Here is a 72,089-nt window from a genome sequence, read left to right as displayed (position 1 = left end):
TATATCTATCTCTTCCTCACGTGAAGCTATATCTTTTTCTTCAACAATAAATATGAGTTGTTCACTCCACATATTTTTATTCATCTTCTACTTTTTTTTATACTTTATAGTTTGATTTTTGACATTTGATAGTCATGTCTCAACAATCCGAAAAGTTTGAATATTCAATTGAATCAGATGTTTGTAAATGCAAAGAATATTGTAAAATAAAAACATCGAGGACTCCAAAAAATTCCGATCATAAGTTTTGAAGTTGTGCACGTTCAAAGGTAAAAAATTAAGTTGTTCACTTAGCATCAACACGATGAATTTTTAAACATTCTGCTTGTCCCTTAAATCGATCATCCCAAACAGTTTGTGAACGATGATTTGCTTGAAGTGTTAATACATCATAAATTGTTGGACCAGGATGTATGTCTCAAGATGAAGAATTCATATATGAAAAAATAAATAATTAGTTTTCAATAAATATGAATAAATTGGTAAGAGTTAAGAAACATTATAAACTAGAAAAACAATTCAAAATGTTAATATTCATATTTGAAGCATAGACAAAAAAAAGTTTGGCAAATCCAATTTTTATTTTAAATTGCAGTTCGCCCAATTATGAACAAACCCTATATGTTTTACATAAAAAAAGAAAAAGAAAGAAATGTAGACGTTCTGCATTGCCTTAGTTGGTTCAATTTTCTTTAAAAAAATTAGAGTTCGCCCGTAACTGAACGAATTGCAACATTTTTTTTATTAAAAAATATTGGAGTTCTCCCCATTATGGACGAAGCCTAAAAAATTTTATAACCAAAAACATGTCTTAGTTCATGAACTGTAATGATTTGTTTTTTAAAAAAAATGAAGTTCATCTGTAATGGGACAAACTCCAATATTTATATTTTTTTAGAAAAGGTCACATCTTTGTTAATTTTCATATATAGTGTTGCTTTTAGATCTCATGAAAAATTCATACAAATAAATTTAGAAAATTTCAAACAAAAAATAATACTCAATTGAAACAATACTTCATTTTTTTTTTACTTTTGAACACGCACAACTCCAAAACTTACAAATGAGATTTCTTGGACATCACCTCGATGTTTTCATTTTACAGTTCTCTTTGCATTTATAAACATCTGGTTCCATTGAATATATAGACTTTCCTGATTGTTGAGACATGACTATCAAATTTTAAAAATTAAAATATAAAATATAAAAAAGTAGAAGATGAATAAGAAAATGTGGAGTGAATAACTCATATTTATTGTTGAAGAATGAGATATAGCTTCATGTGAGGAAGAAAGAAGTATACATTCACGTGAGGAGTTAATAAAAATAATTGTAGTTCTCTCATTTATGGGCGAACTATTTTTAAAGTTTGTGTAATATTATTTTGGATGGATTTGGTGAACTATTCGTTTTGGTGAGTGATTTTAGAGAGTGTCCCCTTTGCTGTTTAGGATTCAAAAAATATGTTTTAATATCAGACTCTCCACGATAAGCGCTAAACAATTTATTGGAATAGTACAAATGAATTTGTTATGAGGTCAAGATCAATACACGACTCTATTTTAACTCGTTGATTAATGTAATAGCAGTAAAATATGTTAGTAAAATTTATTAAGGACGGTAATGAAATGTAATCAAATCGATTGGAACAATAGAACTTAGTTGGTTGATGTTTGAGCTAGATCCAGAGACGAGTTACGAGGTAACTGTTAGGATCAAAATAATCTGGTGTCATGCGAAAGCTAACTAAGAAAACCTCGATAGACCATGAGAAAGAAGACAAACGAGAAATATATCAAAAGACATAGATTTAACGTGGTTTGCTCAACCGACCTATATCCACAAAGGAGATGAGCAATTCTCTATATAAATATGAGAGTACGAAATACAGAGAGAAATAACTTCAACCAATTTACTCAGAATACAAGAAGGTACACACAAGTGATAATGTATCACTTGTGTCCCACTAATTCTCCCCCTAACCAAAACTCTCAAAACCTCTAGGACTACATTGTGAATGTTGATTATGTTAGAAGGAACGAGCCTCTATTTATAGAGTCCTAAACCTTTTCCTACAAGAAAAGGACTAGCCAAAACCTTTTCCTACAAGAAAAGGACTAGCCAAAACCTTTTCCTACCAGAATAAGATTATACCAAATATGAAGACTTTATGCTTTCCTTTTATGAAAAGGAAAACCTATTTATGGTAAGAAACTCACGGTAAATAATACACAACAAATCTCCCCTTAGGCCTGAATTTCTGACAAAATAAATTTGCTCCGCCTTCTTCACATAATCTTCAATAGCTTGCATCTCTTCTCCATAATTTCCTCCATTAAATCTTTGTCTTCACACAAAGAACATCTTTGCAACTATTTCTCCGACAAAATCTTCATTACTATCAAATAGGTTGTTGCTAGAATTACACCTGCCACAATGAACACCCATTCTTCAACCTGATTCAACCATTGAGTCTTTAAACCACTAAACCTTACTCTGATACCACTTGTTAGGATCGAAATAATTTGGTGTCATGCAGAAGCTAACAAACCAAACCTCGTTAGACTATGAGTAAGAAGACAAGCAAGAAATATACCAAACGACACATAGATTTATCGTGGTTTGGTCAACCGACCTACATCCACAAAGGAGATGAGGAATTCACTATATAAACATGAGAGTACAAAATATATAGGGAAATATCCTCAACTAATTCACTCAGAATACAAGAAGGTTCACATAAGTGATAACGTATCACTTGTGTCCCACAAATTCTCCCCTTAAACAAAACTCTCAAAGCCTCTAAAAGTACATTGTGAATGCTAATTATGTTAGAAGGAACAAACTTCTATTTATAGAGTCCTAAACATTTTCCTACCAGAAAAGGACTAGCCAAAACCTTTTCCTACAAGAAAAAGACTATACCAATTATGGAGACTTTATGTTTTCCTTTTAGGAAAAATATAACATATTTATGGTAAGAAACTCAGGGCAAATAATACCCAACAGTAACTGGTCTTAGATTCGAAGATGAATTAATATAGAAATGTTTGAGAGCTAAGGCTTAGTAAATAATAGTAAGCTTAAAGCACAAGAATATAATTGTATTGTTTTTATTGTTTAGAATTCAACTTTTACAATTATGCTAATAATAATATTTATAGATAACAAATATAATACATTAATCAATAAGAAATTCCACTAAACACCTAAAGGACTATTCCCAATAGAAATGCTCCACTTAGGAATATTGTTACGCGTGTCATCTAATATTTCTTTGTAATTTATAGAATCTCGTACAAACATATTTAGTGTATCTATCCTTTTGTTCCATCTTTAAGACCCAATTCATTCGTCGGGCAACGATCTCCCCTTTTTTCTACGTTAACAACTATCTTGTAATCCTAATGATGAGGCAAGGTCAGGCTAACCGATTGGTTTTATACTCCGAGGACTAAATCACCTTTATTGCTTTCATATGTATCTACTTTTTGGATGTTGTACGGGTTACGTTTTGATCACTTCTTTTGATGTATTAGATGGCTCTTTAAGACTATGTTAAACTTCCGCTTTTATGTCAAACTTTCCATTTATGTGAGATTAGTTAGTTTTGTCTATTATTTTTTGTATATGTATGTCAAGTGGCAAGTGTAGGGCCTAGCGGGGTCTTATATGCCATGTCACGTCTAGAGTGTACTTTGGGTCATGACAATTTGTGTGTATGGGGTTCTGAATGAATCCTGAGGATCCTTTCAATGTTTTGAGAGTTGGTTGTGTTTCCGATTATCGTAGACCTCATGTTTGCGAAGGGTCTTCGCTTTTGCGGGGGTCACTTTAGTGAATACCTGCTCACATTCACGAAAGGGTCGTCTGGTCAAACCCTTACTTTTCAAAGGCCTATTCGATTTTCACCTTCGCGAAAGCGAAGCTTCGTTTGCAATCGTGATAGTCTCATTTTATGTGGGGTTCGCTTAAGCAACCCCGTGTTCGCTTAAGAGACACTAAAGAGGGTTTATGACTGTCGTTTCAGTTTTACCCCATTTTGAGTTTTTAAAAACCCCTGGAGGTGATTTTGTCACGACCCAAAATGAGTCATGAGGGGCACCCACACTTAACCTTTTAGGTTGGCTAACCAACGAATGCAAACCTGAACGTAGATTAGTTTTTCAACTTATGCACTATGATAATAATGCGAAACTCAAATCTTACTAAAGTAAGAAATATAAAATCATCTAGAGTCTATTACATACCGTTTCTCAAAATTTGAAAGTCATCACATCAAAGACATATGATCCCAAAATACTAAGTCTAAGAGTATTAACGACACCAGAATAAATAAATAAATAAATAAAGTAATCTGTGTTCTAAAACTAAGGACATCATGCAACGATCGAGATAATCCAACATGAGCTAGAATGAATAGCTCACCTTGGAACCTAATGTGGTGGAGTTTGACTAGATTTGAGGGCGAGTCAAAGTAGCTGGTATACTCGTTGCACTCCACAAAAGGAAAATGAAGAAAAACACAAGTAGGGGTCAATACAGGGCAACATGAAGCGAGTAGATATCGCGACTCAAAATATAAGCCAATATGCATAAGTTATAACATGAAATCAACTATAACACTTAGCATGTGGCAGGTAACAAACAACATGAACAAGTGAAAAGAGTAATGCAGCAAGTACGTAATTAGTCACAATATCAAGAACACACATAAGTACTCATGCCTCCACAAACACTCTATTGGAAAAAGAGTTCTTTGAGATTGAGTACATTAAGTTATTTTAATATGTTTTCCTTTAATTATACCATGCCGGCACGTGACACCCGATCCAATAATATTGTGTCCTCTTGTTGCACTCGATCTAAATATATCGTATCGGCTTGTGGCACCTAATCCAACCATAGAGTTAATTCATCATTCTTTATCATCACTTTCCACTTCAATAACAATATATTATCAAGTATTCTTTATTCAAGACATCAATTTGATAGAGCAAGCTTAAAATTATGGATTTCGTTGTCTTCGAATTATAGACCAAGCACAACAACACATGAACCATTCAAACCACAACAATTAAGTACATAAAAAACTTCATAGTATTACTCAATGACTATCAATCACTATTAAGATTCTCTCTATCACATAGAATAAATCATAACCTACCTCAATCGAAAAACTGAAGTCAAGCAAGCTAATTCTCGAATGTTTTTCCTTTCCTCAATGTCTCTGAACGTTTCCAATCTATCAAGTATATAATATTCATAAGAGTCATGTGAGTTATAGTTAGTCAGGCCAAGGATTCACTTGGGGATCAAAAAAGGTTATCGAATATCGATCACGTCTAGGGTGTGGACTCTGGGCGTGACAGAAGGCCCATTCATTTTTTACTTTCGCGAAAGCGAAGCTTTGTTTGTGATCTTGATAGTCCCATTTTATGTGGGGTTCACTTAAGCAAGCCTGTGTTCTCTTAAGAGACATCATAGAGGGTTTATGACTGTCGTTTCAGGGTTTTACCGTAACACCTCAGAAATTTTTTGAGCTAAGACTCAAACTATTCTTCATTGTGAGTAAGATTCTTACCGAGGAATTTAAATTTTCTTAAGCGTTACATTCACTAGATGTAGCACCTTGAATTCCAAAAATAACTAAAGAGAATTCATTCAAGTCATTCATAAGTTTTTTTAAGTTTTGGGTCAACTTCAATCGACCATAACTTTTAGCACAGAAGAGTTAGGAGACCCATGAGATATCAAATCGAAGATCTTTGAGTCATCTTTCCAACGCCACCAAGTTTGCTAAAATTCGAGTCCGGATGAGGGAGATATGACCGTGTTAGTGCATCCTCTCTAGATAGGGCCTTTCCACCCGAACTATGGGGGGGTATTTTAGTCTTTTCCTTACCCCCACTTAGTCTAAACGTGAATTACACTCAATTAAGGGTCTAAACTTATTAGAATCAATTTTATTCATCACCAAAGCATTTAGGATTTTAGAGAGAATATTTAAGAGGAGAAAAAGTTCAAGGTTTCAAGCGTTCGTTCAAGAAATTCAAGATTTCGCCAAGAACCTAGTTCTTTGAGGTATGTAAGTTTTCCATAGTGTTGGCTTTGTTCGCCCACATGAAAATCATGAGTTTATTTTATGAATTTTATCCATGAGATTGAGTATATTGATAATCTTGTTGAGTTCTTTGAGGTTTTGTGCTTCGTTCTTTGATAATGAAGTTCTTGTTGAGTTCTTGAGGTCAGAATGGTGAATGAGTATTGTTCTTGGTGGGTTTTGGTGTAGAATTCGTTGTAATTATGTTGGGTTTAAGGATCCAAAAGAGTTTGAGGGGAATCGTTCGATTCTAGATAAGTTAGGGCATGATTTTTAACAAGAAAATTTGTCGGATTTTTGGGCAGAGGCATGGGGTGCCTTGCCACTCAGTGCACCCCAACTAGTGTTTTGTAGGTTAGGTTCTGGCACCCTATGCCACTCAGTTTGCCAGGGTCGCCAAGTCCCCTACCATTCCGTCCTTCTTTCTGTGTGAGTCCCCTCGAATCGTACCTATGTTTTCTACTTGATATTCACAATTAAAATCTTCATTAATCCTTGAGATATCATGCCTATCCAAGTTATAACTCTCGAAATCATAATTCAAATTAAAGATAGAGTTAAGAGTAAAGTTTGAGAAAGTCTATTTGTGTCTTTTCGATGAGTCATCTAAAATTACTTAGAAATTGTTTCACGACTCAAGTAAGTGAGTACGAGAATGAGGAGAATGTATTCATGAGTCTACATTATCATTGAGATCCTTGAGTCGAGTCGTTCATGCCCATAAATTCCGCATGAACTACATAAATTTAATAGCTTTGAGAGGAGAAGTATCTTCGAGTCCTAAGTTCTTGAGTATTGAGTTCCTAATCCTTTTTTAAACTATATTTTATAATTATGGATTACCATACGTTATATATGGAGGTCCTTGAGTTTAGTCGGTCATGCCCCTAATTCCACATAAACCCTATGAGTCGAGCAATCTTGAGATGAGTAGTATCATTGAGTCCTTGAGTTTTGGAGTTGCTGAGTTTCGAGTATTGAGTATTGAGTTCTATATATGGTTATTGAAAACCTTGAATTGAGTCGTTCACATCCATAATTCGGCATGAACCCTATTTTGAGAAGTCTTTTACAATTATTTTAAATTTATTTAAAGAGTTGAGTAAATGAGTATAAGGATGAAGAGAGTCTAGTTACATTTTTCAAAATGAATATAAGGGAACTAATATTCCCAAGAGTAAATATTTTTACATTTAAAATAAGAGGACACTTTGATTTCCAAATGAGTTCATGAGAAGTTTTGAGCACTATCTCTTTTAAGAGATCCTTTTTGAGTAATAATCTCAAAGTTTGAGGATGAGGAAATGATTTTTTAAAAACATATGAGCATGAGTTATATTATTGGGATTAGTATTGAGCACCGATACAAGGGAGATTTCAAACAACTCACAACCCACATAAGCCATGTAGTCAACGTGGTAGAAAGGGTCATACTTTTTAGATGATTCCTTATTTCTTTTTAAGCATATCTTAGTAGATCCACTTAGTTGAGAAGCTCTATACCCCGACAAGGTATAGGACAGTTCTGGCAGCGTGGGCGAGATGTTGTATCATCACATAGCTCATAGTGATAGTTGTCGGTTAGAGAATTTCCCAAATAGAGTTATTTTGTATCTTTACATACAAATAAGAATTATTATTGTATTTTTACATACAACTGAGTTATTATTGTATGTTTACATACAATTGAGTTGTTATTTATTGTTTTAAAGTTTTCCATATATTGCAGCTTTTATTGTTGCTTTATCCTTGAGTATCTTGAGTTGAGTATCTTGAGTTGAGTATCCTGAGTTGAGTATCTTATCCTTGAGTTGAGTATCCTATCCTTGAGTGGAGTTTGAGTTGAGTGGAGTTGAGTGAGTTAAGAAGAGGTATGTATGTTTCTTTTCTATCATTTCAAGCTTATGTTTGTGCTTTAGAATTTCCCTTACATGCTCGTACATTTCATGTACTGACACCATTTGGCCTGCATCTTTTTATGATGCAGAAACAGGTATTCAAGGTCATCAACAGATGCTCCGTTGACACCACTTGCAACTCCAGTTAGCTTGGTGAGCCTCCTTGCTTCCAGAAGGTTCCACTCTTATTTCAGTTTGTTAGGATGTTGAGGGTCTTATCCCGATAATTCTTCTATAATAGTAGAGGCTTCATAGATAGTTTGAAGGTCGAGAAGTCTATCATTATTTGTTGTTGTAATGTTTTTGAGTTCATGAGGCATTTAACTAATACTTGTTAAATTATTTTCAAACGATTATTGGAGTTGAGTTTAAATTAAGTTTTTAAAGTTATTTTTGCATCATTTTTCATTTTGCTTGAGTAAGTCTTCCGTTGAGTAATGAGTTAGGCCAAGGGTTCGCTTGAGAACCAGCAATGATTTTCGAGTGCCAGTTACGTCCAGGGTGTAGGCTCGGGGAGTGACATTGACCTCATTTTTCCCCATTTTAAGTTTTTGAAAAACTTTGAAGGTGATTTTGTCACGACCCAAAACAAGTCATGAGGGGCACCCACACTTAACCTTCTAGGTGAACGAACCAATGAATGCAAACCCCAACTTAGATTAGTTTTTCAACTTATGCACTATGATAATAATGCGGAAACTTAAACCTTATTAAATTAAGAAATACAAATCATCTAGAGTCTATTACATATCGTTTCTCAAAACCTGAAAGTCATCACATCAAAGACATCTAATACCAAAATACCAAGTCTAAGAGTATTAGCGACACCAAAATAAATTTTTCCTAACTCTCATACACCACGAGTTGATTTCGAATGCTGCCACATACAAAAAAATATATCTTCTCCTCAATACAAAATACCTATTTGGAATCATCTAGAAAATGACTAGGTTTTTTTTACCATTGCTTCCTAGGAGTTCTCACCCTTTTTGCTTCTTTGATGACTCGAACTCACAACCTTAGAATTGGAAATGATGAGTGCTTATCATCCAAACAATCCCTTCATGTTAGAATCACCAGGTTAATTATCTCTTATATCATCAATAAAAGATTTTTAGGTTGTGAAACGTCTGTTTGGATGGTTGTTATGTATTGTTTCATAATGTACCGTATTGTATTGTGGTGTGTTGTATTGTATCGTATTGTACTTTTTTAATAAATACAATATTTGGATAGATTATATCGTTCTCCATCATTACTTAATGTTACATATTCACAATTTGAATGATAAACCTACAAGTAAAGTATGGTACGGAGTAGAGCTACTATGAAAAGGTAGGGTAAAAGATAAAATAGAATTATTAAATAATAAGTAAAGACAAAATGAGAAGAATATACTAAGGTAAAGACACGATCATACCAAATCGATCGTTATATAAAATGGGTCTTTTCGTCGTTACTTAACAACTGATTTAAATAACATGATACAATATAATTTAAGTAACAATCAAAACAAACATTGCATTTAAAGTAATAATACAATACAGTACAATGGGTAACAACCATCCAAACAAGGTGTAGGAACTCATCCACTCACATGAGGATTTCAAACCACCAATAATTCTAATCATGATTACTACACACAATTTGCTTCCATCGAGAGAACAATTATAAAAATTAGCATTTGATTTAGGGGTGTGAAAAAATCGAATCGACCAATAAATTGAATCAAAAAAATGTTATTGGGTTATTGCTATATTAAGGTTATTGGAATAACAGGTTTTTAATAATTTTATTAAAAAAATTATTGGATTATTAGTTCGATATTGGTTTTTTAATATTGGTTTATTGGGCAAACCGATAGCCCATTAAGACATTAGTAATTTACTAATTTATCCTACATAATATTAAATATTAATATTAATATCATATTGGGTAAACCAATAGCCCATATTGGCACACCTATTAAGAAAATAATAATAGACATAGTAGTTTACCATTTTACCTTTATTAATTGATAGAATTCCAAAATTAATTTATTCATTAAAGAGGTTCTACCTTTTTAAAAAAACATTAATTCTCTAAATAAATTGAGGGTATAATAGGTAAAAAAATAATATTGTGTTTTATTTATTTTTCAAAAATGACAAGTAAAATGGGACAAGTAAAAAGTTAAAATTGGACAAATAAAAAGGGACGGATGGAGTACTATCTTTGTCATTTAGCCTTCAATTCACATTATTGTCCTAGTTTTTGTATTTGTGCTAGACTTGTATAGTTCTTTTCATGTTAGTTACTATTGTTTCTATTTTATGAGCATTCTGTAAGTTACATTATTTTGTCTTGTCACACCAAATTGTTGGAAAAGTCATAATTATTTTATGAACATTTTATTTTATTGGTTAAACCAAAAATCAAATTGTTAAGGATCAATAATCAAAAACTGATAAAAAATATCTTATTGGGTTGATTATTAGTTTAGCATATTCAAATATCAAAAAACCAAAAAATCAAACCAATAATAAATAAAACTAAACCGAACGATACACACCCCTAATTTGATCGTTATATTACGATAACAATTTGGGTCCTTTTGGAAATATACGATAAAAATATAAACTAAAACAATTGGGTAGTACTCCCTTTGTGAACACCCAATAAAATATATTCCCTCCGTTTCACAAAGAATGACCTAGTTTGACTTGGCACGAAGTTTAAGAAAATAAAGAAGATTTTTGAATCTTGTGGTCCTAAATTAAAGTTATGTCACATGTACAAAATTGCCCTTTAATCTTGTGGTCTTAAACATGTCACGTGGAAAGCTGAAATTAAAATGTTACTAAAAAAAAGAAAGAGGTCATTCTTTTTTAAACAGACCAAAAAGGAAAGGAGGTCATTCTTTTTAAAACGGAGGGAGTAACATATAGCAATAATTTGAATCCCTTTTCGAACATCCCAAAAATATAAACTATAACAATTTGTATCTCGTGTGTCTTATTATAATTTTACCAAATATTTTCCCCATCATTTAAGAGGGGTCAACATGATTTCATTTTCCAGTTAGGTAAACGTAATCAGTGTTCATTATTTTTTATAGGGGAATTTTAGCATATAGCCACTCAAAAATAGCTTAATTATGCTCCATAGTTATAGTTTATTAATTATGATTCATAGTCACATGTTATAGAGAGGAGAGTGGTAAGCGACAGAAGACAGAAAGTGGAGAGAGGTGAATTGTACATGTATATCGGTTAGATAATTGTATATATGTAAATATTATGTATATATATCAATGAATGTATTTGTATATCTGCATAAAATTTTAATTCGTATACAATTGAATCGAGTTTAAACATTTGTATTTGTATATCTGATCTATCTCGTTTTATACAAACACAAATTATAATATATTATATTTGTATAATTTGTGTTTGTATAAAGCAAGAGAGAGAAAAAGGTAAAATATAACTGGACAAATTTGTATTTGTATATAATTATAAGTGTATAGGACGTAGAGATATGTATTTGTATTTTTATACATAATCGAGTTATTTTATACAAACACAAACACATTTTATATATTTTTGTTTGTATAAAGTGAGAGAGATTGGCAGAAGAGAATCGAGAGAATGACTGGGCAAGGAGAGATGACTGAAAAAGAGGAGAGTGGCGAGCAAGATTACAGAGAGAGGGGAGAGAGAGAGAAAGAAAGAAAGGAGAGAGGCGAGAGAGAGATTATGTAATTATAGCTATAAGTAATATTTGAATTGTAATTGATGCAAAATGTAACTATGTTAGCTAATTAGCTAGTATATATATGTTTGCTTAACCGCGTAATTTTCTCTTTTTTATATGGCTTCCCCACTATTGTATTTATTTTACATATTTGATTTTTACTATGGTTTTCATAAATCAAGTGTCTATTGGAAATAATCTTTCTATTTTCATCAAATCGAAGTAAGCTTACGTACACACCATCATCTTAGACCCAACTTGTGCAATTATACCGGATATTTTATTATTAAACCTAATTAGTGTGAATAGAGTTATATCTCATAATCAAAGTGGATTTTGCATACAAGCGCTACAATGAATTAATAATTTTCTATCCCCCTGAAGAAATTTTCAATAACGTGAATTCTGCCTTGTGCTAAGGATTGATTAACGGGAAATTTTTTAATAATTGGTTTAATTAAGCTCAACCTTATTTAATTTCATGCTGATGAAGCTGTTTCAAATTTCAACTTCATTGTGAAAAAATATCTACATGTTTATCAAAATGGATATTTTGAACAATAGTTAATTGCCATGAAAAAGTGTTGTGTATATATTAAATTAAATTATAGATCTTATCAATGCACGATGTGCTCTCTAATTATATTATTGTGGAAATAGAAATAAAGTAATTAACAATATTACATTTTGCAATTTCTTGATGAAGGAAAACAACTGATTGCACATGAAAAACAGTGGTGAAAACAAAAATAAATATTCAAATAATTCAGCTCTTTTATAGGTAATTTAAACTTCTAGATGCACTTTTAAATGTTTCTTTGGTGGTTGTTTCATATTGCTAAGATTTGATTTTAATTATTAAAAAAAAATGTGGCCGATATTTTATTTATATCATTAAGGCACGGTATTCATCTGAGTCCAATTTTATAAATTAAAATTTTATCAAAATTATAATAAATAATAGCTCTTGATTTATTAAAAAAAATAAAAAATTAATAAATTTAATTTTCAACACTAAGAACCTTTAAACTAAGATTAGAGTCACATTTTTTCAACTTCTACATATAAATTAATTATACGCGCAAAATATCGATTAAAATCCTGTGTTAAAATATAGTAATCATTAATCAGGAATGTAGCTTCTCGAAATAATTAAATTAGTCAATTGTTTTTTTAACCCCTCAAATATATATCATAAAGTTTATTTTATGCATTCTTATCCAAATGAATAAAATATATAACGAGTGAACTCAAATTCAAAACTTATTTTCTCAGTCCTCAACCCTTCAAAGTTAGTATTTTCCACTAGTTTGATTTGGGGCAACGGAGTATTGGTTTCGTTCGAAGATAATAATTCATTGTTTATTAAGAAACTTACATAAATTATATTAGTTTAGGAGCTAATTATTTAGATATACTTTAATTTGTAATATTACGAATCTTACTAGACTTTGGTACGTTCAAATAGTTCCACATAATTGTATCTTGAGATACATCGGGTCAAAATTATGAGTAGTTTGTTCAAGAAACATTGTATCCAAGTGGATTCGCATGTATCTAAGATATATAACAAATATCGCTCTCCTCCCGTCTCGCTCACCACTCTCCTATGTAACCGGTATCCTAAATACATGTGAATTACACTAGATATATGCATCTAGGACGTTCGCCTCCTTCCCCATTTCACTCGCCTCTCTCCCTATTTTAGTGTATTTGGTAGCAAAAATACATGTATCTAGGTGTATGTTACTCAATAAAACTCTTAATTAGTAGTAAGATACGTAATATTTTAAAAGTATAATTAATAATAGTATATACAGTGGTGAAATATGTCTAATTATGTAGTTTGTCTTTTTTTTTAGGGTAAATTACATAAATCTCATAGTTTTAATATGAAATTACAATCTATCCCTAATAAGTTTCTAAGAGAAAATGATCAAAATAGTCTTTAATGTATGGACTTAGATTAATTTGGTCCCTCATATATGCAGGTTATGGAAAAGGTCCTTTATGTATGTTAAAAACTTATCAATTTAGTCTTTCACCCTAAAACCCTAACGACACAAAAAAAATCTGTCAAATTAAACAGAGATGTGCAACTCACGTGACATTGAAAAGACGATTGATCTACTTCAGAAATTGAAAAGACGATTCATAGATCAAAGGAGAAGAATCGCCAAAACAATCGAAAGACTCCATCACCAAAGCTTAGAAAATGGGAAACGCCGAGAAATTCATGAATCAGATCATGGAGCTCAAGTTCACATCAAAAAGGCTCCAACGCGAAGCCCGAAAATGCGAGAAGGACGAAAAGTCTGAGAAGCTCAGGGTGAAGAAGGCCACCGAGAAAGGTAACATGGACGACACTAGAATTTACGCCGAGAACGCCATCTGCAAGCACAGCGAGCAAATGAACTATCAACACAGGGAATCTACAGAAAATGTCGGAGACGATGGATTCATTTGAGCGTCAATTTGTGAATATGGAGGTTCAAGCTGAATTCATGGAGAGTTCTATAGCTGGAAGTACTTCCTTATCGACTCCAGAGGATCAGGTCGGCAGCCTGATGCAACAGGTGGCTGATGACTATGGACTCGAGGTGTCCGTGGGGCTTCCACAAGCAGCCGACCATGCTATATCTTCTAAGGATGAGGAGAAGGTCAGTGAGGATGATCTATCCAGGCATCTTGCTGAGCTCAAGGCATGTGGATAATTGAGAAAACAGAGGTTTTGTTTAAGATTTTTGTATGTCACGTGAGTTGCACATCTCTGTTTAATTTAACAGAATTTTTTTGTGTCGTTAGGATTTTAGGGTGAAAGACTAAATTGATAAGTTTTTAATATAGATAAAGGACTTTTTCCATAAGTTGCATATATGAGGGACCAAGTCTATACATTAAGGACTATTTTGATCGTTTTCTCAAGTTTCTAATTACATTCCCTTAAAAAAAATTTAAAAAAAAACTGATACAATAATTGAAGCTCGGATACATTAAATAATATCTCGGATACATTAAATATTGGCTCAGATACATTAAAAACTAGCTCGGATACATAATATATAGCTCGGATACATTAAATACTGGCTCGGATACATTAATATGCAACTCGGATACATAAAAGAAATAAGGAATTTTGAAGATTTTTAAAAGTAATAGGGGATAATGGAAATAAGTGAAACAAAATGTGTGTATTTCTGTAATTTATCCTTGTTTTTATTCAAATGGAATGGACTGGACTGGACTAGACCGGACCGGATCTACGGGTAAACAAATGGGTAAGGCCCATTAACCATTTTGTTTAATAGGCCGGATTACACTTGTCATATTAGCCCACTTAATAGTTTGGAAAACCACACAAAATACCCCCTAAAATAAAGAGCAACTTTCACATATAGCAAACATAAAAATCATATTTGTATGTTATAGCTATAGTTTACATAATTGCGCTCCATAACAAATTTTATGTTTGCTATGGAGCTTTTGATTTGTATAATTCGCTACAAACATCCAATTTTATACAAATTGTTCAGTTTTGTATAAATTCATTTATACATTGTAATTTGTATAATAAGATCTGTATTTATATAATTATAAGTGTATAGGACAAAAATATATGTATTTATGTTTGTATATACATTTTTCTCTCGTTTTATACAAACACAAACACATTTTATACATTTTATACCGAAATGTATAAAATGGCTAATTGTATACCGAAAATGGCTAATTGTATATCGAATCAGATGGCAAAAAAATAGAATGTTTGTTGCGAATTACAATTAAAATAAACTATGGCTATAGCATTTAATTTGAATTAATAATTAGCTATTTCATACAATTTTCCCTAAAATAAATTAAATTAATTATGTCATATTACCCTCTTCCTAAATAATAATTGTATAAATTATGGGAACCACATATTATAAGTACTAAATAACATCCTATCCCTTCTAGTTTTTTATTTACCAAAAATCCCTTAAAAATGATGTTTGTGGGATACATAACATTGTGCACGGGATACATTAGGTTTGATACATTCCACATAGCGTTGTGCACGGGATACATAGCGTTTGATACATTCCACATAGTGTTGTGCACGGGATACATAGCGTTTGATACATTCCACATAACGGGATACATAGCGTTGTGCACGGGATACATGCAGGATACATAGGTAAATAAGGGATTTTTGAAATTTTTGAAATAAGTAGGGATAAATGGATATTAAGGTAAGTAAAGGAGTGTAGTTAAATAATTTGTCCATAATTAATTTGCTACCCCTTTGCCCAAATATGTTTACCCGAGATGTCTTACTACTCATTTATTCTTCGGAGTCAACTATCGCTGTTATCTCTCTAGCTAGATTTTCCTAATATTTTATCGAGTTGAGCGTACATGAATGAATGTAGAAAATCTTGATGATACCATCAGTGGCGGATCCAGAAATTTTATATTGTGAGTGCTCAACGTTTTTAGCTCAAAAATTACTACTTAAAATGGATGCTCAATTAATACATTTCAATAAAATACTAATTTTTTATACATAAATATTACTGTTTGTCACAAAAGGCAGTGGGTGCTTAAGCACCCATTATGCACAAGGTAGATCCGCCACTGGATACCATAGTAGTATATGTATATATACTATTAGTGTATCATTAGTAAATGAGTAGTATTGTGAATGAAGGAAGAAAACATTTGTGTTACCACACAACAGTATACTCACATACTGTGATGATATCATACATGATCTGAGAAGTGTTACTAATTATATGAAACAATTCTTAATGATATCATGTCAATATATGATGGTATCATAGAGGTGTTGTTGAAGGATTGAAGTACATATCATTGATACCATGATAATATCTATGGTGATATCATTACGGACTGTAGCAAATTCCATTGATACCATGTTAGTATATAGATATACTATGATGGTATTACGGAGGTCTCACTAAAGTATTGAAGCATACATCAATAATACCATAAAGTGTATAGATATACTATGATAGTATCATTACAAATTGAAGCAAATGAAAAAATATCAGAAATGAAAAACGGAAAGAAAAAAATTTAAAAATAAAATATTGAGTAACCAAAACATGAAATAAAATTGTGATGAAAAAATTAAAAATATTATGATTTGAGGAAAAAATGAATGAAAAAGAAGAAGAATATTAAAGAACAAATAAATAATCAGAAAAAAGGAGAAAGGAAAAGGAAAGGAACATAAAATAAACAAATTAAAAAATAAAGAAACATATGATAAAAAATAAATAAAATAAAAAATAAAAGGAACCAATAAAGGATAAAAAAAAAGGGAAAAAAGAAAAATAAAAGCAGAAAAAAAAAGAAATAGAGAAAATAATGAATAAAGAAACAATGAGGAAAAAAAATAAAAAAAAGTATATAAAATAAAAATTGAGTATGAATTAGATTATGGCGTAAAAAGAAAATAAAGAATAAAATAATTTGAAAAAAATGAAAAAAAATGCATAAAAATAAAAAAGAAATTAGATAAAAGAAGTAGAGAGAAAAAAATGAATAAAGAATAAATGAGAAAAAAGAAAATAAAAGGATAAAGAAAGTAAATAAAATAAATATTGAGTATAAATCAGATTATGGAGTTAAAAAAATATAAATAAAATAATTTGAAAAAATTTAAATGAACAAAGAAATATAAAAAGAAGAAAGAAAAAGTAGAGAAATAAAAAGCAAAAGAATTAAAAGGGGGCTAAATAACTAAAGCTACAAGGAAAGGGAGATTTTTTTGTAGTTAATTAGGGGCATAAATGTAAAGGGTACATCATATATGTCTATAATTAGTTACTTTTATGAGACATATACTTAGTTTTCCCTAATAGTTTCCTCTCTCGCTATTGGATCATTTCCAAAATTCGGATGTAAATACAGAGAAAATTGTAATTGTGTTTTCACTAAAAAGAATTACATGAAAAATTATATACTCCTCTTCCAGTCTCATTTTATAATGTAGTATTTAACTGAGTATGAAATTTACAACAATAATATACACAATGAAATTTTACTAAGTGAGGGATTTATTTCCTCTTTCAGTCTCATTTTATAATATAGTATTTAAGTGAGTATGAAATTTACAACAATAACATACACAATGAAATTTTACTAAGTGAATGACTGTTTTTCTCTTTCAGTCTCATCTTATTATATAATATTTAAATGGGTATGGAATTTACAACAATAACATACACAATGGAATTCTATTAAGTAAGAGACTTAGTACAGAATTTAAAAATGAAATAAGGACTTTTTATGAACATGTGATGATATTTTTATAGCTACAAGATCAGGTCTATAGAAGAAGAAGATGCAGCGTGACCATTTTATTTTTTTTGGAAAATGTAGGGCGAATTGCCATTTTAGGTAATTTAAATAAATTTAGCTAAAAAAATGACAAGTAAATCTTATGGGTTGACATCTTACCTAATTTGTCAAAAAAAATATTTTTCATGAAACAAATAAAATATGAAGAGAATAGGAAAAGTCCAAATTCTCGCTCGTCCATCAGGGCCTAGCACTCACAATTTTATTTGTATGATTGAAATTCAAACTCGTAATACTATCAATCATCTGAATTTTGACTTCTTAATTACCTCTTAGACTGTCCTTTGGAGTTTGGAACATGTAATATAGATGGGAGACATGCCAAATCTAAAAAAAAATACTCACTTTTGCTACGATCTACAAACTTTAGTATAATGGAAAGAGAATTATCTTATTGAATATTTAACTGGATATTTTGTGAATTGTACTTTATTAATGTGGGATGTTTTGTAAACTAGATCGTCTTTTTAATATTATGCATCAATATACTTAGGGGTCGTTTGGTTTGAATACAAATTATGCTGATATTAGTTATGCTGGAATAAGTTATACTAGGATAAGTTAGGTTGGATTAGTTATGCTGGAATAAGTTATACTAGGATAAGTTAGCCTGTGATAAGTTATGCTGGGATTAGTTTTTATTGCTTGTTTGATTTGTCATATTCAAACTAAGATTCATTGTATAATTTTTAAGAATAAGTTGTTTGTTTACAAAAATACCCTCACCTTATTTAGGTTTTTTTTTTTACATTTTCTTTGCAAGCTTTAGTTATTCATTCTTAAAAATAAATCTTCCATCTTACTTAGCTTAAATATTTTTGCGTGTGCATTTCCATGATTGTGCCCTGTGTTTTAAAAATTAAACTTTCATCTTATTTAACTTGAAAATAAAACGTTCATCTTATTTAGCTTAAAAATAAAACGTTCATCTTATTTAGCTTAAAAATAAAATTTTCAACTTATTTAGCTTTAAAATAAAACTTTCATTTTATTTAGTTAAAAATAAAACTTCTATCTTATTTAGCTTAAAAATAAAACTTTCATTTTAAGTTTATTAAAGTAAAATAAAATTTATTATTAAAGTTATCTACATTTTAATTATAGATAAAATATAATTTTTAAGTGAGTAATAAACTATTTAATAAAAAATATGTAATTTAGTAGTGGAGCAAACATTTTAAGTGAAATCAAAATATAAATAAACATAAGATTTAGGCAAATAAATTCAACATATAATATATTCATAAATAAAGATTGTATTTATAAAATGTTAATTTTTAATAGAAAATATATTATCATAAAAACAACGAATAATTAAGGTTGCTAATGTTATTATAAATGTTGTTAAAAATTATGTTACTATGTATGAATGTAAAAGTGATGTATAAAAGAGAGTTTAAGGTGGGGTATTTTTGTTAACTTACACACCTTATCCCAGGCCCATGATAAGTTAATCCTGGGATTACTATACCACCCTCAGTGAGGTATAACTTATCCCAGGACTAATTGTTAATCCTGGGACAAGTTATCCCTACCTTTACAATCAAACAAAGAATTAAAGGTCACTCAAAAATTATCCCAAAATTAATTCCTCTTGTCCATCACGACCCTTTATTGATTAACTGAACTTAGAAGCATTAAGTCTTGATAATCCAAATGTTGCCTATGACAGTGAGTATGCACTTATGTAGTCATCATAGAAATATACCTATTCATTGGATTGTACATTTCGAAGCTAACCTAGATTGGAATCTTTTAATTGCCAATTAAAACAAAGATTTTCTTGTTTATTCTTGTCACTCTATTATTCATCATTGTTACTAATTACTAGGAACATTTAACATTTGCAATTTGATTGATTTAAGGGAAGGAGGGATGTTTTATAAGGACAAACAATTGCTTGTAAAATTTTGGCAATTAGACTGTAATTTAATCTGTATTTATATTGTCTGCTGGTCTTCTCTTTCCTAGCCCCATTTCTTGTGTTATGGACTACCGGTCTATTCATGTTAAATATTATTACATCATGGCATATCGAGTACAAAACAATATATTCAGTCAAGTCCCGCTAAATGGGATCTAGAAAAAATAAAATATACACAAATCTTACTAGCTAGTACCTCATGAAAGTAAATATGTTGTTTCTAAAAGACTCGTGGAAGATAGATTAATATTCAATAAAAATTCTTGCTTAATATTTCCTTCGTCCAACAATAGTTGTTCACTATATTATTTTGGGATGTCCAACAATATTTGTCCACTATATGAAATCAAAAGATAATTTTACACTTAGTTTCTAATTTACTCTTATCATTAATATAGTAAGTTTTCTATTGCATTTTTCAAGACATTGTATTTATTATATTAAAAGAGTGATATAGTAAACGCACCCTTCTATTTATAATTTTTTAAGAAGTATGCAAGGTCAATAGTGAACAAATATTATTAAACAGTGAGTAATAATATTTAAACAATAACACCTAATTTTAAATAATATATTTAAAGAAGAATTAAAGTCTTTTGAGTATTTTATAGTAGAATTCCTTTAAAACTTTATTTAAGGCCAACTATTCAAACAAGGGAAAATTACGTAGCTAAGCAAACTTATACTACTTAATTGTGTATCATAGCTAATGTTTGTTTATATTACCATTCGCAGCCATTTAATCTCGGTAATTACATTTTTCAGTTCTTCTTAAATGTATAACCGTGTACAACACTCTTTTCTTTATATAAAATGGATCCATTCTCTCTCTTCAATCACTTTCCCTTATTTTCTCCTTTATTCTCTCAATTAAAATTGATTTCAAATTTTGAAATTTTCATTCATGCCCTACCAATCGTGATTCCTGATTTATAGGTAATTGATTTACAGTTAATTACTCTTGACATTTTTTTTTGTTGCAATTTCATCTTTTTTCGATTTGTATTCGTATATCACTGAGATTTCTTTTGATTTTTCATATTTGTATATCTAAAGATGAAGATGGTGTAACAGTTGAGGTAATTTGTATAAACTTTTGAAGTTTGGATCTACAATTTATTGTATATTTTCATACAAATCCATATTTTGTTTAACCGAATTCAATTGTATATTTATGAGGTAAAACGAAATCTCATTTTAATTTTCCAAATAAATTACATTTTACTGTATTTCTTTGTATTTGGGTTTGGTTTGGGTCAAATCTGTACCCATAGTTGTATAATAATTGTATAATTGTTATTCAAATTGTATAATATTATTTGTATAAACTCTTCAAGTTCGGATCCACTGTTGTATATTTGTTGTTTTCATATGTATTCTTGAGGTTTGTTGTTTGTATAAATTCATATATTCGTAAACGCATTTTCTCTAAAAACTACCCCCTCGATAACGTAGTCAATGTAACAGTTTGCATCATCCCATTTTTCAGAATATATTACCAAAATATTGATGGAAGACATTCATGTACAGAAAGAAATAACTCATGTATACATATACAAACAGGAATTCAAAAATATACAAACACACATTCAACAGACAACTTTTCCACAAAATAAATAATGTAAAATTATACATATACAAATATACAAGTCAACAATCAAATTATACAAGTCCACAAATCAAATTTATGTCAATTATACAACTACAAACGTAATTAGTTAACTTATACAAACAACTTTTCCACATAATTTCCACCCAACAATCAATTATACACATACAAATACTAATTTCATCAAGTGTAATTATACACATACAAACACTAAGTTATACTATTCTACAAATAATGTAAAATTATACATATACAAAACATACAAGTCTATAAACAATCATTGCTGATTATACAATTACAAACGTATACAATTTGACATAAACTATAGTAGATTATACAATTGATTTCTATTTTTATCTATTTACGTACTCAAATTGCAGATATCAAGTTGTATGTCTCGATCAATTCAAATACAATTGAAAATAGATTCTTCTCCCGAAACTCCAATTATCAATGGAGTAATTATACAATCACAGATAAATTTAGTTAATTCTCGACTGTTTAAAATACAATTGTAAACAACTGTTAGAATGAAACTCCAATTATTAATGGAGAATTTATACAATTACATATACAAATCAGTTCAATTGCACTATTTTTTCAAGTTCTTCATCTACATAAATGCAAATAAAAAACACAAATCAATGCAAATCAAATATACGTTTCTAGCCAAGAAAATTGAGTTGCCGCCGAGATTCGATTGGATGTACTAGGATGAAATCAATTGGGTTGTACGAAGAAGATATAACTGGTAGGAAAGTCTAACGAGATAATATTCTGTGAATTAAGGAATTTTATACCTTTTCCTAGCCGAGATCACCGCCATAGCTTTCAAAAATTTGAATTCAATTTTGTAAAAACTTTGAAGAAAACAGAATTGCACAGCCGATCACCACTGTAGCAACTTAAAAATATAGCTACTATTAGTAATTATGAAAACTTTAGCTAATGAGAGTAATTAATTTAATTATGATAGCTATATGTGAAAGTTTCCCAAACGAAGAGAAAATTATATACTATAGCAAATATGTGTTATATATTTACTATATAACTATACTTGTATCAATCGTATATTTGTTCTCCCTCTTTCCTATTCCTCAATAGCCCTTTTCTTGTATTATGTTTTTTATTGTTTGAATCAACCGTATATTTTCTCCTTTTTAGCCCTTCTCTTCTTCTTCTACTACACATATATGTATTTGATAAAAGTATATCTTTTCTTTATTTTTTTCTCTAAGAAATCTAAGTGGACAGCTTTGAGTCTATACGTGTGTAGATCTATGTATCTGTGTATTTATGACATACTCCCTCCGTCCCATTTTATATGTCACTTTTTTACTTTGCACTTGCATTAAGAAATGACTCTTCTACCCTTATTTAATGTTTTCTTAAGTCAACTTTATTAATAAATGACAAGATTAATTAACTATTCTATCAAGGGTATAATAGGCAAAATATGGTAATTTATGCATAAATTTTATAAAATGATAAGTATTGTGGTCCAACTATTTATAGAAAGGGATGATATATAAAATGGAACGGAGGGAGTATGAGTGGATAACTTTGAGGAGATACGTATGTGTATCTTATATGTGTATTAATGTGTTTGTGTGTATGTGTATATATATAGACACTTGTGTATCTATGACAGACGAGGACAACTTTGAGGACATACATGTGTATCTATGTATATATGATAAAATAACACTATATATTAATCTAAATAGTAGAAATATATTGATTTAACTAATTAAGAGTTATCAATTTATATAGTATGGTTAGAATTTCAGAGTTAATTAAAAAAATTATCAATTTTTTTTATATATCTTCTAAATATTTTAATTGTTAATTATTGTGATTTATGATATTTTTTATTTAGTTTTAAATATAAAAAAATATATTAAAAAAACTTAAAGCTTTTATGTCGGAATTGCTTTCAAAAACTTTTAGTGCTACGTAAATTAGAAAAGAGAAAGTATCCTATATTATTTGAAAATGAAGTACAACGTATTATAATTACAACAACTAATAACTTCAAAATTTAAAAGATGTAAAAAATTTGGTTGGTGGTCTAAATTCTATTAGAGTCATATAAATTGAAACAAGGAGAGAAACATATATTATTTAAAAAATACATAAAAATTCTGTAAATCACAGCAATTAACAACAAAAAATATTAAAAAATTTAAATGATTGTTCAAATTTTATCTATATCATATAAATTGAGGAAAAAATATGTTGGGCCTATACTAGCACGAATTTCTATATCTAATTCTAACTAGAAAATGACCTTAAGTTAAACTGTCAAAATAAAAAGTTAAGCCCAAAATTAAAAATCTCTTATGTATTTGGCCTTATTAAAATTGAAAATTGTATATACATACTAATTACTTAGTAAAGAGAAGCTAATTGAGGAATTGACAGAGACATAAAACTATTATATATAATTGGTAATATATAGCTCAATATTAATTAGCAATTAATAGCCTAAAACAAAAATAGAACGTATTAGCCTAAAAGAAACAAAACCAATTTTTTATAGTTTTTTTCTTTTTATCATGTGCAACCAACCCGCATTAATTAAGGAGATGTGGAATTATTTTTTCTTTCTTGTATTTAACTCCTATAATTAAGAAAGTTAGCTTTTCAATTTCTTTAAATTCTTAAACTCAACTTTATTTAACCGTCTATTTAAAAAAAAATAGTTACGCAATTTACAGAAACATAAAGATATATTTGATTGTAATTTTATGAATTATTTTTTTTACCAATCAACAATAATTAGTTTATTAGAAAATCGATTGCCTACTTTTAAGAAGTGATATATATATATATATATTTATTAATTAACCCATTAAAAAAAGGTTACATCAACTTTTAAGGAAAGAATTTTTTAAAATTCTTTAAATAACTTATTAAAAGATTGTGACTACTTTTAAGGTAAGAAAATCTATTATTAATGCTCTAACATGTATTAATTATCACATAATCGATAATAATTAATCAAATAATATTAAATGACATTTTATTAGAAACTATAATAATACATATGCATAAATTATACAATAATTAAAGTTGCAATTACATAATGTATACATAAAAAAAATATGTATACATAAAAAAATATTCATAAAAATAGACGTGTAAATTTTATTGATGTATACAGTAATTGTAGCATGTGTACATAAACTTTATATTGTATACATAAGAATATTACCATCAATTATACGTATTACTATAATGAATACAAGAGTGAGATTAATATGATACATATATAAATTTTATTCATTAATTGTACATGTGATTTTTGTTTATGTATACAGTAACTACACTATGTATACATTAGTTCGTATTCATCGTGTATTTAGTGATTTGTATTCACATAATAAACTTGTATACTTTAATTTAAATTGAGATTGGAATTCATTGGTATACATTGGGTTGTATTCATCAAAATCAACATTCTGATTTTTTACGAAGATCTTTCTTACCCATGAAATTGAGAACAAAAATTTCAAAAAACTACTACCTGAATTTTCGCCAAAAAAAGCTTTAAAAACTTTAGTTTCACAAATCACGAATTTTCAAAATTAATAGGGCAAGAAATGCTACATAATTATATATTAAAAGAAATTATTGGAAGGATCAATCGATAAACATACAGTTATATCTGATTTGCATAGACAGAGTAAATTAAGGAGAATAAGAGAAAATTTAGAAGAGAAGCAAATATACATATGAAAAGGATTTTAGAAAGAAAACAAAAGAAGGTTGAATAACTTAAATTTTCGCAAAAACAAAATTGAAAAAACTTCAATTCTACAAATCATGAAATTCAACAATTAATTTGACAAGAACAAGATTATATATAAAGATGATTTTTAAAAGTATCCATGAAAAAACATATTCTTATATCTGTTTTTCATAAACAGATTGAATTAAGGAGAAGAATTGAAATTAGGGAGAGAATTACGTATGAAAAGAATTCTGGAAAGAGAAAAAGGAGACAAAAAAGAGGAACTCTATTTTAAAAGTGTTGACAAAATAAAAAAAGGGATAAAATAGGGATAATAAAACAATAATTTTTTAGAACGTGTGTTTGAAAAAAATAAGGAGAACAAAAATACATTTTAAAAAAATTAAAATTATTCAATGCCAAATAAATAAAACAAAGTCTTTTTCTTGCTAAAAATTTATAAGTGGGCTATTTATTGCTAATTTAGTCTATAGGGTGTTATGATGTGCCATTTTGTCAAAGCTAATTATGACTTCACTCTTCAACATCACAATTTTCACATTAACTAGCAAGAGAACGGCTCAACATAATTGAAGACTTAAAATAAAATTTTAGTTGGAGGATTAAAATCTAACCAAATTTTATATATTTTTAATTTGAAATCTAATTTTCTTAACTTTTAGATGCAAAATTATTGGTTAATAGTTTTTATAATCGATTTCTTCAAATACTTATTTCCAATTAATAATTGTAAGTAAGATTTTATCAACTTGTTGACAAATACTCTTTCAATGAGGCAATCATTATAAGAATTGTTAACATAATTCTATAAGTAATAAATTGACAAAATTTGAATAAAAAAATAATAAAGTTAGAATCATGAAATCTGATTTAAGAAGTTGATAATTTAGTATAACCTATTTTAATATGTTTGTTGCAATCAAGGCGGCTCGATGCTTTCAGAAATAAGACATATGCCTTAGGCTTCCAATTTTTAGGGCCTCAAAATTTTACTAAGAATAAATTGTATTTTAAATTTTTAATTAAAAATTAATTATTTATGATAAAAGTATATTTTTAAAATATATTATTTTATTTTATTTTTTCTTGAACCCCATTCAATATCAGAAGAAATGAAGTAAATATTGTTTTGCCTCATTATATTCTCTCCACTAACACTTACATTATTTTATTCTTTTTAGCTCATTTGTACTCTTCTTCTCTTCTTTTCAAATTTTTAATACACTAGAGTATTACTCTGTCAAAAATATTTATCAATAGTCGAAAAGATTAAAATAAAGTGGATTGCAAATGCTTTTCTTATTTCTTCTGAATTCTAGCATTATAAGAAGCATATTAAAGTGGTGACTAATTAAATTGTCAACTTCTTGAACCGGATTCTATAATTTTAACTCTTATCTTTATTTGAAATTATCACTGTATTACTTATAGAATTATGTTAACAAGTCATATAACGTTTGCTTCGGTGAGGGGTGTCTTTCAACGTTAAAATGATAAAATTTTACCTAAAACTAACGACTGAAGAAAAAAATTTGAAGAAATTATTTATCAAAAAAATAAGTGACAACTTGCATCTAAAAAATATAAGAAAAATAAATTTTAAATTAATATATATAAAGTTTATTTAGATTTTAAGCTTCTAATTAAAATTTCGCTTTAGATCTTCAATTACGTTGAGCCACCCTTGACTGCAATGCTTGAAAATTTAAAAAATATTAATTACAATTCACTTTGTTCATCACTTGTTGACTATTAATTCTTGTTTTTAACATAAAACTACTCTAACTTATCAAATATTTGGAAAAAATAAAACAATGCACAAAAGTTAAAAAGAATAAATTAATGTGAAGGTAGGTAGACATAATGTAATAAGGCAAAAAAAATTCTTTGATTTTTTCTATTTGAGAAAAGATTTTCAAGAGAATAAAATAATATAAATTTATTAGACAAGTGTTACTTCCTCTGTTTCAAAAAGAATGATCAAATTTCTTTTTTAGTCTGTTTAAAAAAGAATAACCTCTTTTCTTTTATGACAACACTTTAACTTCAACTTTCCACGTGACATGTTTAAGGTCACAAGATTAAATGACATTTTGGTACATTTGACATAACTTTAATTTAGAACCACAAGATTAAAAAATCTTCTTTCTTTTAATAAACTCCGTTCCAAATCAAATTAGACCATTCTTTTTGAAATGGAGGAAGTATGCTTTTTATTATAAATAATAATTTTTTCTAATACAAAATTAACCCATACTTCATATTTAGTAAAAATATTTTCATTTTGGGAGTGGGGGTGGGAGGTTGCAAAATTGGTGGCTAAGGCACAAAACATGTTGAACCATTGCCCTCTTTTCTCTAAACACATGTTCTCTGATTTCCTAGGAATTTGAAGATTGCTCTGTCTCCTGCTTGTCTCTCCTATAATTTGTGTAATTTAAATGCTCACATATTCAATCACTTAAATAAAAATCGTCATAATATATTTAAAACATTTATATATGTGTATAATCTTGTATATTATTGATAAAGATATTTTCTTTTAATAAATCTCTTAAGTTCAATCAATTCTATTTCATTTGTTAAAAGATATTTGTCTAATCAAAACAAAAAGTTCTTCAAGACACTAAAAATATATATTTGGTTAAGGAACAAATTTTCAATAAATAACAAGCACTAGATTAAAACAAATGAAGTGTTTCTAAAACCATTTCGTAAAATATGCTTTGTTAATCTTATATGGCCGACCAAGTTATCCTCGTGGTCTTGAATAATGCTAACCTTAATATTGTTGAAGAGAATTTCAAGGCTTAGATTCCAAGTGTGGTTTGGGTTTGGGGTCATGGGGCCATGTACCAAAATGGACTCATTGGGGAAATTATATTTAATGATTTTGAAAATAGATAATCTCAAGTTTTTGGTCCCTTCTTAAGAGTGTCTATCAGTATAGATTGATTTTTTATTTTTGATTTATAACTCAAAAGCCTTGAAAAATTGCCGATTTTAAATTCATTAAAAATTAGTGTTTTGCTCATAAAATGAGTGAGGTCTAAAAGTTTACGATCACTCACCTGTAAGTCTATTCATGTAACTTTTAACTGAAATTGAATACCTCCAACACTAATATAATATTAATAAATGTGATGAATCATTGGAATTTTAATACTTTCTCTCTTTCTATTTATTTCTATTTATGTGATGTACTTTGGTAGTTTAATTAGATAGTGAAATTGAAAAAGAAAGATTTTTTTTTAAAAAAAATATTGTGCTTGTATGAAACAAGTCATTGACAATTGTATTCCTTCGAATCATCTCGTTAAAGATAAAATAAGAAATTGCAAATTTAATTATTTCTCAATATAAAAATGTATCATTTCTTTGAAGCAACTTTAAAATGAAAATGCTTCACGTAAATTAGATTGCCGAGGGCAAAGTTATTAAATATTGAACTCATAATATTAAGAGTATAAGGTGTTCAATGATAAAAATATTACTCTCTCCATTCCAATTTGTATGAGTTAATTTGACTTGACACTGAGTTTAAGAAAAAAGAAAGAATCTTGAAACTTGTAGTCTAAATAATTTATACATATTTGTATAACTATAAATCATTTCATTAAGGGTAAAATGAGCATTTTAAAGTTAAATTATTACCAAATATAAAAATGTGTCATTTTTTTAGACTAACTAAAGAGGAAAACAAGTCATATAAGTTGGGATATAGGAAATAAAAATTAATTTGTCAAGTTTAAATTCTTGACAAATTAATATTTTTCAAGGGACATACAAAGTTCAAAGTGAACAAGTAAAAAATGAACATAGAAAGTATTTATATATGTATAATTTTTTTTATAATATTTATCAATAATTTAAAACATTAAACCATGTACTTAAAATCCTAGTTTGGCATTTATAGTTAAAAAATGTTGCATATTTGGGAGTTTAAAAGTTTGGACCACACCCCTTGTTCTTCCTCTATAAGAAGACCTCCTCCTTGCATTTCAAATCCAAGCTCTATGGTTCAATTTTTCGTAATAGAGTAAACCAATATTTCTAATTTGCAAGCAAAATTACCAACCAAAATGAGGAGGAGAAATGCTGCTACATGTGAGAATTCGAAAAAGAGGATATCAAGTGGAAAACTTGGAAGGTTTCTCAAGGAACAGAGAGGAAGGCTTTACATAATGAGAAGATGTATAATCATTCTAATTTGTTGGCACGACTAGCTACTTAGAAATTGTGTATTCTGAGTTTAAATTGTAGTAGGTTTTAATATATATTCATTTTCTTTTTTTGCTTTACATGATTGGTATTGGAAATTTACTGGTCCAACTAATCTAAATTCACGCCGTATAGGCTTCACTATAAATGAAACGTACCCTATCTAGAATTTCATGATTCTAGTAAGGTACAAACTTGAGTCCTCTTATTTTTTGCCTTATTTATACTCACTAATTTGTAATGGCAAGCATTGTCAGAGGCATACTCACGGAAGGGTGATCAGTTGAACAACATTAACCAAAAGATGCATATTGTTGATTAAACTGCATATATAGGTCTTTTTTTACATGTAAAAGTCAAATCACTCAATAACAACATTATTTATTCCGAAATTTATTATTATTATTATTGTAGAGAAATGTTATTTCAAAACACATATAATAAAACGTAACATGAAAGATCAATTTCACATAAAATATGTTTATTATAGTAAAATGCCATTATAGCGAATACATGTTATACATAATTCTAACGGTATATAAAATTTTGAACACCCTTGATGAGGTTTCAAGCGCTTCTCCACTATTGGCAAGTTAATAAACTAGATTTCATTCTTTAACTTTGACAATATCGCACCATGCCATATTTCTTCCCTTCCATTTGTATATGCTGACCAGGGCATTGTAAGCTCTTTCACCCCTAATTCTTCTGGCAAGCTAGATACTCTTGGGCATGATAGTAACACACTTGGCATGAATGGCGCACATTTATACTAATTTTATCTCTACTTTTTAAACAATTACATATATTACCACTTTTAATAATTTATACCATATATTATTGAAGATACAATCAATACCCATATCCTTTAAAACTAGGATTGATTAATTATCTTTACATTTAAACTCCAAAATTAGTGTTTTAATTTAAAACAAATATCTTTCTCTGAGAGAGTATGAGTTAGGATAAAACTCAAACTCTAACTTTTCCTCTTCCTTTTCCCTTGAAGAGTTAAAATTTACTAAGAAACACTCTATTAAAATGGATGTTCTACAACTTGTCAACACACATCAAATTCTCTGCCTTTGATTTTCTCATTCTCAAACCAGTTTCCCACAAATCCACCATTTTTTCTCGCAAGGGGAGATGCCAGTCACGTGCAGAGACCATGGGTATCGTTGTAAGCAAAGATTTCAAGCCCAATAAATTTATCAAATTTGACATTGATGATAGTATCAGTTTCATACCTTGTATACTATAGATCAACAAAGAAACTTCGTGTCACTTCTCCCGCCCGATCTAGGCACATTGAGCAACACCGATGAATCAAAAGGTGAAGCAAACACCACTGCGGTGAGATACCCTGACAAGCCACGAACGTAATTGAAAATTTTCAATAAGCAGAGAGTTACGCATGTATTTGACACATTATTGATGTATCTGATACATTATGGAGATACGATTATATGAATCTCGTTTTTATCAGTGTATCTTATTAAGTGTGTATGTATCTAATGAATATATTGGCGATTTATGTTTACGCATGTATTTGACACAATTTATTTTGTCATGTATCCGAATCTTGTCATATGTATATGGTCTTATATCATGGATCTTAATATTATCATATATATTTGTTATGTTATTACAATATATCTAGCTATTTTCATATTTATCTGAGATACATGTTTTTGGACATAACCTATGAAATTGATACTTGATACATCAAATTATACATATAAAAGATACATGAAATAATATTCGATCATATAAATAGATACATGAAATTAATATTAGATCTTATTAATAGATAAATTAAATTAATACTAGATACTTCTATGATACATATGAATGTACTTGTATGATACTCATGTATCTAAGTGTTTAGTTGGTTGGATACTCTATATATTGATAATAAATACATCAAATTAATGAATTTATTATTTTAAGAGTAATAAAATGAAACTAATCAAATTACATAACCAAGATATACATGTTTTTGTCTTTTATTAATAATATAATAAAATAAAATTAATTAAACATAGATATAATTCTTGATTTTCGTCTTATATTAAGGGATTTACTTAATTTAAAATTTTAAAATTAATTGTCTATTTTGAAAATCTTCAATATAACTCCTCTAATTAAGGAAATCCTTTACAACCAATTAATTTAAATAAATAAAATATGTATCTCAATTTTAAAATTCGACAGATACATGTATCTCCCGAATTCAAACTCGCGTATCCTAAGCACGAAATATGGTAGAAGAAGTAATATTTGAAACTATCAAAAATCTTAGTAATTAGGATCTAAACTAGTAGAATTTATATAGTTTGCCCAATTTAATTTGTATCTTCTCTGTTGTTTCTTGAAAGCCAACACAACATGTCACTTGAAATGCATATCAGTTTTGAAGTTTTGCACAAGTTCACAAACAAGCCTCTAGAATGACAATTTACTGATCAACAACTCAGTACTCTTCTGGTCTTCGGGTGTAGTTCTTTTGTTTCCAAATTTATGGTTATTCGACTATTTTTAAGTATTATTCATACCTATTTATATTTTTCAATTGATTAACTATCTTTCTTATTGGATGGGATGTTTTACACGATGTTTTTCTCGCCTTTTCTTGGTTTTGATGTACTTGAGCTGAGGGTCTCTCGGAAACAGCCTCTCTACCTCTACGAGGTAGTGGCAGGGTCTGCGTACACTCCACCCTCCCCAGACCCCACCTAGTGGGATTTCACTGGGTATGTTGTTGTTGTTGTTGTAAGCTTAAATGTTAATAATAGACTAAAAATTGGCCAGGGTTTACCTACCGAGATTAGATATAGGTTGATCTCATGAATTGTAGATTTTTGAATCGTAATATTAGAGATCAAAGCCCAAGTTCATCGATCTCGTTGATACAAGAGCTATATCTAGTAGATCTTACAGATATCAGAGCTCCAAGTTCATTCAATCATTCCTTATAATGCTTATTTGATTCAGTCAAGGTACCAAATTTCTTTATTTAGCTCTCTCAAGTATGGTGAGAATACAATCAACTGTAGAAGAAAAGTACGAGCCAATTCCCATTTCTAGGGTCATTATTCATGATAGCGACAGAGAAAGAGTACGTGTAGTAACACTTGCTCGGGGTTGTGCAAGAGTTGTATATATTGAGCTACAGGGTGTTCAAGAATTATGGTCCAACTGAGGCAGTTGAGTTTGGTCAAGTTTAGGCAGCACCCAAATTTGTTGCTATATTTATGCTTTAGGATACTTTGGTAAGGATGTTGACCTAGAAGGTATGGTTCAAGTGGATATCTTTTTTTTGTCACTCCATGTGATTTTTAAACTATAGGTGGAGCTCAAAGTCCCATCAATATGATTCTCCAGGGGCACAATCAATTGTAGTTGTAGCTCCCCTAGTACATGGTATGCTATTACCAAGCGATGTTCCACATCTAGTTATTGTTATGCAATCTGTATTAAAAAATAATACTAATGATAACATTAACTTTACAAAAACATAAACAACAAAGTTTAAATCATGTAGTGAAAAATAAAATTAATAACATCAACATAAATTAATGACTATAAAACATATCAAAATATGTAATAATTGTATGAAACAGAAAAGAAAGAAAATCGATCCACTGAATGCACAGTGTCCCCTTAAGGAAATTCTTCTTCTCTAGTATCCGAGGTTTAAAAGAATAGATCCTCACAGGATAGAACAATTCTATTCACCAGTGTATTGATAGAAAAAACAATAGTGTCAACAAGCCACTCAACGGGAGTAAAGTACACAAATAATTTAATTGTGTAGAAGAAAAAGAAGAATTTCAGAAATTTTGTAAGTGAAAAGTCTGAGGAATCACATGTATTTATAGTCAAGAAGCATTGTTTCTGAAAGTTTGAAACCTTTCAGAAACCACACGGTCGTTCATGAAAGTTTGCAACCTTCCAAAACAGTCATTTCAAATGGTGAGAAATTCAAATAAAACGGAAAAGATATTTTTAAACACAAGTCACGTGGATCTGAGTTGGGTTGGGTCATTTCAGTTAATTAATTAAATATATAATTAAAATAAACTTTATCCAAAAATTAATCTCTCGATCAATCATTTTCTAAAGCCAAAGCCGAAGCCGAGCCGAGTAATCGACGACGACGACGGTTCAAGGGGGTCCATCTTTCTAACCTCTTCAACAACTAGTAGACGTGTTTCCTTATTTAAACACTTAAACTTTTTTTTCCACCACCGATGAGGGAGAATTGAGTTTTACTAAAGTATAAGAGAACACTTCATATTCTCTCCTTTCATCTTCCCTCTATTTCTTATTAATTCTTAAGATATGCCCAACAATCCTCCACATGAATGGAGAATGACTATAACACAAAGGAATGCATGGATGAGTGTGTACTATTCAAGCAAGGATCAATTGTACCTAGATAAGGAGATTTCCCTTTGAACTTTTTGTAGTGAACACATGTTGGATATACTCAGTCAATCGGTAGATGTGATATCTTTGAAACCATCATGCTTTGGTGTATATCTAGACAACCATATATCACATAATCAACCCTTTACTGTTTATGATATTTACGATTGTATTCATTTAGCCATGAACAAATCCTGGTTTCATGAGTGTATAGAGAATAGAATTTTTACAATGATTCTCATTGAAGCGGCTTTCACTTCACACTCATATAGGTGATTTATAACACATGTTATTACGTAGATACACTATTTGGTCAAATCTTCCAAACTTAGCAAATCATCAAAAACTTCAAGCTTTATTTTATACTTGTTCTTGAGCATTCTCTTCATCATGAAAATGTATTAAGTTGGTTGACAATGTCGAACCGCTACTCATAACTTTGTTTTTTTCCTTTAAGCCAACTCTTGGGATCTCCAGTCTGCTAGGTAGAGTTACCACCATGATGACTTGTCCTAAGCCGTAAACCCATTCCCTCGGATGATCTTCCAGCTGCCTCTCTAACTAGGCCTTTTGTTAGTGGATCTTATACATTATATCTTGACTTTACATAGTCAATTGTAGTAATTCCACTTGAGAGCATTGTCTTACATCATTATGTCTCCATCGTATATGACAAGATTTTTCGTTGTACATGACATTCCTTGCCTTACGTATTGCTACTTGACTATCACAATGTATGCATATAGGTCCCACAAGTTTGGTCCAGAATAGAATGTCCTCTAAGAAATTTCGGAGCCTTTCAGCTTCTTTGTCAATCTTATCTAAGGAAATAAATTCAGATTTCATTGCAAAGCGAGCGATACATTTCTGTTTGGATGATTTTCAAGAGTCTGCTCCTCCACCAAGGATAAACACATACTCACTTATGGATTTTACTTCATTTGAACCGGTGATCCAATTTTCATCACTATATCCTTCAATCACGGTATGATATTTATTATAATGCAAGGCATAATATTGTGTATGTTTTAGATACCACAACATGTTTCATTTCCATCTAGTGAGTTTGGTTTGGATTACTAACGAACCTACTCAGTTTGCTAATAGCACATGCTCTATTTGATTGCATACAATTCATAAAATAAATCAAACTTTCCAACACTCTGGCATAGTCCAATTGAGAGTCACTTTCACCTTTATTATTTTAAAATGTAAAGCTTATATCAATTGGATTCTTTTCATTGTTGAAATTCAAGTACTTAAACTTATTCAAGACTCTTTCAATATAATGAGATTGAGATAATGCTAGTCCATGAGGAGTTTTATGAATTCTGATTCCTAAGATCAAATCAGCAACTCCCATGTCCTTCATATCGAATTTGCTGGACAACATGCGCTTAGTAGCATTTATATTGTCAATATCTTTACTCATTATTAACATGTCATCAACATACAAATAAACAATGACTTCATGATTCGAAATATTTTTAATGTAGACACATTTATCACACTCGTTGATCTTGAATCCATTTGCCAACATCATTTGGTCAAATTTAACATGTCATTTTTTGGGTGCTTGTTTGAGCCCATAAAGTGACTTAACAAGTTTGCACACTTTTTTTCTTTACAAGGAACTACAAACCCTTCAAATTGTTCCATGTAAATTTCTTCCTCCAACTCTCTATTTAAGAAGGCCTTCTTAACATCCATTTGATGTATTTCAAGATCATGCATGGTGACTAGTGTTATTAACAACCTAATAGATGTTATCCTTGTAATTGGAGAGTATATATCAACGTAATCGAGTCCTTCCTTTTGTTTGTATCCCTTGACTACAAGTCTAGCCTTATATTAGTCAATAGTCCCATCAACTTTTATTTTCCTTTTAAAAATCCATTTTGATCCTAAAAGTTTATTTCCTGGAGGAAGATACAACCAATTCCCAAGTATGGTTATTCAAAATTGATTCAACCTCACTGTTGACTACTTCTTTCCAAAATGTTGACTCAGAAGAAGACATCGCTTCTTTAAATGTTAGAGGCTCATTTTCAAGTAGGAGTGCTACAAAATCTGGTCCTGAAGAAGTGGATTTCTATTGACGTTTACTACGCCTAAGATCCTCTTTATGTGCTGTATTTTCCTTTGGTTCTTCTCGTGATCGTTTAGATCTTTCATTTGACAACTCACATTCAGTTTTGTATGAATAAATATGTTTAAAGAACTCAACATTATCTAACTCATTTACCGTATTAATATAAATTTCAGGAATATCAGATTTGTTAACTAAAAATCGACAGGCCTTGTTGTTCACAACATATCCAACGAATACACAATCCACTATTTTAGGTTCAATTTTCACCCTCTTGCGCAAAGAAACTTGTACCTTGGCTATACACACCCACACTTTGAAATATTTCAAATTGAGTTTCCTTCCTTTCCATAACTTATATCAAATAGATTTTGTTTAGCTTTGGGGTACCCTATTGAGTATATGGTTAGTCATAAGGATAGNNCCCCCCCCCCCCCCCCCCCTCCACAAGCTTTGCGGTAAACCAGAACTAATTAATAAAACATTCATCATTTCCTTAAATGTTATGTTCTTTCGTTCCACATTTCATTTTATTGTGGTGTGTAAGGGGCAGTAGTTTGATGAAACATATCATAGTCTAAACATATCTCTGCAAAAGGAGATTTGTATTCTCCACCCCTATCACTTCGAATCATTTTATCTTTCAATTTAATTGATTCTCCACTTCTTTCTTGTATTGCTTAAATGCATCAATTGTTTCATCCTTACTTTTAAGCAAATATACATAACAATATCAAGTGCAATAGTCAATAAAAGTTATAAAGTACTTTTTTTCACCGCGAGATGGTATTGACTTCATATTGCATATATTAAATCTAGAGGATTTGAATTCCTATCAATAGACTTATAAGGATGTTTAACAAACTTAAATTCAACACAAATTTCTCATTTTGATTTGTCACACTTTAAGTTAGGCAATACTTCTAAAGTAATCAATTTCCGCAAGATTTTGTAATTGACATGTCCCAAATGAGCATGCCATAAATCATTTGACTCTACTAAGTAAACATAAGTAGAATTTTATTAATACTGTCAATAACCATTGCATTCAGTTTGAAAAGGCCCTTAGTGAGGTAACCCTTTCTTAAGCACATCTCATTATTACTTATTACAACTTTGTCATCAACTAGGACACACTTAAATCCATTTTAAATGAGTAGTCCAACATACACTAGATTCTTTCTAATGGTAAGAACGTGCAGGACATGGTTCAGAATCAACACCTTGCCAGATGTTATTTTCAACATTACTTTTCTCATTCTTGCAATCTTCACTGTTGTTGTGTTCTCCATGATAGAACTTCATCGAACTTAGCAGGAGTATAACTTGGAAAAGTTTCAATCACAGAACAAACATGTCGAGTGACACCAGAATCAAGAAACCACTCCTTCAGATTTCCAACTAAGTTGCACTCAGATATCATTGCACAGAGGTCATTTGCATCCTCCATTTTTTTCACCATATTGGCTTGACTTTTTTCCTTTGTCTTTGTCCTTCTTTGGAGCATGACAGTCAGCAGACTTGTGTCCTGTCTTACCACGATTATAACATTTGCCTTTAAATTTCTCTACTTTGTCCTCTGTCCATTGGGCATCTTTCTTTTCTTGCCTTTTGTATGAGCCTCTTCCATAATATTAACTCCCATAATTGTTGAGTTTCCACGTGACTTCTTTTCAGAAGTTTTGTTATCTTCTTGAATCTTGAGATAAATCACAAGATCTTCAAGCTTCAAATGTTTATGCTTGTGCTTTAAATAATTTTTGAAGTCATTTCACGAATGAGGTAACTTCTCAATCATTACAACCAACGACCATGTACTCAGCAATAAGATCATGAAAAATAAGTTGAAGCTCTTAAAGTTGTGATCCAACAGTTTTGCTATCTGTCATTTTATAGTCTAAAAACTTTTCGACCACAAACTTTTTCAAGCATGCATCTTCAGTCTTATACTTTTTCTCAAGTGCAATCCACAATTGTTTTGAAGTTGTCAATGCGTTGTATACATTGCATAAGTCATCATCTAAAGCACTCAAGATGTAGCCCTTACATAAGAAGTCTACATGTTTTCATGCTTCAATAACGATGAAATTCTCTCTGTCTTCAGCAACAAATACTGAAGTTTCTTCATTGGTGAATTTCTGCAAACCAAGAGTGGTAAGCAAGAAAAATACCATTTGCTGCCATACTTTGAAGTTCACTCCAGAGAATTTTTCTGATTTTTCTACCGGTGGCACAACAGTTCGGGTTGGTGCAACAATAGCCATAAAAGTCGCCGTACTATCAATTTCCATTTATGATAAACAAATATTGACACAATTGATTTAGTAAGCAAGAGATAAAATTTCAAACTTTATTGAAGTAGAAAACCACAAAGGTTTTAGTCTCCATTGACAAGTACAGATTAACAAATAAAACAATAATTTCCTTAAGATTGTTATGCAATCTATATTAAAAACAAATACTAATGATAATAATAACTTTGCAGAAACATAAACATCAAAGTTAAGATCATGTAGTGAAAAATAAGAATTAATGACTGTAAAACATACCAGAAGTTGTAACAATTGTATGAAGCAGAAAGGAAAGAAAATCGAGTCCATTGACTGCATAGTGTCCACTTAAGGAAATTATTCTCCTCTAGAATACGAGGTTTAAAGGAACACATCCTCACATGATAGAACGACTATATTCACCATTGTATTGATACCAAAACAATGGTGTCATCGACTCACTCAACGGAAGTAAAGTACACGAATAACTTAATTGGGTAGGAGAAGAAGAAGTTCAGAAATTTCGTAAGTGAAAAATCTGAGGAATCACAACTATTTATAGCCAAGAAGCACTGTTTTCAAAAGTTTGAAACCTTTCAAAAACCACACAACCATTCATGAGAGTTTGCAACCCTTCCAGAAGGGTCGTGGATGGGATTGGGTTGTTTCTCTTAATTAGTTAAATAATTAAAATCACTTAGGCCAAAGTAGTAGTTGAAGCCAAGCCGAGCGAACGAACAACGATGACAGTGCGAGATGGTCCCTCTTTCCAACCCTTTTAACAACTAGTAGAAGTATTTTTTTTATTTAAACACTTGAACTTTTCTTTCCACCATCAATGAGGGAGAATTGCTTTTTATTAAAGCATAAGAGAACACTTCATATTCTCTCATTTCATCTTCCCTCAATTTTTCATTAACTCTTACTATATAACCAATAATTATTGTCACGACCCAGACCGTCGTGATTGGCACCCATACTAACCCTCCGGTGGGAGAACCATTACTACAACCCAAACTAAATAACTCAACCAAAAACTAAGACATTTAAAGATACGGAATAAGGTTTAAATGCAAAAATTATATAGAGTCCTCATAAAATCTAAAGGTTTAAATAAACTAGCCAAACTAATGCAGAAGAACAACCCCTAAGACCTGAAAATCAATGTACCAAAACTCTACTAACGACAAGTCTAAGAACAAGGGGTACAACCACGAAACTAAACAAACACCTTAAACAAATAGTCTGAATCCGAAAAGAGTGGACTTAAACAAGAGAGATCCATGGCAGCCTGAAAGAACTGGCTCACCCTTGAATCCGGTCACACTTAATAGTCACTTAGCTGAGGTCTATCAATAGCCGCCTGAAGATGCCCTGTACTCAACAAAGAACAAGCAAGTTCAGTATCAGTACACAACCACATTGTACTGGTAGGATCACGCGGCTATCCCAATAAGTGAAACACATGTAAGTAACCACAACATTATAAAACAAGCATATACCGAACATATACAATATTAGTCATTTTTTCAAGATCAATGTAGCATCACACGTTCTCAATAATACACATTGGTTATCATTTAAAGCAACATACAGCCTTTCAATATCAATCATCATTAGATATGAAAGTAATCATCACAAGTAGATACACAACACAATTCAATGGTCCTCTCACGAAACCCAATTCAATGGTCCTCTTATGGAACCCACACCCAAACTGTTAGCATACCGATCCCATATTTATGCCGGAACGTGGTCACCGATCCCATATTTATGCTGGAACATGGCAACCGATCCAAGTGAGTCTGTCAGAACGTAACACCCGATCCATTCAACAAATCACAATCACAATCACAATGTATATTGTCACAATCATACAACAAGAGGTGATTCATGGCATACAATTATTCAATTATCCTCATTTACGATTAGGGTGATCAATAAAGCAACATTTGCATACATACATGCATTATAATGAAGCAATTACAAACATATATCACACCAACATGAAATCACAACCATCACCTACCTCAAATCCAAGCTTGAATCCCCTAAGGCACTTGAATCTTCCCTTTCCGGATTCTTTCCACTTGTTCTAGGTCTACAAACAACAATTTATACGCAAGGATCAATAATCAAAGGTTTAATTATCCGGATTATAACAAACCTAATAACCCTAGACAAAACCCAAGATCCTAATACCCAATTTAGGGCTTTTTCGCACCATAAATTACAGAACAAAACCCTTCCCCATCGATAATTACCCAAGAAACTAAGTTCTATGGATCGAAACACGGATTCGGGGAGTTAAAATCTTACCTTTAACCTCAAGAATGGTGAAAAATGCTCAAGAACTCGTCTGGGTGGTCTCCTAGCTCACAAAGTCGAAAAGTTCAGAATAAAGACTTTTTGGGGTTTATTTACGACCTTAAGTCGCGTTAGACCCGCCACAGCAGTCTTCACCCCGCTACAGCGACCCCGCCCTAGCAGTAGAGACCCGCCCCAGCGGCTTGCACGGAACCAATGAGCTATTTTAATAATTCAAAGACCCCCATTTCACAACACACCTTTAACCAGCGACGCTTAGAAAATACCATTCACGCTAAGATCGATTTCGGGAGTTCTACTCACCCGAATTCAATTTCGTAAAGTCGTACGGGTTCCTTAACGTCTTAGCTATCTACTCATATGATCAAAATCATAATTAGATCACCCAATTGTTAATAAATTTCTCTAGACTCGCCTGACTCCGATTTCATCCAAATCTGGACTAGGTTAGGATATTCCAAATTACTACTCAAAAGTTTTTGGCCCCAGTTCTTTCCCCATTGGCTTTTCCCTAACGACGAAATCAGGTCGTTATAATAGATACCAATTTACCCATCACTCGTTCCCGAGTGATCAACTAGGAATCGCGGGCTAAAGTAAGGGTAAAGTAGTATCTGAATCGTTGAATTACTGGAGATACTTGTATCGCATGCCCTTCTTATCGAATATCATTACCCCCTAAGGGTTTCACATCTCCAACCTTAAACCAACCAATTGAACACCTACACATCCTCCCATATAATGCCTCAATGAAGTCATCTCAATACTCGAGTGAACAACTACCAAAGTTAATCGTACACACATCTGCAACATGTTATCAAGGACTTTGACGCAATCATTCAGACGAATTATGTAGCACTTAAGTATGATAAAATTTTAAATCAATACTCGCTACAATTAGAAGTGAACCTGAATCAACCAACACACACTCATAATACTCAAACAATCATAGATCTTATCAACATCTCCTTCTTACCACATAAATTTCCATAAGCTTAAGTTACCAAAATTTGGTCTTTAGACATTAGATACTTATTGAGGGATATGTCCAACCATACAAACCCTCTAGCAACACTATCGAAATGCTAGATTTAGTAATTATAAATTACCTCTTAAGAATAGTAGAATTGAATTCACTGATCCCCACATTCAACCACACATAATCAATATATGACCTCGCCGACTAGATGAATATAAGATTGTCGGACAATCATAATTACACATGGTAGCTCTTCCATGAACTCTCATAAGTAAAGTGGTATATGTAGAACCACTAAAATACTTTCAATAACTCCAAGACAACACCAATTATGTCATTCGAAATAATCAAATCTTCCCAATCTTCCCACTCAACCAAGAGAACATCGCAGGATTTGGTACCCTGATCCACCACTAGAAATCCACCCACAAAAGTGAAAACACACGAGAGCATAGCTAGTGAATCATACTCACAATACTAACAATCATCATAACACTCCGACCATTTACCTTATTATAAACCAACGCTTTTAAGTACTTTAACAATCAAAAGTAATAAACTTTACGACTCAAATCAGGTGTAAGTCCTTTCACATGCTCAATACCGGATGCAATTGATCATTCTTCACCTTGCCAATTCATACCTTAACAAAATATATCACCACAAATGTAGACTTATAATGAAAACTCTGAATTGTAACCTCAACAGTATAACACAATCCCCTTATCTATCAACATTGGCTTATATCTTGAAGATTTTTATGAAATCCCGGATCTTCGCTTATCATTGATCGCATCTCCATCGATCTTACAATATCTTTTCGCTAAAATTTCAATCACACTCATTACTCATTACTAGACTCAAAAACAAAACTAAGCACTTGTCATCACACTCAAGTTAACGTCCGCACACTCCTTTCTCAAGTCTTTTTCGATAGTTTTTGACTCATCTGATGGACCCATGACATTATTACCATAGCCACAGCGAAACAATGAAATCACGCGTCTCTGAACCCAATAATCTACCCCACTAAAGATATCTATTTATCCCTTGCAATTAAATAAAATATTCTTGCTCTAGCCTCTCTCTAAAGGTTGTATGACATCCCTCTATATTTTCATTTATTATAACTCTAGCTCTTTAACATTCTATTCGAGTGGTGACCCATCATCTCTTAAACTTTCCATACAACCACGTTACTCACCCAATATTAGAAAACCACGACCTTAGATACTCGCAAGTCGTACTTACTATACAAAATTCACTTTACTAACAATCTTATTATATAGTTGCATCTCATCACAATCCATCACGAATTCATACCACCATTACACTCGGTTAGCCTTGGCTATCATTACGAAGTCAACCTTTTCATCGACATGACACCTCAAACTCAGGTATACCCATCAAATTCAAAGGGTTAACCCAATTTTATACACATTTACTTACTAAATTGTTCAATTACCTTCACCCAGGTATACTCAATGGGACTTTCTTTATCCATAAGTTGGTCATTCTGGTATCAATCCACCCCTTCATGGCTTAAGATAAATTCATCAGTTCTCATACCACCCTCCTTCTTCTTAACAAACAAGATAGGAGCACCCCACTGGGAAGCACTAAGATGGATGAAACCTTTATCATGAAGCTCTTGGTTTTGTGCCTTAAGCTCTCTTAATTTTGCTGGAGCCATACGATACTGAGGAATGGAAATGGGGCAAGTGCCATTTTCCAAGTCAATGTAGAAATATATATCTCTATTCGAAGGCATACCAGGCAAATCTATTGGAAACACTTCCTTAAACTCAGACACCATAGGAACAAATTCAATAGAGGGAGACTCAACCTCAACATCCTAAACATGAGCCAAATAAGCCAAACAACCCTGCCCTACCTGTTTCCTAGCCTGAATAGAGAATATAATCTTAGCTAGCTTATGCTTCTACACCCCTTCCCACTCTAATTTTTCCCTACCAGGGATCTCTAGAGTTACCGACTTAGTATTACAATTAAGCCTGGTATAATAGGGAGACAATCAAGTCATGCCTAAGATTATATCAAGTCAGTCATATCCAACATAACCAAATCAACCCAAATCTAAAATTGATAAACACAACAAGACAACACGATATATATGGTTGACTATGATTGACTTTCCAATCCTGAGATAATTGAACCGACATATACGAATAAGTAGAACCTGAATCAAACAAAATAATAGCCATCCGGGCACAGAAAATAGTAGCTTTTTGTGACCACTGTATCACACCCTCAAACTCAGTCTTACTCGGAAAAACATAAAACTGAGCCTTGTCCTCTTAGCGGGCAACCTCTTTGCCTGGCTGCACTACTCCTCTACCTGCATTACCATTTCCCCAGCCTCTACAGCCTCGCTGATTTCCTCCTCATACGCTCAGGTTCTCCACAATTTTAACACACTTTATAACTTATATTCGATTGTTGAACACTGAATTAGATCGCCGGTGTTAGTTCGGGTACGATCCGAGGTCCATAATTGTGACTAGGGGAAAACAGAGGAGACTGGGCTGAGATTTTGTCTCGCTCTGGCAGGAGAAATCCCTCACTGGCGGTCTCACTTTGGTGGAAAAATCCTGCCCCAGCGGCCATAACGGATACAGAATCCCTGCCAATAATTTTTCTGGGTTTCTTTTCTTTCCCAATTTCCCCCAAAGGTTCCCAACCATAACACATGCATTTTTAGAGTACTCAATCCCCTTAGCTAGGATAATCGTTGCCTACCCCGAGTCAACCCAACGATACACGCTCCAAAATCCCTTTACGTTACTTCAACACTACAACATCCTCGTCCCCAAGATATACCCAGACTCTCACACGGTTATCAGTTGGTCGCAACTCGCAACACACGTCCAGATTTCTCGCTTACGAACCACATCGTAATTTATCTAGACCCTTGCACCTAATCTCGTGATGACTTTATTTTCACAACAAGTTTCACGACACCCAAGCAGTTACAACTTGCAGACCAGTCCAAATTCCTTAATTAGTTTGTTCCATAAACGACTATTACTTATCATCTATGCCTTATACGACCTCTAAGTACAGATACCAATTGGAACTTCTCAGTTCCAATTAACTTGCTTGTGTCCCTCCTGCCATGACTACGACGTCTAGTTCACTTCGTTGAGATATCAATTAGAATCGGGATATACCAATTGGACTCAACTCATACCACAAACGACAATAGTAGCTAGCGAACCCCATAAAACTGCTAATTTCAATAACAGAACTTGGTCGAACCCAATTCTTAACCACCTTAATCTTTAACTGATGGTAACCAGATCTTAAATCAATCTTAGAGAAAACCGATGCACCTTGCAATTGGTCAAAACGTCATCTATCCGAGGCAATGGATACTTTTTCTGAACGGTGATCATATTCAATTGTCGGTAGTCTATACACATCCTCTCTTGCTAGTGATGGTGTTACCGTTGTTGTTGCTCTAGCTCGGACCATAGAGTGAATGAGGAAAGATATCAATTTGTATCACCCAGATACCAATTGGATTAAAGTCATAGCACGAAGGAGTAGAAAGAAGTGAGTTTTTCCCAAATTCTTATAGCCTCTCGAAGAAAAGTACGGACATCATCGTACCATTCCGCAAGACTCTACTAGACTCATTTTCGTACAATGAGATCAACAAACCTGGATCTGATACCAACTTTGTCACGACCCAGACCGTCTTGATTGTCACCCACACTAATCCTCCGGTGGGAGAACCATTACTACAACCCAAACTAAATAACTCAACCAAAAACTAAGGCATTTAAAGATACGGAAGCAAGTTTAAATGCAAAAATTATATAGAGTTCTCATAAACTCTAAAAGGTTTAAATAAACTAGCCAAACTAATGCGGAAGAACAACCCCTAGGACCTGAAAGTCAATGTACCAAAACTCTACTAACGACAAGTCTAAGAACAAGGGGTACAACCCCGAAACTAAACAAACACCTTAAACAAATAGTCCGAGTCCGAAAAGAATGGGCTTAAACAAGAGAGATTTATGGCAGCCTGAAAGAACTGGATCACCCTTGAATCCGGTCACGCTCAATAGTCACTTAGCTAAGGTCTATCCATAGCCGCCTGAAGATGCCCTGTACTCAACAAAGAACAAACAAGTTCAGTATCAGTACACAACCACAGTGTACTGGTAGGATCACGCGGCTATCCCAATAAGTGAAACATATGTAAGTAACCACAACATTATAAAACAAACATATACCGAACATATACAATATTAGTCATTTTTTCAGGATCAATGTAGCATCACACGTTCTCAATAATACACTTTGGTTATCGTTTAGAGCAAGCTACAGTCTTCCAATATCAATCATCATTAGATATGATACGTAATCATCACAAGTAGATACACAACACAATTCAATGGTCCTCTCACGGAACCCAATTCTATAGTCCTCTCATGGAACCCACACTCAAACTGTTAGCATACCAGAATGTGGTATATGGTCCAATGTCTATGTTAGAACGTGGCAATCGATACCATATTTATGCCAGAACGTGGCAACCGATCCCATATTTATGCTGGAACGTGGCAATTGATCCCATATTTATACCGGAACATGGAAACCGATCCAAGTTAATGTGTCGAAATGTAACATCCGATCCATTCAACAAACCACAATCACAATCACAATGTATATTCTCACAATCATACAACAAGAGGTGATTTGTGACATACAATTATTCAATTATCCTCATTTACGATTAGGGTGATCAATAATGCAATAATCACATACATACATGCCTTATAATGAAGCAATTTCAAACATATATAACACCAATATGAAATCACAACCATCACATACCTTGAATCCAAGCTTGAATCCCTTAAGGCACTTGAATCTTCCCTTTTCGGATTCTTTCCGCTTGTTCTAGGTCTACAAACAACAATTTATACACAAGGATCAACAATCAAAGGTCTAATTATCCGAATCATAACAAACCCAATAACCCTAGACCAAACTTAAGATCATAATACCCAATTTAGAGTTTTTTCCCACCATAAATTATAGATCAAAACCCTTCCCCATCGATAATTACCCAAGAAACTAAGTTCTACGGATTGAAACACGGATTTGGGGAGTTAAAATCTTACTTTTAGCCTCAAGAATGGTAAAAAATGCTCAAGAACTCGTATGGGGTTGTCTCCTAGCTCTCAAAGTCGAAAAGTGCAGAATAAAGACGTTTTGGGGTTTATTTACAACCTTAAGTCACGGCGGATCCGCCACAGCGGTCCTAACCCAGCTACAACGGCTCCGCCCTAGCGGCAGAAAACCAGCCCCAGTGGCTTGCACGGAACAAATGAGCTATTTTAATAATTTCAAGACCCCCATTTCACAACACATCTTTAACCAACGACACTTAGAAAATACCGTTCATGCTAAGATCGATTCCGAGAGTTCTACTCACCCGAATTCAATTTCGTAAAGTCGTACGAGTTCCTTAACGTCTTAGCTATCTACTCATGTGATCAAAATCATAATTAAATCACTCAATTGTTACCAAATTTCTCTAGACTCGCCTGACTCTGATTTCGTCCAAATCTGGACTAGGCTAGGAAATTCCAAGTTACTACTCAAAAGTTTCCTGGGCCCAATTCTTTTCCCATTGGCTTTATCCTAACGAAGGAATCAAGTCGTTACAATTATTGTGTCGACTTTGTCAGTGATGAGCATAGGAGTGTTAGTCAGTTCAAAGGAATGGAAATGGATCCTTCATAGTTCAATGGAAACCCCAGTGCAGATGCTTATGAGTTTTTGGAAGTTGAGATTGGTAGACTCTAATGAAGTTGATTTCACCATTTTTAGGATGAATGAGCTAGCCAAGAAGTGGTGAGGGCTTATGTTGAGGTTAGACCAACTGGGACACCTCCTTTTACTTGGAATCGATTTTAAAGGTATTTTTTGGAAAATAAATTGCTCCCTATAGTGTGAGAGAGGACAATACGATTCGATTTGAGGGGTTGTGACACGATGACATGTTCATTACTGATTATGAGATTATATTCCATGCTTTATTTTTCTATGGTTTGATGATACTTTATACTACGACTGAAAGGGTGAGGAGATTCACCAATGGACTTATTTATCTTTTCCGCCTAGCTACGACTTTTGTTGGCTTCCAGAAGAGCTTTGATTCAAAGGGTAGTGGATTCCACCAAGTATATTGAGTGTATTGTGTGTTAGGACTATGATGAACGTGTGGGTAACTTAAGAGGCATCGTGGTTTTGGAAGTTACGCTCATCTGGAGGCAGAGGTTACTTGAGCCTTGGGGTGAGGTCATCAACCTTAGTCTAATAGACTTATTCATTCAACGTCGGAGACGTCTGGATTTATTTACTTAGAATTTGAATTTGATAGATGTGATAAGGAGGTTAAAGAAAAATAATAATATTGTGTAACAAGAACATATGATGAAAATGAAAAATAATACACGAGAAAACAAAAACAATTAACTACTTAGTATATATTTATAGTGTAAGAGAAATTTTACATTATCATCAATGTACTACCACTACATCAAAAACAATTTTTAGCGGCAATAAATAGACACGTTAATAAAGAGTGCTAAAGTCTTTACCGACATTAGTTAAATGCGATTAGATTCAATGTCACTAAAGGCTTTAGGGACATATACAAAGAGTGTTAATTGTTGTTAAAAATACATATTTAGCAGCAATTGAGTTATTATCTTTAATTAATTGCCGCTAAAGATCATTTTTGATATAGTGTACATGCGTTAAGGCATGTAGCATGTCTTATTTTTCAATATACTGTTCACATTTTTATATAATTATGCTAAAAGTTTACTAGTGCAACAAATGTCAAAGTTTATAGCATAACATTTGCATGGTTTCGAATCACGTCCCAAGCATTAGCAATATGGGGATAGTCTGTGAGAGGTGCACCAATGGCAAAACGAATTCATCATGTAAATTCCTCCAACCATTGTATGAGTCATATGAATAATACCACTTGAATTAATGGATTCCAATAACTTCTCATTGAACTCATTCACTCGTGCTTCATCATCAAATTCAAACCTTTTTTGCAATGCCAAAGGTGAAACCCTAAAACACACCATAGAAAAAATTCTAGGGACCACAATTTCGAACCTTTCATCCATTGATATAAGTCCTTCAAAATTCTTAGCCATTTTGATATGACTTCTTATGATTTTTTTAATGTTGACTACACATGACATTGTAGCACAAACCATAACTTCAATGCTCTGAACCTCCGACTTAAAGTAATTTGCCAATTTTTGTAATCTGCCACCTGTTGTATAGGCAAATCATCAACCTATTAAATTGGACCTTATAATAATTTGAACATAAGTTATACTCCCTCTGTCTCAATTTATGTGGTACTTTTTGCTTTTCGAGAGTCAAACAGTTTAAGTTTGACCGGAAATAAACCTATGGAATCTTCAATTTTTTTGAAATAAAATTTATATATTTGTAAACTACGTAAAAAGTACTATAAGTCACAATAATTAATAATTCAAAATGTTTAAAAGATCCATGAAAAACTTACGATAAAAAATAGACTAGTTTGAATCTCGAAATTCGAAAAGTGCCAGATAAAATGAGACGGAGGGAGTATGTAAATTTATAGCTTCTACCTGTTGGGAGTCACTAGCTTTGTTTCTCAAGTATTCAGGTGTAGTTGACAAGGCTTTTGTGAGTGAATTTGGTGTAAGAATTATTATTAATTATTTCTTACTTATGGCCCAAGTTTACTTGGAATCAAAGTAATACCATAAATAATATTTAATAAGGAATAGATTTCGTCCGTACATTGGTTACTTGATGGCCGTACCAGATTAAGTCATAACCTCTATAAATTAGTTCTCCCTCCACACATTAGGGTTACCACATATTCTCTACATTAATTCCATCACTGACGGTTGTGGTAACATAAAGTTAGGGCAAAGAGGTAGAAACCAATTTACGATTAACGCTTCCGCTTCTCTTTGTAATGATGTCTTTCTCATTAGGTATGTTCCCTAACATTCTCTATGTAAGATTATCATGTTCAAGATCCTGAAAGTATTTAATCTTACATGTGGTATCAGAGCCTGGATTGTTTGAACGGATAATCTTCGTATATCTTGAATCTTTATGAATAATATTTACATAATATGTATATGTGAAATTATATATATGGTTCATAGTTTGGGATTAAAAAAAGAAAAAAATCGTGCGATATGTGAAGATGGTTATGAACCATCGTCGTTTTCTTTTGAACAATTTAATTTGACTGTTTCATAGAAACTTTGATAGTTAATTGTTTAAATTAATAAAGTAAAATAATCGAAAAGAGGGTTATATGGATGCGGCATTTTTTGGAGAATTGTTTTTTAACCTTTTCCGCATCAGTTTGGCTTTATTATTAAAATAAGAATAAATTAATGAACTTAATTTGAAGGCCTTTCTTCATTTAATGTTGAGTGTATTGATGTTATCAATAACGACAATGAACAATTTTGTTTTATTGCACAAGTTATTGATTTTATTATTAAAATAATATTATTATTCTTTTAGTTTATGTGGTAATGAATCAATTGTGCAATAAACTAAAGTGATCGTTATACTAAACAATAAATATTACGTGTGTACTTTGTGCAAAATAGTTTGTTAGTCACCAAAGTGGCCAAACTAGAGAAATTAACGTTTACACATATCATGTTTATGATCACTTGATGCATGTATCATGTTTCTATAGTTTGTTAGTCACCAAAGTGGCCAAACTAAAATGTTTAAAATTATTCGTATGCACAAAGTTTTATGAGATTATGTATGCATTTGTATTCATATAGCTTGTTAGTCACCGAAGTGGCCAAACTAGTATGGTTAAGAAAAATATGCATTCATAAAACTGTCAGTTATCTATGAAGGTTAATTAAATGCCTATATATTGAAAAATAAATAGATAAATTGACTTTCACTATTGCTAGAACTTAAGAATTTACCCAAAGGTGAATCAATCATTCTACGAAAAGTGAAAATTATGAGGTAAATTAATCTTTTCAGTCAAACATATATTGTATATCCAAAGATGTCGTATATGTTTGATTAAAAATATTCAATTACCTAATAAAGATAAAAATTGACATTTAAATTATGATAATGTGTCGTAATATCTACCCAAAGGAGAATTACGATATATTTTTTATCGTTTTACTGAATTCACATTATTTTCTGATTTGTGAGCATGGATATCTATTTTGCAGTTATTCCTCTTCATTCGCATGCTTCGTCTGTTACTGTGTTCAATGGATTGAACTTCTCTGAATGGCATGAACAAGTACAGTTCCACTTAGGTGTAATGGATCTTGACTTGGCTCTGCTGAATGACAAACCTACTGCCATTACTGATAAGAGCAGTGAGGATGAGAAGTCTTTTCATAAATCATGGGAACGCTCTAACAGATTAAGCCTTATGTTCATGCGAATGACTGTTGCTAACAACATTAAGAGTACTAGTCCACAAACAGAAAGTGCCAGGGAATACCTGAAGTTTGTGGAAGAACGTTTTCGTTCTGCTGATAAGTCTCTCGCTGGTACACTAATGGCTGAACTCACGACCATGAAGTTTGATGGGTCGCGTAGTATGCAAAATCATATCATCGAGATGACTAACATTGCAGCAAGACTTAGGACTTTGGGGATGAAAGTGGATGACACCTTCTTGGTTCAGTTCATTCTGAACTCATTGCCTCTTGAGTATGGACCATTCCAAATTAACTATAACACTATTAAGGAAAAGTGGGATGTTAGTGAATTGTCCAGTATGATTACTCAAGAGGAGTCAAGACTTAAGAAACAAGGAGGTCATTCCATTAACCTTATAGGTCAAGGAGCTGATAAAGGACTTAAAGTGAAGGTCACCAAGTTTAAGAAAAAGAAAGTACCTGCTAAAGTTCCATAGGACGCTCATAAGGAACTCAAGGCTGATGTGTGTCGTTTCTGTAAAAAGGAAGGACATTATCAGAAAGATTGCCTGAAACGTAAAGCTTGGTTTGAAAAGAAAGGTATATTTAGTGCTTTTGTATGTTTCGAATCAAATTTAGTAGAAGTTCCTAATAATACTTGGTGGCTTGATTATGGTGCAACTACTCATGTATCCACTATGTTGTAGGGATTCACTACGATCCAAACTACAAATCCAAATAAGGATTTCGTATTTATGGGAAATCGCATGAAAGCTCAAATTGAAGGCATAGGGACTTATCGATTGATCTTGGAGACTGGACATCACCTTGATCAATTACAGACTCTTTATGTTCCTTCAGTTTCTAGGAATTTGATTTCTCTTTCAAGACTTGATGTTTCTGGATTTGATTTTAAGTTTGGACATGGATGTTTCAATTTATATAAGAATACTATTTTTTATGGTTCTGGTGTTCTTATTGATGGTTTATATAGATTGAAACTCGATAATAATTTTTCTGAATCCCTGCTTACTATTCATCAAAATATTGGAATTAAACGTAGTTCACTAAATGAAAGTTCTGCTTATTTGTGGCATAAACGTTTGGGTCATATATCCAAGGAACGATTAAAAAGATTAGTAAAGAATGAAATTCTTCCGAATTTGAATTTTGCTGATCTTCATATATGTTTGGATTGCATTAAAGGAAAACAAACCAAACATACCAAGAAAGGTGCCACAAGGAGCACTCAGCTTCTTGAAATTATACACACTGATATTTGCGGACCCTTTGATGTTCCATCTTTTGGTGGTGAAAAATATTTTATCACCTTTATCGATGATTTTTCACGTTATGGATTTATCTATTTGTTGAAAGAAAAATCTCAAGCAGTGGACACTCTCAAAGTGTACGTTAATGAGGTTGAAAGACAATTAGATAGAAAAGTGAAAATCATTAGGTCAGATAGAGGTGGTGAATATTATGGAAAGTATAACGAATCAGGACAATGTCCAGGTCCATTTGCAAAATTCCTTGAAGAACATGGCATATGTGCACAGTATACTATGCCAGGAACACCTCAACAAAATGGTGTTGCAGAAAGGCGTAATCGAACACTTATGGATATGGTTAGGAGTATGATGAGTAATTCCTCATTACCCAAATCATTGTGGATGTATGCTCTTAAAACCGCTGTATATTTATTAAACAGGATTCCTAGTAAGGCAGTTTCAAAGACCCCTTTTGAACTGTGGACGGGAAGGAAGCCTAGTTTAAGACACATCCATGTTTGGGGTTGTCAAGCGGAAGCTAGAGTTTATAATCCACATGAAAAGAAATTAGATTCTCGAACGGTAAATGGTTACTTTATTGGTTATCCAGAGAAATCTAAAGGGTATAGGTTTTACTGTCCAAATCATAGTTCGAGAATTGTTGAAATCGGTAATGCAAAATTCATTGAGAATGGTGAAGTTAGTGGGAGTGTTGAACGACAAAGTGTGGAAATTAATGAGGTAAGGATAAATATTTCATTACCCATAAATGTACCTACTTCCACACCAATAACAAATGTTGTTCCTATTGTTGAAAAACACTTTAACAATGTTGAACAATATTTGGGTGAAACACTTCAAGAAAGAACTAACTCACAAATATTTGACGCAAATAAATCACAAACAGTGCCATTAAGAAAATCTCAAAGAGAAAGAAAATCGGCCATTTCAGATGATTATGTGATTTATTTGCAAGAGTCAGATTTTGACATTGGAATTAATAAAGATCCGGTTTCATTTTCACAGGCCATAGAAAGCACTGAGTCTGATAAATGAATTAATGCCATGAATGAAGAGTTAAAATCCATGGAATACAACAAAGTCTGGGATCTTGTTCAATTACCAGAAAGTTCTAAAAGAATCGGATGTAGATGGGTCTTCAAGACCAAACGTGATTCTAATGGTAATATTGAACGATATAAAGCCAGACTTGTTACCAAGGGATACACTCAAAAAAGAGGCATTGATTATAAAGAGACATTTTCACCGGTCTCAAAGAAAGACTCATTAAGAATTGTTTTGGCTTTAGTAGCTCATTATGATTTAGAGTTACATCAAATGGATGTGAAAACTGCCTTTCTTAATGGAGACCTCGAGGAAGATGTTTATATGGACCAACCAGAGGGTTTCGAAATTAAAGGAAAAGATCAGATGGTGTGTAAACTAAAGAAGTCAATATACGGACTCAAACAAGCCTCACGACAATGGTATATAAAGTTTAATGATACCATAACATCTTTTGGATTTAAGGAAATTACCGTTGATCGGTGCATATACCAAAAGATTAGTGGGAGTAAGTTTATATTTTTAGTCCTGTATGTTGATGACATTTTACTTGCTGCTAATGATTTAGGCATATTGCGTGAGACAAAAGACTCTCTCTATGAACTTTGAAATGAAAGATATGGGTGAGGCATCCTATGTGATAGGGATAGAAATATTCCGTGATAGATCACAAGGATTATTGGGACTGTCTCAAAAAGGTTATATCGAAAGAGTTCTAGAGAGATTTAACATGAACAATTGTTCAGCAGGAATAGTTCCTATTCAAAAAGGGGGCAAATTTAATCTCATGCAATGCCCAAAAAATGATGTAGAACGAAAAGAAATGGAAACAATTCCTTACTTTTCTATTGTTGGAAGTTTGATGTATGTTCAAACTTGCACAAGACCGGATATTAGTTTTGCGGTCGGAATGCTAGGAAGATATCAAAGTAATCCTGGAATGGGTTAATGAAAAAAAAAACTGCAAAGCAAGTTTGTGGCATGTTATGAAGCCACAATTCATACATTATGGCTACGGAACTTTATTTCAGGACTTGGGGTTGTCGACACCATTACCAAGCCGTTGAAAATTTATTGTGATAATGCTGCAGCAGTATTCTTCTCCAAGAACGATAAGTACTCCAAATGTGCCAAACATAAGGAATTAAAGTACTTTACTGTCAAGGAAGAAGTTCAGAAACAAAGAGTGTTACTTGAGAATATTAGAACTGATCTCATGATTGCAGATCTGTTAACAAAAGGCTTACAACCAAAGACATTTAAAGAACATGTTCAAAGAATGGGTCTTGGTTGTAGTTATGATTGATACATTTATGATGTTTTTACACTCTGAGCTCATATTATGTGTTTCTGATATACATTAATGAATTTCTTGTTTCTCATAATGGTGTATACATTATTGTTTTGAGATATCACAAGATAAGTCTCTATGAGACATTATTGTGGACCATAATGTTATATGTTTTATAGCTTATGAACCTAGTATGATAAGTTGCTAATGTAGTAGTATATGGAAGGAAGTATGTAGCTTAAAATTTATGTACAACCACCATAACTCGCATTAGTAGTTTGTTATATTGTGGTATTTATGATGGACATTATAGAAGAGATTTATTGTATGCGCAACTAATGTTTATTAAATATTAATGTTATATGGTCATTGGGCCAAGTGGGAGAATGTAAGAATTATTATTAATTATTATTAATTATTTCTTACTTATGGCCCAAGTTTACTTGGAATCAAAGTAATACCATAAATAATATTTAATAAGGAATAGATCACGTCCGTACATTGGTTACTTGATGGACGTACCAGATTAAGTCATAACCTCTATAAATTGGTCCTCCCTCCACCCGTTAGGGTTACCACATATTCTCTACATTAATTTCATCACTGACGGTTGTGGTAACATAAAGTTAGGGCAAAGAGGTAGAAACCAATTTACGATTAACGCTTCCGCTTCTCTTTGTAATGATGTCTTTCTCATTAGGTATGTTCCCTAACATTCTCTATGTAAGATTATCATGTTCAAGATCCTGAAAGTATTTAATCTTACATTTGGATCTTTCACCCAAAGGCAACAACAATCCAAGGTAGAAAATAAACATTTGTGTGCATTTAGACTAAAAGAATTTGCATTTTCAACGCCATCAAGAAAATGTTGAAATTCTGGGCAAATGCATGCACTTCCTGCATACGCAAAAAAGATCTCTCTAACCGTTTATGTTCTTAAATGATATAGTGATGCATACAATATTTCAACGTACCCATGCAAATTCCATATTCTTTAGCGATTTCACAGAGTGGATGCAATGGATCAATAGTGGTTGTTGAAGTAGTTTCACACAAGAATAAGGGCCACCTTTTATATCTTTTTGAATAGCTCCACGTAACGATTTTGGACATAGGGAAAACTCAGTAGCTTTTGTTGTTGGGATAGCGCGATAATTTTCTGGTCTAATCCCATATATCTTGATAGACTTTTGGAAAGAAGAATGAGTTTGATCAGATGAATAAACTACTAGTTTGCCAATGTTCTCTCTTCCGATTTTTTCCAACATTTGAACTCTTGCAGAAACAATAGTGCACAGCATAGCTTCACAAGTTGTACCTAGCTATTGGAAATAGTAAAAGGGTCGTTTGACATGTATCGAAACTAGCTTAGTTAATACGTATCATATTTGGCAGCATTTTAGTTGTTTTGTATGAAATTCAACATATCAAGTATATATGTTACAATCTATAAATACTTCTAATATGTCATGTTTGGACAATTCAATCATTATTACTAGTAGGCTTGCATTTGGACCATCTTTAAATTGTATTTGAATATAAAAAATTTTCAATATTGTATAAGTGATTCACTTGAAATATTTGGCCAAATATTGGAAGTTACCTTGTATAACACCTCCACCACCACCAGAAAAAAAGGTATGTGTAATCAATTTTCCAAGCCAATCCATTCTCTAGCTCAGTAGCAGCTGGTGATGCTATCCAACCACATTAACACCAACACTAAGCATTTCACCTAGATAGAATTCCAGCACTACTTGAAATACAAGGGAAATATGCAATGTGTCAACCCCCGAAAAATATCCTATCTTCGAGTATTTTCTCAATTGATATGGGGCTGAATCTGGTAATACTTTTCTTAGATAACCAGGTTCAACTTGACTACGAACAGGATAATTTTGAATGTAGTCCGCTAGAAAATCAACTATCATATTCTGAATTCCTCAGGGTCTAGAAGAGTACTACTCTTGAGAATTCATCACCATCATGTTCTGGGATGATTTTTGCTTTGAATATATATAACGTAATGGGAGAGTATTGTATGAAATTAGAATAAAATAAATTTGTTTGTCGTGTGTTATGGAAGTGCATCTTGAATTTGGTGACATTAAATAGGAAAGAGAAACATAAATGAAATTATAATATAACTTTGTCTGTAATTTACACGTGTTAACGTTGTACTATTCTCTTATTCGAAAGTTATATTAGCAGAAAGTTGGCATCAAATATAAACAATTTAGACCAAAGCGTAGATGGATCTATATGATCATGCTTATTAATTGTCCAGATAAACAACTTATTTATTGTTAGGTGTTGACAAAAAAGCTAAATAGCCCCGTGCTATATAGCTTTCAATATTAATTATTTACTAAAGCAATTATATATGATTTTTTTCCCTCAAAAAGATATCAACACGGATAAGTACAAATAAGGGGGCTAGACCTTGATTTATCGATTCTAATGATGTACCTAGCTAATGTTACTAACTAACGAGCATGAAGAAAATAAGAGCTAGAAAGAACTAAGTATTTTGTGACCACCACAGAGTTTGTAATGCACTCCATGTTGATATTACAAATGTGGATGTTGTTTTGTCGTAATTTTTCTATCTTTAGAAAAATCACTTTTGAAATGTTCTAAGTATAAAACAATTTGAGAAAATTACTTAGAAAAGAGTCGCCACTTAATTTTTAAAGAAATTAAGAAAACTTAAGTTTAAAAAATACTCTAACAAATTAAGTCTTTATAAATTTAGAGAAAATGGGTAAGAGGTTCTCATTTACACTTTAAAAAGATTTTTAAAGCATTTAAAGTGTCTGCTAACACGCGGTTATCCTACGACTTGATCAGAATATTTTGACTAACTTTGAAAAGAAATGAACGAGTAAAGAAAGATTATTTTACCTAATTTTGTTTATTTATACTTCTTTTATTTTGATTTCATTTGTCTATAAATGTGTAATATTTTAAAGAAAATCACTTGAAGGAAAAGAACATAAGCAATTAGAATAATTTAGTAAATTTTGTCAAAACGAGGATTAAAACAATTTAAGAAAGAAGTGGTCTTTATCAAAACAAAGAGACTATGCGTTTGGCCATGTGATACCATATCGTGATATGGTATCATAAGATGGAATCAGCGTTTGAACATACGATTTTACGTTGATTCCATCTCATGATTCCATATCATGAGATGTGATTCCATATTCTCCAAAAACCATGATATGGAATTATATGGGAATTTCATATCATGATTTGAGATATTTTAATACAAAAATTTATCCACACGAGTTTATATTTTGTTAAAACAACCCCACATTTATAGCTACTAACCATTTATTTCATATGTAAATAAAATTTATAATCACATCATTACTTTTTAAAATTTATTATTCTCACCGACATAAAATTTATTTATTCTCACCAACATATAGTCACTTTAACTCACACCAACCGATTGTTGAGTAATAAATTTGTTATGTTCATTTATTCTAACTATTGTTTATTACTTCTACCGTTTTGTATTTATTACAACTATAGTTATATCTATTTGAACATGGAGTGAAAGGTGTTCTCTTCATTGACTCTAATAAATTGATATGAAAGTTAGGTTGGATAGACTTAAATGCATAATTATTTATACTCAACCATAAAATCTTGAAGAGCCCGTGAAAGGTTTGTTAGTTTGATCAAACAAAATAACTTGTTACCAATTGAGCATCGGACCACGCGGGTTCAAATTGAGGAGGCTTTGGGTATTTTTTTAACAATCATTGCACGAAATGATAGTCAATGTTCGGCAAGTGAAACTTTTCAACATTCACTTGAAACAATTAACCGGCATGTTAAAATAGCTGCCGAGGCAATTAGCAAGATGACACCAACATTTATACAATCAAAAAATATGACAGGTGTACATTCCAAAATTCGACATAATACTCGATTTTGGCCTTGGTTTAAGGTAAAATTTCAAACATTATTAATTGTATGGCCTTAATAAGTGCACATTTATATTTTATGTGTAAGTTATTAGTATTTAGTTACATATTTCCTAGCAACTTTGTTTAAAGAGATACTATTTATTTTATGACTTTGCATTATCTTGGAAGCACTATTTTTATTACTCTTACAAACATTATTTTTATGAAGTGCATTATATAATGCTTCCAATTTATTTTATGTTCACTAAACTAATATTGATGTATTTTTTACTTGGTAGAATTGTGTTGGTGCGATTGATGGAACATATATAGAAGGGGAGGCTCCTAAAGCGGTGCAACAAGCATATCGTAATCGCAAAGGAAGAACATCACAAAATGTCTTATGTGCTTGTGATTTTGATATGCGATTTACCTTTGTTGTTGTTGGTTGGGAAGGTACTGCACGTGATAGTAAAATACTTGAGAATGCACTTGTTGAACCAACGGCACAATTTCCATTTCCGCCACACGGTAACTTTAAATTACATCCTTAGAATAAATATTATTTATTTACACAAAGTCTCATTTACGTCACATATGCTTTTAGTAATTCTTTATAAAATGTTTGTTGGTAAATAAATATTATGTTGTTGATGTTGTTTCCGAAATACAAAAGGATTTTTAGCTCCATACAAAGGACTACTCTATCATTTGCAAGATTACCGAGGAAGTGAAAGAGAGCCTCAAAATGCCAAAGAACTGTTTAATTATAGGCATTCATCTCTGCGCAATGTGATTTAACAGACTTTTGGAGCTTGGAAAAATAGATTTAGAATACTGAAACAAGGCATGAACCATTATGATATTGATACACAAGTGAAAATTGTGATAGCTTGTGCAGTGTTACATAATTATTTGCGAGAATACCAAAGTACTGATGAAATATTTATGGTCTATAAGCATGAAAATATAGTTGTGGATGATATTGACCAACAAATGGCTCAAAGTAACAATGTTGGTCGTCTTCTCGGTCACATGATCGAGAAATGCAAGTTCAACGTGAGAAAATTTTCCGTACTCTTTGGAAGGATTATATTAAAGACTAGTACACTACAATTTATGTTCAATTTTTTTTATTAAATTAAAGTTAGATGAAAGAGAACAAATAGCTTTGTAATAATTTATTATGCGATTTTATAAATTTTTGTTTATTTGATAAGATTGAATAAACAATTGGCGTTATTTTAATAGTTTTACAACTTATGAGATTTTTATGTTTATGAGAAAATATACAACACAAAAATTTCATATCGCATGTCCAAACAAAACTTCAATTTCATCTCGTGATTTCATATCATGACATCATATCATGATTCCATGTCGTGATTTCATATCATGATTCCATATCACATGGCCAAACGGGCCCTAAGTAGGCAAGTAATTAAATAAATTGCTCAAAGGTTTAATTAATGAAAATGTTACTCGTTAAGAGATTTAATTAAATTAAACCAAAACAAATAAAAGGTTTGGTTAATACAAACAGACAAATAACAATAAAGGAGGATACTAAGTCGACGTTTGGCCATGCGATACCATATCACAACATGGAATCGTGAGATGGAATCAGCATTTGGACATGCGATTTTATAGCGATTCCATATCATGAGATGTGATTCCATATTTTTCAAAAATCATGATATGGGGATTCCATATCATGATTTGAGATATTTTTAATACAAAAATTGATCCCCACAAGTTTATATTTTGTTAAAACAACCCCACATTTATACCTACTGACCATTTATTTTATATGTAAATAAAATTTATAATGACATCATTACTTTTTAAAATTTATTATTCTCACCAACATAAAATTTATTATTCTCACCAATATATAGTCACTTTAACTCACACCAACCGAGTGTTGAGTAATATTAAGACTAGTACACTACAATTTATGTTCACTTTTTTTATTGAATTAAAATTAGATGAAACAGTTATTTAAGTGGAGAACAAATAACTTTATAATAATTTATTATGCGATTTTATAATTTTTTGTTTATTTGGTAAAATTGAATAAACAATTGGGGCTATTTTAATAGTTTTACAACTTATGGGATTCTTATGTTTATGAGAAAATATACAATACAAAAATTACATATCGCATGTCCAAACAAAACTTCAATTTCATCTCATAATTTCATATTATGATATTATATCATAATACCATATTGCATGGCCAAACGGGCCCTAAAAGAGAGGCAAAAATCAGATTTTTGGGCTTCAGTCCAACCTGTCCTAAGTCTAAGAATCTGCCCGAAAAATGGGCTTTGGGCCCATTTGAATTAAATTTGCTGCTGGCCACCTGTTGTGTTAAACGAAAACCATTGGGCTTGGCCCGTTTTTCAGCCCTGAAATCTATGTATACACCTGTTGTATACTGCTGTATATAGACTGCATTTTGTCCTTTTTTCTATACATAGAACTGTATACCAAGTTTATACAACCCATTTCAGCTCCTTCAACTTGTATTTACTCATTTGGACCTGTATATCATCTGTATACTACTGTATATAATAAATATACAGCTTATTTTTGGACTTCCGGAACTTGTAATTCCGCTTCTATCCCCCATATATCCGCTTCCCTTTTCCTTATACATCTTCTTTTGATGTTTCATACTCGAAAAAAACTCAAGAATATGTAAGGGTGGAGTCCATATAGACTCGAATAGATGTCACAAGTATTTTTATTATTATTTTTATTTTTTGCAAATTTGTACCACTAGACAGTGTTCTAGTTGCTTTTTATTAATAATAATCATAAAAAAATCTCAATAGGAATAAGTACAAGTAAGGGAGGCTAGACCTTACCTTACCAATCCTAATGAGGTACCTAACCTCTACTAATTAACAACCATGAAGAAAATACGAGCTAGAGAGAACTAGATATTCTATGATCATCACAAAGTTTATAATACACTATATGATGATATTACAAGTGAGGATTCTTAAGTAATGAAAAATCATAAAGGCCAAGGAAAAAGTTGAGTTATCAACCTCAAACTTCCTTTTACAAATGTATGAACTAAACAAGATAGATTGGCCTCCTAAAGGAACTTGAAATATGTTTCTCTTGTCTTCTTCTTCAAATATGTCCAATAACAGTTGATAGTGCATCACTTCTTGGCTTTATTGAATAGTGTTGAAGTTGTTGTTATTGTCATATGATTTTGCTTTGCGAGTCGCATCGGTAGTTGCCTTGGAACAAATTCTTCAGTCACTTTACCATCCCAACTATGCTTTCTTTCATGCTTTGTTTTGTATTGCGTTGTTGCCTAGGAGAAATATCTGCATTCCTAGCTGCAATTGCAAAATAATAATCCAGCATTTTCTCTTCCTCACCTTCCTCACCTTCCTCACCTTCCTCACCTTCCTCACCCTCCTCACCCTCCTCAGAGATGTCCTCATCATTTAGGTTAGCAAACTTATTTGGGGACAAAGTACTACTACCACCAACTTGAAGTTGTTTGTTAATGTTAATCGGCGCAAGTGAAGCCAATTTTTTAATATTAGAACTCACCAAACGATCACTTAAGATTGTAGCAACATTTGTTGATGGTGACAAACCTTGCGGGGGAGTTACTAACTTGGCACTACTAGGCACAAAAGCGGGAGCTGTTGGGCTCAATTTCTTTTGTATAGGAGGAGAAGTGACTTGTTCCTCCTCTTCATCTGCTATATCTATCCATCTCAAAGTACTTGACGCACCTTGTTTTTCCTTAGAAATAACTAATTCATTTGTAGAGTTAACTTGAGATGAATTGATCTCATGCACTAAATTATTCATAAGAGCATCAAAAGTGTTAAAACACATGACCTCTTGTGGAACAATTTCTCGAGCACCTGAATTCGTAGTTTGACTGTCTACAACTTGTTGCACTGTGTTACTAATAGGCGAACCAATTCCAATACTTGGAGATTTTTTCTTCGTCACCACAGCCCAATTAGATTCATGTATCAGTTCCACTCCCCCACCTGTACTCTTGGCATTCATCAAGGCAATTGAATTAGTTTCGACATCACTTTCAATTTTTTTATTGACATTGTCGACCTGCTGCGTCATGTTGTCAACCAAGCATTCAATGATTTCAACTATACAATTATGTATTCATCTAGAGATAATTGTGATATAACTCATTCAAGACACCTACAAATTACTACAAGTATCAACAGAGAACATATAGGCATCATAAGCATCACTAATGCTCACCAGGTGATTCCTATACTCGTTCCAATAATTTCACCTTGACAAATTAGTACACACTCATGCTTAGTCATATAGAGAATTGAAACAGAAGGAAATTATTCACGGACTTAGATAAAATATCTTTCCAATAACATGGTGAATATTATATTTCTTGATTTCAAAACTCATAGGAGGCACAAGTATGAACAAATGTTTAAAGACTTAAATATTCAAAGCAAAGTAATTACTAGCACTAATTGAAAGTAAACTAAATTGTATATTGGAGAACTAGTGAGTACAAGCAAATGCATATTAAGAAGTGATCGTTTCCATAAAGAATTGGGAATTGGGTCCTTGGTGGGCTGATTGTATAATTGCTGATAATGGACCCAAAGAATTGGGAATTGGGTATTGGGTTGGTAGATTCTGGCCCAAAGGTTCAAGAAAGTTGAGTTTGGATTGAGGTAACAAAGTGGTTAGATTCACAATCAAGAAATAGCCATGAATTAACAATTTAGCCAAACGAAATTAAGAAGTTAACAAAATTGAGTTAATTAACAAATCGGCTAAAACCTAAATAAGTTGAATTAATATTAATTAATTAACGAGCTTCTTAATCGTAACGAAATAAAATAATTAATTTAACTATAAACTAAATAATTTAAAATTATAACAATAATTTAATCCAAACTAAGTTAACAAAATATTTAACTAAAACGTAAAATCTTTTGTGATGATTTTCAAATATTTCAAAAAAATATACTAATTATATACATAATTATATAAAACATATATATTATTTAAAATTATAAAAGTGACAAAACAATTTAAAATAACTTGCAAACTATTTTTATTATTTCTTTTTGAAATTTTATAAAACTAATTATTTTAAATCGTTTGAAATTGAAGAAGCTCGGTAATTAATTCATATCATGGAGGGTCAAAATTAGGTGTCAACAGCTTAAATAATGTAAAATTATACATGATCTGAAAATTCATTTGGAGCAATTATCTACTAAAGTTATTACTCGTAGCGTGAAATTTATATAAATAAAAACTTAAAGTATATGCTATGTATATTACTTTAGATTACATGTGATGCACGTGTGTGTCACGATAATAAAAAATTGCATTCAAGAAAAATAAGGAATAAATTATAATAGATACATAATCCATTTGTAATACACACTAAATTATTTTTTTATATACATTTATAATTAAATATAGAAGTATGTGGATTTTTTTTTTTATACAAATTAGAAAATTATGGTACAATATAAATAAGGATCCTTTTTGTCGTTTTTACTTATGCGTTAGAATACCCTTATGCTACATAATTTTTTCTATACTAATTTAAGAACCATTGTATAAATTAGGCAATTTTTTTCTCTTATTTTTGTCATTAGAATCAGATACTCCTATGCAAGTACAAACTCATAAGAAAAGATTAACTTAGTAAATTATATAATAATTGGAGAAATAAAATTAAATAATAATTGAAGGAAAATGGTGAAAAGACGAATTTGTTAAATCAGTGCTTTTTAATGAAGGGAGAAAAATTCAAATAACATTCTTAAGGACCTTCATACTTTTAATATATATATTTAGAGAGAGAGAAAAAGGAATTTTTTTTTTTTTTGAAATAACAAGAAGCTAATACTCAAAGTAAGTTTAGAAATGATAAAGAAAATGTACGGTTAGAGAAAATGAATAGTCTCTTTTCAGCAGCAACAAAGTTGTTGGAAAGTATTAGAATCGTTATTTGAATGTTGGGTAGAAGAACTATTCAGATCAGAAAGTGTTCGGATACCGCTGGTATATGACTGCTTCTTGTCATTGTCTTTACCTTTGAACTTTTTGCCACATCGCAGAAGTGTTTACAATTTAGGTAAAAAATGATCCAAATGAAAAAATCAAACAAATAGATAAAATAATTAATCAATTTTTATTAGGGTTTGGGGTCCAGTAGGTAATATTTCTAACATAATATGAAGCGCATGGATACAAGTTATGTCACACCCGAGTCTACACCTTCAACGTGGTCGGCACTTGAGAACCATTGCTGGTCCCCAAGCAAACCATTGTCCTGGCTCAATATTCAACGGAAGACTCACTCAACAACATAGGAACTCAAATGCAAAGATTAACTCAATTGTCTCAAAATAAATAACTCACAATGTTCAAAATATTCAACTAGCCATAAGAAGGCAACCCAAGTCTTAGAACATTAACAATGGAAATGAAAAAGACTCCTCAAAATACTATTGTCTATGAAGCCTCTAAATAATGAAGGAAGTCGGGACAAGACCCACGACATCCTAACAAATTGGAAAGCAAATGTGAAACCCTTCGAAAGTAAGGAGGCTCACCAAAGCTAACTGGGACTGCAAGTGGTATCAAAAGAGCGTATGTTAATGACCCTGAACACCTGTATGATCTACATCATGAAATGATGCAGTTCGAATGACATCAGTACATTGAATGTACGAGCATATAAGGGGACACTGAAACATAATATATAGCTTGAATTGATAGAAAGGGAAGACATACTCACTTTGTCTTAACTCAACTCAACTCAACGTAATATAAAGCTTTGTAAACAGTAGTAAACAACTCAAAATGTATAAAAAATACAATAATAACTCTTTACTCTCATTTGGGAGATTCTCTAACCGACAACCATCACTATGAGTTACGTGATGATACAACGTTTCGCCCGTGCTGCCATAACTGTTCTATACCTTGTCGGGGTATAGAACTCCTCAAGTAAGTGGATCCACTAACCTATGCTTAAAAGTAATAAGGAATCATCTAAAAAGTATGATCTTTTACCCATGTTGGCATACATGGTTTATGAGGATTTTGAGTTGTCTGAACTCATCCATATCGATGCTCAATACTACTTCCAATAATATATATACTCATGCTCATATGTTTAAAAATATAAATCCTCCTCAATTTGAGATAATTACTGAAAGGTTCTCTTAAAAGAGATACTGCTCAAAATTCCTCAAGAACTCATTTAGAAATCAAGATTTCCTCTCATTTTAAATGTAAAAATGGTTACTCTTGAGAATACTTAGTTTTCTCATACTCATTTTGAAAAATGAAACTCAATTCTCCTCATTCTCACACTCATTTACTCAAGTCTTAAAACAAGTTATAAATAATTGTAAAAGACTTCTCGAAATGACTCAAAAGACTTTCTCGAACTTTACTCTTAATCTTTACTTGAATTTGAAATGTGAATTCAAGAGTTACGATTAAGATATATAGGATCACTCAATGATAGTGAAGACTTAGATAGTTGAAAATAAGAAGAGAGTGAAGACACAATTCAAAGGAACGCGTATGTACGGAACGAAGAACGGAGGCGAAAGGGGCTTGGCGCAACAGGGAGCGCCGCTCCAGCCCTCAGTTTCCTGAGGCTGGTTTAGGGCACACTGTAGGAGCAAGGCGCCAGCCCCTCGGGCGCTACGGGGGCACGCCGCCCTTGCCCAATTCCAGAATGTTCTCACTAATTTTTCTTCTCGATTTTTGGTCCTAATTCACCTAGAATTGATTGATTTCTTCCAAACTTTCTTAGATTCATAAACCCAACACATGTAAACGAAAATCTACTCAAAATCCCTCAAGAGCAACAATCATTCGCAAGACCCTCACCTCAAGAACTCAACAAAACCCAATTGTTAAGTAATGAAGCACAAAACCTTAAGAACCTCATCAAGAATCTAAAAATACTCAATCTTATAGACGAATTCAATAAGGAAACTCCTGATTGGCATGAGGGTGAACAAGCCTATCACTATGAAAACTTACATACCTCGAAAGAATTAAGTTTTTGGCGATTTCCCAAAATTCTTGAAGAACTTCTTGAAACCTCCTCCTTTCTCCTTTTGAACTTTGCCCTAACCTTCTTGAACGTTTTAGAATGAATAAAAATTGACTTGATCTTATTAGACCCTTTAACTTAGGTGGGTAAAACGTGTTAGGCTAGTGGGGTAAGGAAAATACCAAAATACCCCTCCTTAATACAGATGAATTTCCTTGACTAGATATGCTGCACTCAAACGGGTATATCTCCTTCATCCGAACTCAGAATTTAGCAAACTCGGTGCTTTGCGTTGGAAAGAGGACTCAACGACCTCCAATTTGGTACCTCATGGTCCACTTAACACATCTTGTGTTGAATGTTTTGGTCGTTTAAAGTTGACCAAAAACTCACAATTGAAGAATAACTTGCACAACTCTCAATTTAGCTCTTTCTAATTTTAGCTCTTTCTAAGACCGAGGTGTTACAATAACTTTCCCTTGGGAACAATCGTCCTCGAATGAGATCACTCTAAATAGAATTGAGGGTGGAAACATCTAACACCCAACTCAAACACCCAACATGCAATTCACATAACTCAGCATATCAACTTAAAGAGTATAAAAGTATATCTTAGTTTGGAATTTCTCCGAAAGCAATGTGGGTATCTCTTCTTCATATCCTCATCGGCCTCCCAAGTGGCTTCTGATTTCTCCATAAGACCTTGACTAATGCAACCTCTTTGGTTCTCAAGTTGTGACGATCAAGAACATGAAGGAGTATCTCCTCATAAAATAGGTTGTCCTTAATACTAATATTTTCAATAGGTATGATAAGTGAAGGATTGACCATACACTTCTTCAACATAGAAATGTTGAATACCGGATGGACTACTACTAACTCTGACGGTAACTTTAACTCATAAGCTACATTGTCAATTCTCTTGGATATCCTGTAAGGACCTATATACCGGGGACTAAGCTTCCCCTTTTTACCAAATCTCATAACACCCTTCATGGGTGAAACCTTCAAGTAAACCCAATCATCCACCTCAAATTCCAAATCTCTTCTCTTAACATCTGTATAGAATTTCTGACGACTTTGCGCAGCGTTCAACCTTTCTTGAATGATCTTCACTTTTTTCATAGCTTGATAAACCAAGTCTGGTCCTATCAACCCAGCTTCACCAACCTCAAACCATCCAAGTTTGATTGATGAATATTGAGTTTGCTGTTGAGAATATGTAATTGTTAGAGTGTTGTTGTTGAGCTGTGTGCTATGTAAATTGTGAACTGTTAGGTTGGGCTTATTTTATGCAGGTTGTAGTTGTGGAGGTTCGGTTGGGGTGGTAGGAGTATCTGTATTCTATTCCCTTAGCTTGTGTTTAGAAGTTTACTTGTTGAGTACCGTGTGATTTGGTAATCACCCCTTACTTCTACAATTTTGTAAGTTACGGCCCAGATCTTCGTGATACTTTCTATTCTCTTCTTTTTCAAGGCTTCATGTGGAGATTTGTAAGGTAGTTGTTTGTCATCTCAGTGGACCTTCTTACTCCTATTTATGATCTTGTTCTATTTTAGAGACAACATCATTTGAGACGTATATTTTCTTTCAATTATAGTGTTATACATTAGAGACTTGTACACATGACAACCAGATTTTAGGGGTATATTTAAGTCGATTATGAATTTCCGCATTATATTAAAGTATTAGACTTTTATTTATAGTTTATTTCCGCACTTTATCGCAATAGTTGAGGTTTAGGCTGACTTATTTTGATAGAATAAGACGGGTGTCATCACATCCATTTTTGGATCGTGATAATGTCTCTCCAGCATGAAAATGCACATGAATTGAAAATATTTATGTGTCTAAGAAAATAGCAGTGTTTTTCATTTATCATTTCTCAATAAAATGTAAGATATACATGCTCCAATGTCTTGCGTAAGAAAGAAAAATGGCATGAAAAAGTGTAAATATTGAATCGCCATTTGAAGGCGGAAAAATTGGCCACGTGCTCTGCACGAGCAATCCATACCTAGTGATTACTATAAATGTAAATAGAACCAATTAAGGTGCAAAAGATTAATATATACTGTATGATTTTATATAATGTACACATATGTGTGTATAATTATAACTTTTCAATATATAATTATACTGTTGGTTTGGTTTAGTTTTTTTTTAGTTATTTTTAAAAAAAAACTAAATCAAATCAAATTATGTTGTATCAGTATTTTAAAAAGCAAAGGCGTGAGGCGGGGCGTCTTACTTAGTATAGAGCAAGGCATAAATCTCGAGGCATAGAGTGTAAGCTCTATGGATCATTAAAATTTTAATTTACTATATTGTATAATAATATAATAACACAAAATTATAAAAATACATCAATAGTTTGAAATAATTACAAACATGATTAAGAAAACTCATAGAAAATAAAACTTCTAACATGATTATACAAGTATAAATAATCTAATATCTAACTTTCTAATAATAAAAGAATCATTATTTCTAAAAATAATTTTTAATCATTCTATACAATTTACCCCCTAAAAGAAAATAATCAATAAAATTCACTAGTATTATAATAAAAACATCACTCCATCATGATAAAAAATAAAGTTACTTTCAAATAGCTAAATAAAAACGATAAGTTTGAGACATATGACAAAACTAGGGATGTACATGGTCGGGTTGGTTCGGGTTTTTCAAATATCAAACCAAACCATTTTTGTCGGATTTTTAAATCTATAAACCAAACCAATAAAACTCGGGTTTTTCAACCTCGGGTTTTTTCGGATTTTTGAGTTTTTTCGGGTTTTTCCGCTAAAGTATTCATACAAACATATAATTTACTTGTACTTCAAAGATTTCTTTAGTCCTTCCAAAATACAACTATCTAAGGTGTTTCTTAAGAATACAACACAAACAATGATATGATTAATGACACTAAAATATCCAAAAATAATAATAATAATAATAATAATAATAATAATAATGAAATCGCGTAAAACAAATATTGCAAATTAACAAGTCAAAATGAAAATGATCATAATTTAAAAGTACTAAATAAGTTTAATAAGTATTAGTTACATGACTAAATATTAAAGGAAATTAAAATTAGATTATGTACTTTAATTGTCTCAACCAATAATGTAAAACCAAAGAACAAATATTCAATAATATTGTCATTCTTAGTGTTAAATTGATTTTCTTTTTGCATTAGTATTAATTTGATTTTGATTTAAGTTTTATTATAATTACCAACATCTATGGACTATAATTTTTATGGAACTATTCAAAATTCTAAGTTTTAAACATGAAATAATATATTAAAAGATAAAAACTATAAAAAAGTATAAGAAATATTTAAAAATTATATCAAAGTAAATTTTTTTATGTATAAAATAAAATTTTAAAATTATATATATAATGTCGGGTTGGTTTGGTCTCGGGTTGATTTTTTTTAGTTAAAACCAAACCAACCCAAACATAGTCAATTTTTTTTTTAACACCAAACCAAGTCAAACCAACCACTAGTCGGGTTTTTTTTCTTTGACTCGATTTGCGGTTTGGTTCGATTTTCGGTTTGATTTTGTACACCCTAGACAAAACCATAAAATCCAATGATAAGTGAAAAAGTAAAACTTCGCTACGTATTTTTGAAGAAAATGTTACGTAATATATAATAATACTACAACTTATTGTTTGAATTAGAGAAAATAATCAAAGTGCCCCCTTAATTTATTACCGGATTTTCAACTACACACTTATACTTCACGGGAGTCCTATTACCCCCCTATACATTTTTAAAATGAAATATATAGCCCCCTAAAAGGTCACACCCAGATTTGTGTTAGAAAGTGAATGCACTCGCCTGCCATGTCATATATATTATTTTTTTAATAAAAAAATTATCTCTTACTTTATTCTGTTTTCCTTTTATATTTTTTTTCTTCTCTTTCCAGCTTCTTTCTTCTTTTCTTTTTCTTTTTTCTTGACATTTGTTTGATGAAACTTTTTCTGTCATTGAAGAGAAAATTTCAAGTTTTATTTATGATTTTAAGCTTATAGTAATGAAATGTGCAGTTATGAAATTTCAAGTTTTATTATTGAAAGGTAAAGTTATAAATTTTTGATAATCTTTCGTTTTTTGCCATTGATTAATCTTTTTTCCACCATTTTCATCTTCCTTGCAAACATCAAAAGTTTATCAATCAACCCAACTCACTTCTTCCTTCCTACCATTAATATTATCAAGTCTTAAACCTTTGATATATAATAAAAAAACTCAAGTTTTGGAGGAGTTAACGATATGTTTCATGTTTTCATCATCGATGACCACAACAACAATTTTGAAAGGTAAAATCTGACGAGAATTTTATTCCTAACCGTTTCATCCACTATTTGATTGATACTCAAGTTATTTTCATGGATGAATTTGTCGAATTCTTCAAATTGAGGTAATGGATACATAACAATGAATCTTTTCATTTCTATTTTCAAAATAACATATGGGTTTCGTTGACAACCCAAAAAAAATTTTAAACTTGAATTAAAATTATTAAATTAGGGCACCAAAAATCAAGATAAGAATTTTCTAACCCATTTGTCCATGTGGCTAGTCATGATGATGAACAAATTTAATAATATTAATAAAGAGTTGGTTTTCAAAATTTCCTAATTTCATGCCAAATTGAATAATCAAAATTCTAGAATTAAGAGGAATAATGAAATTCCATGGTGAATCCAATGAATGTGATGGTCGCGGCGGCTTAGAGAAGCTGAGTGGTGGAGAGATTTGGTTTATGTTGTTGTGAAGAAAAAAGGAAATAAATAAGAAAAAAGAATAATTAAAAATACACATATTTATGAAAATAAATTTTAAAAATAAAGTTTAATTATTTGTTTTGGTCCTCTTAGATACACTCATTGTGCTACCTAAGCATTTAGGGAGTAAATTATATCAATTTTAAACAGTTCAGGGGGGTAATATGACACCCGTGAAGTTGGAGTGTGTAGTTGAGATTTCAGGTATAATTTGGGGGGCTTTAGACCATTTTCTCTTTGAATTACTCTAAACCTTCTTATCTCTACAGATTGAAAAATTATTAAATATCATTTATTTATTCAACAATTATGATGGTCAACAAAGTTAACAAAAGTTTTTAACACATAATTTGTGTAAGATCTGTTAGGCGAGCCCCGAGCGTTGGGTGTTGGGCTTGCTTAGGGCGTACAGTCGGATGCTTAGGGTGTAAGTCTTACAG

General features: G+C 31.7%; 2 pseudogenes; one reads left to right on the top strand and one right to left on the bottom strand.

Moving 5' to 3' along the window:
• The first annotated feature begins 13,921 nt into the window (after positions 1-13,921).
• Positions 13,922-14,452, top strand: LOC125860056 (ESCRT-related protein CHMP1A-like; annotated as a pseudogene).
• Positions 14,453-48,595: 34,143 nt separating this feature from the next.
• On the bottom strand, positions 48,596-62,885 carry LOC125859082 (phenylacetaldehyde synthase-like; annotated as a pseudogene).
• Between the last annotated feature and the right edge of the window lie 9,204 nt (positions 62,886-72,089).

This window comes from Solanum stenotomum, chromosome 3 (genome assembly GCF_019186545.1).
Source record: "Solanum stenotomum isolate F172 chromosome 3, ASM1918654v1, whole genome shotgun sequence".
Taxonomy (NCBI): domain Eukaryota; kingdom Viridiplantae; phylum Streptophyta; class Magnoliopsida; order Solanales; family Solanaceae; genus Solanum; species Solanum stenotomum.
This window is presented reverse-complemented; position numbering and strand designations above follow the sequence as displayed.